The sequence below is a fragment of the Myotis daubentonii genome, chromosome 9 (genome assembly GCF_963259705.1).
Source record: "Myotis daubentonii chromosome 9, mMyoDau2.1, whole genome shotgun sequence".
Taxonomy (NCBI): domain Eukaryota; kingdom Metazoa; phylum Chordata; class Mammalia; order Chiroptera; family Vespertilionidae; genus Myotis; species Myotis daubentonii.
This window is the reverse complement of record NC_081848.1, coordinates 17,957,026-18,029,114: the sequence shown is the minus strand read 5'-3', so window position 1 is coordinate 18,029,114 and position 72,089 is coordinate 17,957,026. Positions and strand designations below refer to the sequence as shown.

At 41.0% G+C, this 72,089-nt stretch overlaps 1 protein-coding gene and 1 pseudogene across 1 annotated transcript; both read right to left on the bottom strand.

Annotated features, from left to right (window-relative positions):
- Window positions 1–16,469: 16,469 nt before the first annotated feature.
- MMP20 (matrix metallopeptidase 20) lies at window positions 16,470–53,797 on the bottom strand. The gene is made up of 10 exons (XM_059710966.1): window positions 53,672–53,797; window positions 46,516–46,763; window positions 42,855–43,003; window positions 40,664–40,789; window positions 39,699–39,860; window positions 37,873–38,014; window positions 30,655–30,791; window positions 29,891–30,047; window positions 18,368–18,471; window positions 16,470–17,344 (listed from the first exon to the last, which is right to left on the bottom strand). Exons 1-10 carry the CDS (start codon window positions 53,795–53,797, stop codon window positions 17,244–17,246), a joined length of 1,452 nt encoding a protein of 483 aa, XP_059566949.1. The 3' UTR covers window positions 16,470–17,243.
- Window positions 53,798–70,538: 16,741 nt separating this feature from the next.
- On the bottom strand, window positions 70,539–71,561 carry LOC132241736 (small nuclear ribonucleoprotein-associated protein N-like; annotated as a pseudogene).
- Between the last annotated feature and the right edge of the window lie 528 nt (window positions 71,562–72,089).

The window sequence follows — 72,089 nt, the reverse complement described above, 5'->3', positions numbered from 1 at the left end:
TTTTAGTGTCAGGCTCAAGAGAAACTTCTGCCCCTCCCTTGACTACCTGGGAGAAGATGAATCAGGGGCCTTGCCGTAAGAAGGCCAGCAGACATAACCTCATTGTTCCACTGCCCTTATGTCCCCTATTCTGACGTAGTTTTTGGAGGGACTTGGGATATGAGGTTAATGCAAAGAGGTTAGATACCACTTGGATGTTTGACTTACTGTCCCCTGTATTTTGGAGAAACAATTCGCTAAGGACTTGGGATTTGAAGAGCTAGGTTTAATCATTCTTCCGGCATTTTTGTATTACACGAGGCAAAAATCGCAACCTTTGTGGGCTTCAGGTACACTGCTTGCTAGGTGAGAGTAATGACCCCACCTCCTGAGAATTAAACTCTTGGCACAGAGGAGAGGAACAATAAGTTTTTTCACAGAGACCGTGGAAATAAGACCCAAATATCTCATAGGTAAATATCATGCATCTTGAAGTTAGAATAGTGTTTTTAGATTGCTGGGATATTCTTTTGAATGTGATGAGAGTTTGTTATTGTTTGACTCCATGTCTTTGCTGCTTCCTGTGTTGACTCCATAATCCAGAGGGAAGAGTGGAGGGAAGGATTGTTGCACCCTTTGATATGGACAGTCCTTAAGTTAAGCTTTGCCTGGTGTTGGAGATATGAATCCTCTCTCGGAGACCATGACCTTGAGAAGAATTTTACCCATGAAAGAGGAGGAAAAAAGTCTCAGCTCTGACCTTTGACCAGTTAGGGAGGAGATGACATTGTTAGGTGCTCTCCGACCTACAGACTCCTGGGACAGGAAGGCGCAGTGATTTCACCATGAAACTAATAAAACCTGAACTGAAAACTTTGAAGTCGTTAAAAATAAATGCAGAGATCTGGGCCACCGCTGAAGTTGGACACCTATCATGGACAGTTTTGAGAACATCATTTGTGGCCTTTTGATTATGAAATCCAGGCCCAGGAACTGGAAATGGGAGCAACGGAAGCTAAATGGATCTGTGTGATAAAGCAGTAGGAATTTCCTATGTTTCCTGGTGCTGCCAAGGAAGTGTTCAAGGGTGTCTGAATTTGGGGAAGTGGAGGAAGGGAGAATACAGGCAAGAGGAAAGGCAAGAGTCTACAGCAGCTGCGAGATTAGAGGAAAGAAACAGCCAGGAAAGGATACTGATTGAGAATGGTCAGGAAATGTTACCAGAGAGCTTTGAGATTCAGCTGTAAGTTGTTTCCTCTTCTGTGCCTAAGCTTCCCCTTAAACCTGCATTAAATCTGCTACTCACATCAGCACTGTGCACGTGATGAGCTGGGGTCTGGGGAAGAGGGGCTCTGTCCATGCTGGAGAGGACAGCAGGCCCAGGAAGGGTTACAAGGTCCAGATGGCCTTGGTGATGCTCAGAGGAGCTTGGAGAAGTGATGATGGGGACAAATAAGAGATGATAGGGAATGTAAGCACCCCTCCCCCAACCTGGAAATTCGCAGAGGATCTGAGTGGTGACGGCGTTTGGCAAGAGGCAGGGGCCATGGGTGGTGATGACTTGAGGCCCAGTGCAGAATCCGGGCTCGCATTACTGTATTTGGATGTTAGAGAAAAGTGTGACCTCAAAGGTGGAAATGTGGAGACATTTGAGCTGGAATGCAGCAGTCTAAGCTGGCTCAGGGAAGTGTCTCCCCAGAGGGTAAGGCCAAACCGACTTGGATCTCAAAGAGGCAGACTGAGTTTCCCAGAGTTTCCCTCCCTCAGGGGAGTTCAAGAATTTGAAGAGGGAAAACCCAGTGATCCATGCACAGCCGCCTGTGGGCTCTGGAAAGGTGGCCAGGCAGCCAGCGGCTCAGAGCACCCGTCCGGGGTTTACTTAGAAGTCTGCCAGGCTCAGTTCATCAAAGAGACCGGCATTTTCAGAGGAATTCCCACCAGAGTGGTGGGAATTAGGCCTGCACCAGGGGAATGAGGAAGAGGGGAAGAAAATCCCACTCAGAAACAACAAACAGCCAAAGAACAAAGGGTGCAGTTCCAGGAAGAGAGAGTAATTTTCTCTCCTGGGAAAGGTGAAGTGTGGGTGAAAATCAGCTTTTCATTTAGAGTCCTGGAGTCTATTGTTTTAGAGACAGAAAAATCAGCCCCTCACCACCAAGAATGTGGCCTATGCACAAGGCTACACATGCTGATGGCGGAGTGAGCCAAATCCCAGAGCTCAGACCTCACTGGTGTGTGGTCCACCTCCCAGCCTTGCCTAAGCCAATCTTCCCCTCCTCCCAAATCTCTCAGTCCTACCCCTGTCTGCTCCCATCAGCTCTCAGAATATCCTCTGCAGAGCTGACAGCTGATTTATGCACAGGACTAAATGCAGCTCTACCTTTATGGTATTATGAGGAGTATTTTTCTTTTAAAAAAATTTATCTTTCAACTACAATTGACGTTCAATATTATCTTATGTTAGTTTTAGGTGTACAACCAAGTGATAAGACATTATATAACTTAGAAAGTGATCCCCTGATAATTCTAGTACCCACCTGGCACCATATATAGTTATTACAATACTAGCGGCCCGATGCATGAAATTCGTGCAAGAGTAGGCCTTCGCAGCCTCAGCTTCGCCCGGAAGGTCGTTCGGAAGGTCGTTTGGACCATTGTTCCACTGTTTGTTCTGCTGTTTGGCCATTTGGTCAATTTGCATATTACACTTTTATTATTATAGATTATTGACTATATTCCCTAATGAAGTGAATTTTTGGACTGGAACTCGGATTCTTTGTCCACCGGAGACAAAGAATAAATCCACGAACAGAGGGTAGTATAGCAAAGGTGGAGATTTATTGAAGAACAAGTACAGACTCCCATGTGGGGAGGGGAAAAGGGTCCCACAGACTTCCTGTTTCCATGGTTTATAAAGGCTGCAGTTCCTGTGTCCTGATATCCCCTCTGATTGGTCAATATTCCCTTTCGAATTGGTTATTATAGTAACTCTTGAGGCTCCCCGCCCTCATTGTCCTCCCATTCCTTCTGGGCTTTCTTCCTCCTACTTTATTTTGTAAATATAGACCTTTTTTTTTTTGGCTACTCCCAGTTCCCTTGTCTTATGGAAATGTAGCTGCACCTGGCTTCCTTGTGTTATGGAGATGTACCTTCTCCCAGTAAGTAGCCCTGTGTTTTTCCATGGACCCCAAATCTAAAAATTCCCTAAGCCTGCCTATATTCCCCTAAAATTCCTGTTTCACAATGCTGTAATTTACATCCCCTTGACTGTTTTGTAGCTACCAATTTGCATTTCTTAATCCCTTCACCTTCTTCGCCCATTCCCCCACCCCTTTCCCATCTGGCAACCCTATGGGGGTGATTTTTCATATGTGTTTGCTCTGTGTGCACTGTAATTCTTCTCAGGGAAGGCTTAATGGCTAAGAGCACCAGACCTGACTGTGCCTCTTTTCAGCCATATGACTGGGGCAGGTTCACTTACCCTGAAAATGGAGATAACAGTAATACCCACCTCACTGAGTTGTGAAGATTAAATGAAACAACACATGGCCCTAACTGGTTTGGCTCAGTGAATAGAGCATCGGCCTGCGGACTGAAGGGTCCCAGGTTTGATTCCAGCCAAGGGCACATGCCCAGGTTGTGGGCTCAATCCTCAGTAGGGGGCATGCAGGAGGCAGCCAATCAATGATTCTCTCATCATTGATGTTTCTATTTCTCTTTCTCTTTCCCTCTCCCTTCCTCTATGAAATCAATATATATATATATTTATATTATATATAAATAACACATGTAAAGCACTTACACAGTGTCTAGCATATAACAAATGCTCAATAAAAATGATGCTTCCCTAGAGCTCACACACTGCTGGGTGGAGTGTACATTAGGACAACCACTTTTGAAGACGATTTGGTGGTATATTAAAGCTGAGCATATGCGTAGATTATAACCCAACAATTCTCTTGGTAGGTAATACCCCTCCCCCATTATCTTTTGTTAGCTTATAAGATCATTATCATAAGAGATATGTTCTGAGTTCTAAAGAATTAACTAGCAAAGTTTTCAAATATAACCCAATTAAAACCTGGGAACTGAATGTACTATATTTTGTTAATAGTGATGTGGTTTGGTGCTCTTTGATACTTAAATTCCTGAGCTTCACTGGTCTGAAGTTCTTGGCACACCATGGCCAGTCACGTGGTCATATTTGGGAATTTTGGGTTCTGTTACGAGAAGAATAATTAAATCTTGGGCAGGAGTTGGCTGACTTCTCCAAATAGACAAGGGTAAGTCCCACGATGCCAGGCCCCTAGGCAGGGTTTCTTGGTATGACAGGTATTACATTGAAATGCTTAACCATTTTCACTATTGAGAACATTCTTACTTGCTTAAGAATTACACTCTCATTTAATTTTTATTTGGTGAAATGTAACTCAATGTTCTGTTAGTCTCTCCTCAGGTAGAATTTTTTTCTTTTATTTTTGAACTTCATTTAAAAAATTATTTATTGTTTAAAGTAGAATTTTTATGCTTGATTACAACGTTTTATGATTAGGTCTTACTAAAATAATTTTTGGCGCAATTTGACATTGTCAGTCAATTCTACTTCTTCCTTCTTCCTTCTTTATATCTTCTCCTCTGTAATTGGCTTTTAGATAATTCATAAATGTATATATATTATAGGCGCACTTCACAGGTGACTCTTAGTGATGGCATTCCCAGTTTGGAAACTTGTTGAATGATATTGTTATGATAAAAAGTTTGAGTTTAAGGCTTACCATCTTGAATGCCTGTGTGCTATGGACCAGGGCTATCTAAATGTGGTCCACAGATTATCTGCAAACTGCTTCCTATCAGTCTGGGATGACATATCTCATAGAACGCAAGAGTAAACATTTATAAACTCTTAAAAGTACTTTCTCAGAGTAATTTTTGGGGACTATGTCTGCAATAATGTCACATGCTGTTGATTCTCCTCCTCCTTACGTCTCTTCTTCTCCTCCTCCTCTAGATATAAAAGGCACATAAGGCACATAAACAATGGCTCCTCTCAGTTAATGCAATGGTAACGTAGTTGGAGGTCATCTAGAGGATGTGACCGCTGGTTGACCTTGGGGCTGGACCCTGGCACTGGAGGTTCTTCCTCCCCTAGCCCCTCCCCGCCTTGGAATGTACTTCTTGTTCCTGCCCACCCTTCCTGAGCTAGGAGCCAGTTCAAAGATGCAGCATTGAGAGAGTAAGGAGTTTCTGAGACCATCTGGACTTAATAAGTAACTGAACTCAGATAAGGCCTCTATGTAAACTTTAAGATGCCGGCGGGCACCTGCGGAGAGCTACCCGCTTGTTGTTGGCTAGGATAAGCCGAAGTTCCCTTGCCTATTAGACCTGCCACCCCTCTATCTGGAGTGGCCTGCCCCTTTCTTCAGTCTCTCCTTGCCCTCTGTGTGTGGGGGCCAGTTTCAAATTTCACCCAGGGACCTCCTGGGGTTAGGAACCAACAACCATTATTTAAAATACCTCCTTTACTCTGTTAGCTCAGTTTTAAAAAAGAAAGTTTACTTTGTAAACTGCATTTTTTTGTTGAATAAAGTGAAGTTCTTCAACTTGATTTTTAAGGATCTTTCACAATGTAAGTCCAATATAACGGTCCAAACTCTTTACAATTCTCTTATACAGTTATGTTATTTTGTCCTTATTGTCTATTTAAACCATTTCTCTTTCCAGAACGTTTTCTCTGCTTATTTATTTATTGACTTACTTACTTATCAAGGGTAAAAATGTCAAACTTCAAGGGTATCTTATGTTCTTGATAAAACTTTGGTTGTACTCAAAAACATTTGATGAAAAAATTTTATTTTGCATTGTACTGCTTCAGTAATAGATGTATTTCTGACTACTTGTCAGGTGTGGGCTTTTTATTTTTTTTAATCCTCACCTGCAGATATGTTTTTCATTGATTTGAGAGAGAGAGGAAGAGAGAGAGAGAGAGAGAAACATTGGTGTTGAGAGAAAAACATCAATCTGTTGCCTCCCATACATGCTCCAACTGGGGATCAAACTCACAACCTACATATGTGCCCTGGCAGGGACTTGAACCTACAACCTCTGGTGTATGGGACTATGCTCCAACCAACTGAGCCATCCAGCCAGGGCTTAGGTGTGGGTTTTAAGGCTGGTTTCTGGGTAAATACAGGCAAGGGAACAGCTGCTAGTCCCTGTCTGGAGGCTCTGGACCTGCCTGCATTTTCCCAGATATGAAGGATCAATAGCTACCACATACCAAGCACTGCATTCAGGGGCTCAGATGACTTTCCAGGGGCCACATCAGCTATTCTGCTCCAGGAAGTGTCCCTTCTCTCAGATGTCCCATCTCTCAGTAGCTGTACCTAATAATAAACTTTCCGAGGAATAGTGTCTGGCCAAAATGGGAGGAGAAAGCAATGTTTTGGCTTAGAGGACTGTCTTTCGTTTAATTTTAAATATGTTCATTTAAGTTGAAATTATTTTTATTTTGTAATTAAGTATAAAAGAAATAAAAAAGTAAGCCCAAAGTTCCACCAGCATATTAGAAATTAATATTAGAACCATCTTTCAAATAATGGCGAACTCTAGTTGAATGCTTATGATTACCAGCACCAGTGCTGGTTTTCCTTAGCCCAGATGGATATATGTAGGCAGACTGCCGGCCCCTGCTCCAGCTGAACAAAGAATTCATTATATAGGACTGAAGACATTGATGTGGGAGACTTTATTTTTAAAATTTATTTTCAATTTCAGAAAAAATGATCAGACTTGGAAGGCATAAAAAAAGAGAGGATTGAGTGTTCTTTCCATGAGTTGTCCTGAGTGTTGTGTAATCCCCTCCAGGGATTATTCGATTCCATTTAATTCTTTGAGTGTCTCCAGTGGACTAAGCTATTTTATAGCTCTGCAAGGATGGAAAGTAAGCTGTAGAACACTGATAACAATGGACTCTGTTTCCTGTCCACAGTAACACAAACAATCTTGTTCACGTACATGCAGGGGCATATTGCCCCATAGAGATAAAATTTTAAATTGTGAAATTTATATTTTATGGAACTGCAGGGTATTAACCAGTTTTGGATTTATTAGCAAAATCATGTCAGCATCCCTAATTGCATCTATACATTGTTCAAAATCTTTTATTAGTACCTTAGTAATTCATTGAACAAACAAGTTCCTTGACACATGTTCATTTTGTAGTTGATTGAGAACAATGACTTTACCTTTTAGAAAATTATCGTTTAGCAGTTTTGGAAGTTCCACCGAGAAGCCGGAATGGGTTCTTCTGACAAAGTATCAAGAAAACTGTGTTTCAGAAGTTCACTAGTGGTTGCTTAACCTGGGCACGTCCTTTCTCGGTTTTTAGAGTAAATTCCGGAGAATTTGCTTATTCTCTGTTCTCTCTACTTTTCCCTCCATCTCTCTACTGCTTCTGTGTTTTGTTTTTCATTCTGGTTTGCCCATAGTAAAAAAACCCCAATCGGTTGCATCAATGATTGGGAAATTGGTTTTATGGAGTACTCATTTTGTGATCTCTGGATGATGGAGATGAATTCTCTATTGGGTGAGAAATGAACAAGAGAATCTGGTTGATTAGTGTTTTTGGTTTGTTTGTATGCCTGTTCATCTATTTGTGGCTTAAATCAATTCAGGCTTTTGTGCCCAGTAGGAAGAAAAATAATTATTTGAGATCCAGAACAGTTCATTTTTGTATTTCTGTATTTATTCTTGACTCATGGCTGAAGAGTGAGATTGAAACCATAAGCTCTCTCTGCGTATGTGTCTCTGTGTGTTAATGGCTGTAACTGAAAAAGGCTCTAGCCTTCAATTGTGAGAGTGAGAAATGTTCTCTAACTTCTGTAAGGTATTAATACTAGAGAGGATTAAAGAATTAGATTATATGCTCTTAAATTGAAGAAGCTCTGTTCTGATATTTTTATAGAGGTAAATAACCACTTATGTAATTCTGATATTCCCCAAATTAATACAAACCAAGAAAAGCAAAGCTTTAATATGGCAAATATATTATTTTTTTCAAATCCTGTTTTAGAGACTTAACGTTAACTCAGGAACATCATAATAATTTAAGTTCACATAATAACAGTAATTCTTTGGCAAATCAGAGTGGTTTAATAATTTTGGTTTTATGAAAGAAGCTTAGTCTTTTCTCTGGTTTATCAGTGTTAAGTATAAGTACACATTTTATTTTATTTTAAGGTAAGAAATGGGTTTGTTTTCTAAATAATATACTAGTTATTTTTTTACCTTCTCAGTGAGGCCCTCCTTGACCTACCATACTTAAAATTATAAACTATGTGTACCCTACCCCTAATTCTCAATGCCCTCACTACTTTATAATTTTCCCCCTTAGAACTTACCATCTTCTAACACACTGTATAATTTAATCACCTTTATGTTTAATGATTATTGCCTGTCTTTCTCAGATATGTTTTAAACTCTCGAGGGCAAGGGTCAAGTAGTTGTTCAATAAATACTTTTTGCTAAATCAATGTGGATACCAGCAAAGCTGGGAAGTCAGAGAGAGCCTTTGGCTCATGCGCTGAGGACATACAGAATAATGGAAAGATCCAGAAACAGGTTGTTGGAGTTTTTCATGTGATATACTTTTCAGAACAGCCTTTATTTTCTGTAGTAGTTTGAAGCTTGCTTCCAATGTAGTAAAACTTCCATTCACATACATGTAACCTATTTAGGTTTCAGGCTTTCAAACTAAATTTGAGCTGGCTGAACTTTATGGAAATACTAGTGGCCCGGTGCATGAAATTCGTGTGTGTGTGTGTGTGTGTGTGTGTGTGCGGGGGGGGGGGGGGGGCGTGTGTCCCTCAGCCCGGTCTGCACCCTCTCCAATCTGGGACCCCAGTTGGACATCCCTCTTGCAATCCAGTACTGCTGGCTCCTAACTGCTCACCTGCCTGCCTGCCTGATTGCCCCTAACCACTCTGCCTGATGGTCTGCTCACCCCCAACTGCCCCCCCGCCAGCCTGATTACTCCCATCTGCCCCCCCCCCGCCAGCCTGCTCACCCCCAACTGGCCCCCCCTGCCAGCCCCCCACACCGGCTTGATCATCCCCAACCCCCCCCGCCCCACACACACACACCAGCCTGATCACCCACAACTGCCGTCCCATCCTGGCCTGATCACCCACAACTGCCCTCCCCTCATGACCCCTAACCGCCTCTACCTCAACCCTGCCACCATGGCTTTGTCTAGAAGAACATCCGGAAGGTCTTCTGGAAGGTCTCCCAGTCTAATTAGCATATTACCCTTTTATTAGTACAGATAGAGGCCTGGATCATGGGTGGGGGCCGGCTGGTTTTCCCTGAAGGATGTCCAGGATCAGGGTGGGGGGAGGGGTGGCCTGGGTGAGGGGCTGGGGCAGTTTGCAGGCCAGCCATGCTCCCATGGGGTGAGGGTCCGTGCTGGGATGCCTGGCCAGCCTGGGTAAGGGGCTGAGGGCAGTTTTCAGGTTGGCCACACCCCCTTCAGGGTGGGGGTCCCCGCTGGGGTGCCTGGTCAGCCTGGGTGAGGAGCTGATAAATGTTTGCAGGCTGGCCACGCCCCCCAGTGGGGACCCTCACCCTGGTGTTGGCATGGCCAGCCTGGGTGAGGGGCTGAGGGCCATTTGCAGGCCCCTCCTTTGGCAGCCGGCCCACGCGACCCAAGCCTCCTGCATGCTCAGCCAGCTCTGAGGCCGCCGCCCACAGGCCCATCCTTCAACGGCCAGCCCACGCGGGTGGGAAGCTTGGCTTCCTCCATTGCCAGGGGTGACCCAAGCCTCTGACCCACTTCAGCTGACTCCGTGGCCGTCGCCATCTTTGTCCCGCTAATTTGCATATTCCCTCCTGATGGGCTGTGGGGCATTGTGGCGGTATGGCCAATTTACATATTTATCTATTATTAGTGTAGATTCTTGTGACTAACTTGTAATTAGCAAAAAAGAGAAAGAGATAGAGGGAGGGATGGGGGGAGAGAGAGAGAGAGAGAGAGAGAGAGAGAGAGAGAGAGAGAGATAGATTTGATTTTCTAGTTGTGTTTATGGAAAGGTAGAAGTCCTGGGAGTTAAAACTGAACCACTTAGAGAATTCATGTTCTGAAAATAACAGAATTCAACTTTACATTCATTTGTAGGAAAGAAAAATCCAAGCTTCCTTTCCTCTTTCCTCCTCTCTTGCCACATTTCCCCTATTTGTGTTCCTGTAGCATGTGTGGTCCATGCCATTCACTTGGCAATTAATTAGCATTGATTTTCTTCTCTGTATGTGTTCATATAAGTGTCTAATTTTATCTGGGTGGGTAACTGTGGAAGCAACAATAATACATCTCAGCAGATTCAGTATGCAATGATGATGGACATGTTATGGCCCTGAATATCGTTCTGGGATACCAGGCAAGTGATCTAGGGGTCATAGCAGGGTTAGAAATCTGTTGATTGGGAAAGGAAACCAAGGCAGGGGCCTGGTTGCACACACTGGGTCAGGCAGGAAAGGGTGGACATAACTGGAATTCATCCTTGCCTTGGTGTACTGGCCCACAGGAGAGCAAGATTGGCCCTTTTGATACAAGCTCCACTGAATGGCTTGACTGAAGTTCCAGGCATAAGTGTTGTTTTAAAGATTGCTTTGAGTGCTGGGAAAGGCCTTGACCTTCAGGTAAAGGCACAGAGAGTCTGGTGTTCAGATAAACACGAATGAATGTGGTAGAGACCTTGCTAGTCACAATCTCTGTAAGGCTTGGTGAGATTACACAGGTGTTTTCACTGTAAGAATGAAATGGATTTAAAAAATCTTGAAAGTTCTTTTACCCTATTTAATAAATTCCTAGACTACCAACCACTTTCTTCCAGAAGAGCAATCCTTAAGATTTTGTATTTTCCTTTGTGATTTAAAAAAATTTTTGTTGTAAGAAATGAAAAACCGAGAAAAAAAATCCTTCAAAACCTCAAAAACTCTCGTTGAAAATGAAACCAGTTGCTCAAAGGAAAGGTGAGGGTGGGTGGGAAGAGATCAACCAAAGAACTTGTATGCATTTTTATGCATAACCCATGGACACAGACAATAGTGTGGTGAAGGCCTGGGGTGGGGTGTGGGGGCAGGCTAGAAGGGGTCAATGGGAGAAAAAGGAGACATATGCAATACTTTCAACAATAAAGATTTTTTAAGAAAAAAAAATTAAACCATGTTTTTGACGAGTAAAAGAAACATGGATTAGTAGATTGAATGCTAAATAGTGATTAAAAACTTGAGATTATTTTTAGCTGCTTCCTTATTCTTTTATAACTGATTTTGGCTCGAATTTTCATGGAAGTCTGTATGTGTGTAGGGGGGAGGGGTGCTCAAAAGGTTGCAAATAATAATATAAGGACTATGACTCCAGAATTTCTACCTCCAGCTCCAAATTCTTCCTTGAACTCAAGCTTTTATATTTACCTACCTAATTGGACACCTCCCTAGCTCTCACACATGGGCTCTTCCTCTAGTCCCCCTCATTTTACCTCCACGCTGTCACTTGTTTCGGCCAAAAACTTTGGAGTCACTCTTGGCTCCCTTGTCTTTATTAAATTCCACATGCATTTTAGGAGCAAAGCCTATTGGTGTTACCTGGAGAATTTTCCTCAATCTGACCATTCTTAGCAGCTTCCTTGATGCTTCCTCGGTCAATGTCATCATCATCTCTACCCTGGAAAATGCCGCTGCCTGGTCTCTGCATTCACTCATGATGGTTTTACAAGCTGCATGCCACCCAGCAGTCAGGGCGACCCTTTGAAACATAAGGGAGAGATCATGTTATCCACCTGCTCAGAGACCCTTCTTATCTCATTTGCATGAAATCTGATCTCCTTAGGTGGCCCACCAGGCTCTCTATAGTTTGGCTGGCTTCCTCTCTACCTCACCTCTTTCTACTTTTCTTTTCCCTCACTGCCTCCAGCCATAGTGGCCTTCTTGCCGTGCCTCAGCTATGCCAATCCCTTCCTACCTGAGATCTCACACTTACTGCTTTCTCAACATGAAACCTGGAGACACCTTCCTTCCCTTTACTCACCTCTCTATAGAAGTATCCCCAACTCAGTTTCTTCTTTCCCAAAATGTGCTTTTAGAAAATTACACTCTGATGTTCTTTATCCTCTTCCCTGCCTTTTACCCCCCAAAGCATTTTCAATGTCTTTCATTGTACTTACATCTACTTATTCACAGTGAATGTCTCTTCCATTAGAATGTAAGCTCCTTGAGGTTCACACTAGAGAACTAAGTTGGTGCCAACAGAAAGTAAATGCTTAATAAGTATTTTTTAATAAATCAAAGATGAATACTGAGGGTGGATATGGTAGGGTACCTAGATTCCTCAAAAAAGATTGATTATTTGTGGAAATAAAACTATTTTAGGGAAGAGATAAAGTCTTTCAAAAGAAACAGCTGATAATGTCAACTTCCAGAAATTGCCAGTTTCTTTATGGATTTACATCTAAAATTTAGCAGTGACATTACAACCATTTGGGCTGTCTGCAAGTCACGTGGAATGTGCTCCAATAGGACTTTTGATATCTCATCCTTTATAGAGGCAGCTATAAACACATTTACTACCCAGCATCAAAAGCTTACATTATTTATCATTGCATTAAGGGCCTGGGATTTTCCAAGAATAAACAAATTGCTATTTCTACAGACCTGGTGTGTCACCCCTACCCGCCATTGCAGATGATCTAAAATGGATTTAAATGTTGCATTTCTCAACTGGTTTTTTGCAACTATTTTCTTCTTGACTTCCTCCAGTCCTTTTCTGTTCTGATCACGCCTGTTCTCAGAACAACACTCTGCATTGTGCAACAAAAGTTTAATTTCATCCCCAACCATTTAATATGATATATTGAATGAAAGGAAAGGATGTTAGATTAAGATTAATGGAGAAGAGATTAAAATAAGAGAGAATATGTGCATTAAAAGAGTTCTCTTTTGGATCTCAAAGTCATTCACTAAGTTCCTACTTTAATTATTTTTTTGCCAACAAGTTTTCCGATTCTATTTAAGTTTTGAGTCTAGGCGGTCGGAGCAAGGCAAGGATCAGGCATCGTGGCATTTTGAGTGTAACAGGATGCACTTTAGTCGGGGCATGTTGATAAGCCACTTGGGGATGGTAATGGGACCAAAGATAGGCTCTGGAGATGAAAGATGTGGTTTCTCCCTCTTACTGAGGCCTGTATGGGGGAAATGCTGAAAATCTTTGGCCTAGACTTTCCAATGCTTCATTATGGAAGTAAAAAATGACAACCCGTTGACCAGCATTACCTATTTCTTCTCAAATGGCACTTCACTGGGTAATTTTAGCTATGAATATTCACAAAGAATCTTCAGTATCATTGCCTGTAGAAGGAAATGACTAAAAACAGGAATGAAGAGAAAACACATGGATAATATATAAATGAAAGCACTTGAAGACCGTGTGGTAACTTAAAAATATATCACACAGAATTCCAAATAAAAGACGGCATAGTTCATTTGGCATTCCAGCCTCAGGGAACTTAGTGTGGAGCTGCTAGGGAAGCTCCCCGCCCAGGCCCATCCTTTCGTCCTTAGTAACCTCACTAGTGCTTGCCCAGGGCTCTGGGCCACCCATAAATAGGCATCACTGAGGTTAACAGGACAATATATGGAGGTCATCAGAACACAAACCCTGATCCCCAAAGGAGCAGTTCAACCACGCTGTCCTCAAAACTGTTATTTAACAAAACATTTTTGCACTCAGTTTCTCTGAGGCCAAGTGGGGAGTCTACGTTGTAAATTATTTCTGTACAAAATTTGTCGTCTCAAATGAGCATGTAAATGTTCTGATTGAGTTTTGACACAAACACAATCACTATTTCTTATGCATTAGGAAGACTCTATCTTTCCAAAATATGTATAATTATATCTGGGAACCAACAAAGAAATGATGATTTGTAAGAATTATTTTTTGGGAAATTAAATCAATAAAATTATTTGATTATTGATTTAATTTGGAATTTGGAAAAAAAAAGTTCAGGTCACTGGTTATTAGTTTTTGTGGTGCTACAGCTCATCATGTCTTCAACTATCTGAAAGGATATATATAAATCCTCCAAAATATCTCAAAGTAAATTCTAATTGCTTCAAAAACAACAATTAGCCCTAGCTGGTTTGGCTCGGTGGATAGAGCGTCAGCCTGCGGACTGAAGGGTCCCAGGTTCGATTCCAGTCAAGGGCATGTACCTTGGTTGTGGGCACATCCCCAGTAGGGGGTGTGCAGGAGGCATCGATGTTTCTAACTCTCTATCTCTCTCCCTTCCACTCTGTAAAAAATCAATAAAATATATTTAAAAACAAAAACAAAAAAACAACAACAATTATCCACTCATCTACTTATGGGCACGTAGGCTGTTTTGAGAACTTAGCTATTGTAAGTAACGCTGCTATGAACATATATCACATGATCTCATTTGTATGTGGAAACTAATGAACAAAATAAACTGATGAAAAAATAGGTCCAGAGACATGGATACATGGAACACACTGACAGATCTCAGAGGGGAGAGGTATGGGGGACGGGAAGAGAGTAACCAGAGAACTTATATGCATAACTCATGGACACGGACAATAGTATGGTGAAGACCTGGGGTGGGGCAGGGACTTGGTGGAGGAGAGAAGGAGGGAAATAGGGGACATCTGTAATAATATCAATAATAAAGATAAACTTAAAAAAACAAAACAAAAATAAAACAAAACAACAACCATTATAAAGCCCCCTGTTGGGTACTAGGGACTATCTAAGAGCTTTTCATGTTTTGGCTCCTATACAGGGTGGACAAAAGTAGGTTTACAGTTGTGAGTATGTGAAACACGGAGTTTATTTTGTTAATTATTTATTAATTATTGTATTAGAACAACTGTAAACCTATTTTGGCCCACCCGTGTATTTAAGCTTCTAACTATCCCTAGGAGGTAAGAACTATTCCTATTCTAATTTTACAAAAGGGGAAATTGAGACAGTTTCGGGAACTTGACCAACATCACACAGCTAAAGATAGAAGATCTGGGGTTTGAATCCCGTCAGTCAGATTTCAGAGCACATGTTTTTTTTTTTTTTTTTAACATTAATTTATTTAGTGAGGTGTCTAAAATGTGCATGTTCCTGGGTCAGTGAGCAACACAAGGAAGACAACAGGTTTATTGAGATATAACGCATATACCATACAATTCATCCATTTAAAGTGTACAGAGCTGTGCAACCATCACCATCACTTCTAGGACATTTTCACCACTTCACAAAGAGATCCCATAGCCATTGGTAGCCACCTCCCATTCCCTCTCCCCCAACTGACAAGCACTAGTCAGCTTTCGGTCTCTATGGATGTTTCTCTTCTGAACATTTCATATGAATAGAGTCATACACTATGTGGCCTCTTGTGTCTGGCTTCTTTCACTTAGTGTAATTTTTCAGGGTTCCTCCATGTTGACGTATGTATTCATCCTTTTTTATTGCTGAATAATATTCAATTGTATGAATTTACCACATTAAAAAAAAATCCATTCATCATTTGAGGGGCATGTTTCCACTTTTTAGTTATTATGGATAATGCTGCTATGAACATTTGTGTACACATTTTGGATGGACATATGTTGTTGTTTCTCATAGGTATATACAGAGGGGTGGAATTGCTGAGTCATATATATATACACACACATATATAATAACTCCAGGTTAGCCTTTTGAGGAACTGCCAGGCTGGTTTTCCTCCTTGTTTATTAATATTAAGAAGTTCTCCTCAGCTGATGGTTTTTGCAAAAGTGACTTTTCTAACTCTGTAAAGGCAGTTGACACTAGAAAACAAGCACAGTAGACTTTTCTTCATCATCAAAGATTCAACATGTGAGCTGTAAACAGCCACTTTCAAATTAAGGAAACCAATGGAAAGCTTAGCGTAACCTTGAGTAACTGCCCCAGAGCTTTTATTTTTATTGATTTAATTTTTTTTAATTTATCTTTATTGTTGAAAGTATTACAGATACCCGCTTTTCCTCTCCCATTGACCCCCTCACCCCTGTCCCTCGGCCTACCACACTATTGTCTGTGTAGCGTATGAAACAAATTTAATAAATGATGGTAACAATTATAGCTAACATCTGTTGAACACTTCAGATATTCCAGGCAGTCTAGGAAGCATGTTAAATGTATTTTATCACCTAATTTCAGAACCACTAACACGTTTTAGAATCCTTACGTTCTAGATGTAAAAAAAAAATCATAAGAATGACAGGCAGCTATGTTTTATCTGTATTAATGACTAGGTAGAAAAAAAGAGTTTAGCTTGAAGTAACAAAAACAGAAACAAAAGATGAACTCCCTTAAATGAACAAGTGTTCAGAAGAAACTCACTCATTGAGGGCATTTTATTGTCAGGAAGCAGCAAATAGAGTGAATTACTGTTATTTATTCAAGGTTTGCGTCTTTTTTTTTTTTTTTTTTTACAGGTACATGGAATTTGTTGCCAAGTAAAATGTGATAGAAGCTAGTAAATATTAACTGAAAAGAGAAATGAAAAAATTGTTCTTATAAAACATTTTAATTGGCTTTTGTTAAAAGTTTTCCTATTACAAAATGCCTACCTCTTGACTCGTATGAAAATTCACTTGAATAGGTTTTCCTGCCATAACCTACTTCAAAGACCAGTGAGTACACATAAACGAACAGAAATGAGAAACAAAACTTACACAGTCTTTTGTTTGTGGTATGTTTAAAGTACAGAAGGATAAATTCATATTCATCATAGCAAACGTTAAGGCCACAAAAGCCACAACTTGTAAAGAATAATTATAATTTGTATGGTAATGGCCATTTCCTACAAAAAAACTGTAACATATGTCAGGGACTCCACAAGTAGGCTCTTCTTGGAAATAAAACCCAAAGTTATCAATTTACTTCAGGATATTAGGTAAGAAAAGAAATAATGAGTGTCTAACTGAAAAGTACACTGTGTTGATTCTGATTTTGTGTGAAGTTGACCAATAGGAATTTCTCATTTGGATTAAAATTATGAATCCACAACTATGAAAAAAAATGTAGAAGGATAATTCTTTTCAATGAACTCTAAGTTGCCCTTGGAACTGAAGGCCATGGGAAGAATCCCTACCCTAATTTCTGCTTTAGTCCTTCAACCTAGTTATCAGCTGCTTGCAGTCTTCTTCACTCCTTAGGAAAGACTAGACCTTTCTCTTTAGCAACCAATCCAGGAACTAGATTTCAGCACACTAACCACATCTTCCTTTTCTGTGTCATACTTGTATGCTTTTGGTCCTGAAAAGAAGTAAATGTAGCCTAAAAGAGACAAAGTTGAAATTGTGGTTACTGAAAATGACTTGCAAATGTGTAAATGGGAGGATGCATAACTGTCGTTTTTTTGAGGTGGCACCAAAGGGGAATTGGGAATGTGTCAGGTGGCAGTTAGCAAGCCCTCTGCACAGTTCTCACTGAGCCCCAGGACCAGACACCTCTAACTTCTTAATCATCTCTTGTCTTTTCTCTTCCAGCCAGGTCCAGCCTCCTCCTTGGGATCATCTGATGTGTCAAGTTCAATGATGCTTGGTGCTTCTGCTCAGGCTATTCCCCTCCAGGAAGTCTCCTCCCCTTTCTTTCCCTAGTCAAACCTCTAGCTGAGGTCCCACCATGAAATCTCCAACTATGAATGCTGGTTCTGATCTGTTCTTTCTCAGATCATCTCTTGCTATTATTGTGAAGACTACCACATGATTCAACACCAAATTATAGATAGTCTTGTTTTCTAGCAATTTAATCTGTGTTGGGTGGAGGGGTTTCCCAAAGATATTAACCATTCTGCGAGAGCAGAGGCCATATCTGGAACTGTCTTTACATTTCTGAAGTGCCCAGCTCTGTGCTATATTCTTAAAAAGAATGTTTTGACTGGTTCAAAAGATTCAATTAAGCGTATTCGACCCAGTTCAATTCAAGTCACCTTCCCAAACTATGTGTTGAATTTCAGGAGTTGAGGGATGGAGTGGGGAAAGACACTGGGAAAGTTGAGAGGATGTGCATTTTAAAGATAAACATGATAATTTTGACCAGGTAAACTTTATAATGTAGCTGACTCATGGGCTGAAGCTATACTTTTAAAACTTTCCTTTCTCAAAGAGAGAACCACAGCGGCAGCCTTTTACAGTTATTCTTCCTGGGGGTTGATCTGGTTAGCTAAATTTATAAGGGGCTCGGGACCAAAGATAAGAATGAAGGACTCCCATTTGGAAACCCATTTTTTCTGTTACGTTAAAACCCAGATTTCTTGTTACAACTCCACAAAGAAAGTTTTTTGGTGAAAATACTCACCATTTAATTCCACAGCAGCATCTATTTGTCCATTTACTCCTGAAAATTCCTCTTCAGTATTCTTTGGATAGTCTTTTTCCATTTTCCTTTTTCGTTCATCATAGCTGGAGGAAGCATTATTTCATAAAAGAGGTTTTTATTGATTGTAGTGACATTGTACTAGTCAGGCATATTTAGCCAGGGCTGTCTTATGATTTACTTTAAATCAATCTCTCTCTCTCTCTCTCTCTCTCTCTCTCTCTCTTCCGCTCCCCCCAGGTTCTTGAGATTCTGGGACCACTAGCTTTTTCTAAAGCAGCGGTTCTCAATCTATGGGTCGCGACCCCTTTGGTGGTCGAAGGACCCTTTCACAGGGGTCGCCTAAGACCATCCTGCATAGCAGATATTTACATTACGATTCATAACAGTAGCAACATTACAGTTATGAAGTAGCAACGAAAATAATTTTATGGTTGGGTCACAACATGAGCAACTGTATTTAAAGGGCCAGAAGGTTGAGAACCACTGCAGAGTTTCTTTAAAAAATTGTCACATCTATTGCTTAGAAGTAGTTATTCTACTAGTATATATTATAGCAAAATGTTCCCATAATCTAAAAAATGTTGCCTTTCGAAAGGAACTCTACATATATTTTCATGCTTTATTTACTGTTTTAATTATTCTCTCTCTCTCTCTCTCTCTCTCTCTCTCTCTCTCTCTCTCTTTCTCTCTCTCTCTCTCTCTCCCCTCCATCCCCACCCCATGTATGAATTTCTTGGCTCACCAAACAGGTGAAAGTCCTTCAGAGAGGCTCTTATTCATGGGCCTCTTATTAATCACCCATAGAGGTGGGACTGAACAAATAATGCACAATGAATGAGCAAATGTGTGAAAGATCAGTAGGTAAAGATAAGAAACAAGAAAACCGGGAATAACTGAGCTCCGCTTTTTAAATCAATTCAATTGAATTACATTGCTTTTGTTTTCTGGGAAGATTATATGACTGACCTAATAGCTTAGGTAACTTTTTCTGGATCAGCAACCACCATTCAGCGATAACTCTCAAGATCGGTCAATGCATCTCTTTGTGATCAAAATTACTCAGCTTGTAAAAAAGACTGTGACTTGCATGAATCACCGTATGAATCATTGTATGAGTTCAGTATGTAAGCAGAGCAGGCTCTCATCTTGTCAGGAAGACTTCATTAAAGTGTAAGGAAGTCCCTTCTTCATCAGCACAGAACTCCCAGTGATGACATTCCCGGGGTGGCCACCCAAGTCCTTTCCCACCAAAAGGTTAGACAATTTTTCCCGGTGTCTGAACCACTGGGCAGTTGCCTGTGGCAACAGATAATACCCACTTTCTCCTGAAATGTCCTTCTCCTGTGGCTAAGAATACACAGGCCAGTGACAGATCTCTTAGGATACTGAGTAGAAGTTAAACATTGGGAAAAGAGTCAAGCTGAAACCAGCCCTGTTGATATGGGGCTCTGAGGATGGGAGTGACAGTTAACTTTCCCAAACTCCCTTTCCAGGAGAGCCACGAGAACCTTCACTGCAGCACAAATGAAAATGGGAACCATTTACTGTATTTCATCATCTTCGGACATGCCAGCTCAATGAGAAGGAAGGAATGACTGCAAGGTATCAGGTGTGAAGTTAGGGAAAAAATGGAGACAACAAAGGAACAGTCCAGGCACGTTGGCTCCCTTAGGGACTAGATTTCTTTTGCTCACTTTGTTCCAGAATCTGAAATCTGGAGTTCTTCATTCAAAACGGAGCACAGATGTTCACATGGCAATCTCTGTTCACCAGGTTGTTTTCCTTCTCCCACTTCCCCGAGGCAGTCCTACTGAGGAAGTGGAAGCTTTGATGGGTAGGAATAAGGAAGATCATTTTAAAGCTGAAAATATTTGGGGGATGGAATGCAAAAAAAAGCAAAGCTGCTACCAGGCATTTGGTATGTCTGTAGATACAGAGGGGATCACAGTGGGAGGGTAACAGATCACGTACCTATTTTGAATTCTTTGCCTAATGTTGACCTATGCTCAGGAAAAATGGTGGAATGACCTTCATATCTTTATCCTCTTTTGTCTGTTCTGATACAGGATTCGAAGCTGAACTGTTATAATTACAGCTCCTTACATTTGTGTATGTTTGACAGACATTTATGAGTGATTTTGAGAACTTAATCCCCATTTATATTGCTTTATGGTAAATTCTGTCTCAGTTCCGAACAAGTGACTGACTAAAGAATATTTACAGGGAAACCTAATACAAGTTGGGACCTGCTTGTATGATATTAAAATTGGATGGAGAAGTCTGGAGAGTAAGAAAGGACAGAGCAAAGATCTTTCTTGAGAATAGAGATAAAGCTTAAGTAATACAGAAATACATTTTCAAGAAAAAAGATGACTATTAATTCAATAGAAAACCTGAAAAAGAAAAATTTCTATTTTTATCTGTCTGCTTAGTTGACTGAGGTGGTAATGGTAACACCTAAAATCTTATGTATGTATAGAGTGTCCCAAAATGTATACACACACTTTGAATAATTATAAAGGCAGTGTTTATTAAAATACACTTCATTTTCAAAGTTATCAGCTATTTAAGTGTGTATACATTTTTTGGGGACACCCTGTATATTCAGAGGATAACAAAGGTAATAATATTATATGCCAATAAAATTTCAGAAGAAAAGTTAGCAAAGCAATGTCCAGTTGCAAATTTTAATTCTCAATCATATTTATAGAAACCTAGGCAAAGTCCTTGGCAAAATTGTGAAATTACTATTTCTTTCCTCCAGCTCTTCTACCACTGATATATTCCTTTCTGCCCTCTTGCCTCCTGTCCTGTAACTGCTTTCCAAAGAGTATTACTCTCAACAAACTCCATTTCAAAGTACCAGCCTGACACAAAAATCACCATTTTGAGGTTATCTGATAACAAATTAATATTTCATTTGAATCTTTTATGTAGACATATGTAGACAGGGCCTATATAACTAATACAGGGTCACCTACTTTTCATTTTACCAAGTAAGAACATTACCATCCAACCATCAAAAAAATTACCACCTATTTTCATTACCATTTCACACAGAAAAGAAACTTTAACACCAAAAAGTCAGAAAGGACATACTCTCAGAATAAAAGATGGTTCTTGCCAATAATGTGTCTTTATCCTGACACAGGCCCCACTCCCCAACATGCATAATATTGTGATGTTGTTCTTATTTTGTTATGGGCTTATAAAAATGTTGTGATGAGCTAGCCCTTGATTTGTGGGCAAACGTTTGAGGTTTTCTGTTACAGAGCAGAGGACACAACATGTACAGTCCGATGACTCTGTTGCAGGCTCTGTGATCAGGGGAAAGTGCTCAGAGCTGTGAGCTCTGGCTTCCTTATCTGGATCATAGTGGTCCTGAGGATGAGAGACAGTTTACACACACACACACACACACACACACACACACACACACACACACACACTATACAGTGTGTCCCCCCAAAAAGTGCATACACACTTTAATAGCTGATACCTTTGAAAATGAAATTTATTTTAATAAAAACTACCTTTATAATTGTTCAAAGTGTGTGTATACATTTTTGGGACACCTTATATATGCATAAGATTTTAGATGTTACCACTGCCACAAAATATGTAGACACACAAGCCATAAGATGTGGTTTATTTTGGCACCAGGAACCATGAACTCTGGCTAGTATGAGGTTAAGTGAACTTGCGATCCAACCTGGGATTCTAAGTCATCAGTGAGTTTAATCTTTACCTAATCTTTAAACACACTTTATCTGGATAATAGTTTGCAATGGCAGGCACGGCTGCAGAGAGGTGGAGAAAGGAGGGCTGGAGAATGTTGGAGGTAGTCCAGAGAATTTAGCAAGAAAGGGATTAAGATTAAGAAGATCTGGGGGGGGGGGTAAGGGGGAGAGATCAAACAAAGGACCTGTATGCATGCATATAAGCCTAACCAATGGACACAGACAATGGGGGGTGAGGGCATGAGTGGGGTGGGGGTGGGAGGGCAATGGGGCGACAAGGACACATATGTAATACCTTAATCAATAAAGAAAAAAAAGATTAAGAAGATCTACTGGTATGTTGAAGATTTTACTGAAGGTCAAAGGAAATTATATAATGAGGTAAGAATCATGGGTATGGGTATTTTAATCGACAGTAAATAAATAAATGGTTAAATGAATGAAGAATGACTATATGTGGTGAATGGGGAAGACCTCTGAATTTGGATTCAGAAGACATGAAACATTGCCTCGGATAGACTGTATTTAGCTGTGTGACCTTGAGCTAATCACTTAATCTCTCTGATTCGATGTTTTTACCTGTTAAATGGAGATCGCAGTACCTGTGTCTCAAGATTGTTTAGAAAGCAGATGGGGGGGGGGACATAAGAGAAAATACTCAGTCTTGCTTATGTGTTAGGGTTCTGTGTTAGATTCCCAACACATAACAAATTACCAATAAGTATTAGGTGAATTTAAATGTTAAAAAAGAACTGAATTTGTATTATGAATTTACTGTATACTAACTACCTGCTGAAATCAATTGCATATGTTTTCTCATCACTGAGGTCTCGTCTGTGAAACAAGAAATACCAACTAAATTACCTAAATGCCAAGTAAAATGAAGTGACCTAGAATTATTTCATCATTTAATATTGATTGATGTGTATAGATGTTAAAGAAATCATTTCGGAGATTTAAACTTCACTAGCAATGTCATGGTGCCACAGATGTTTCATGTGGTATTTTGAGACATATTACCCTGCTCTCCACCTTCGTAACACAAGGACTGGGGGACTATTTTGGTAAAGTGTGTGTGTTTAATTTTATGCTCAGAACTCAGATTTGTTAGAATTTTGATTGTGATGATGTTTGTAACATGTCAATGGCAACACTGCCTCCATCCTGCCCCCTTTAAAGAACCAAATGAGGAGCGGTGTCTGCTAATGGATGCTTTAAAAAAATGTGAGGAAGGATTGCAAAAAAGGGAATTTTTTCATAAAGTATCTAAGATATGTATTTTCATGAAGTTTCTTCAAGGAGATTTTTTCCTTGTGAAATGGAAAACTGGAATCTCCTTTGAAGTTAATAATCCACTTCTAGCCAAGAATCATATGGCTGTCATGGAGAAGGGGCCTTTGTAATCTATAGCAGTGAAGGGTAGAGGGGAGAGTGGTTCGAAAGAAGAGAAGGGAGAAGAGTGAGAAGCTGCCATGTCCCATCGCAGACAAGAATTCAGGAACCAGGACTTGGAACAAAGAATTAGTAACAACGTGGAAAAATACTGATCGTCTCAGTTACTACCTGATTGTTTGATGAATCCAAGCTTATCTCTCAGCCTGAGTTCTCAGAGTTTAAGACCTGTATGTCCACTCTCCTGTGGACACTTTTATTCCTGGGTCCCACCAGCACATTCTTTCCCCCATTGAATGGCCATAGCATCCTAGTCAAAAATCAACTGGCCATTGCCCGGCCAGTGTGGCTCAGTGGTTGAGCGTGGACCCAAGAACCAAGAAGTCATGGTTTGATTCCCAGTCAGGGCATATTCCCAATTTGCAGGCTTGATCCCCAGTAGGGGGCGTGCAGGAGGTAGCTGATTGATGATTCTCCTCATTGAAGTTTTTATCTTTCTCCCTCTCCCTCTTTCTAAAATAAGTTAAAAATATATTAATGTATATATAAATTAAAATAAAATCAATTGACCATAGATATGAGTTTATTTCCAGACTGTCAGTTTTATTCCATTGACCTATAAATCTAGCCTTATGTTAGTATCACCTATTGCTTTGTAATAAGTTTTGAAATTGGAAAGTCTGATGTGAATCCTTCAACTTTGTTCTTTTTCAAGATATTTTGGCTCTTTTGGGTCCTATGAGTTTTAAGGTCAGCTTGACAGCTTTTACAAAGAAGTCAGGTGGTATTTTGATAGGGATTGTGTTGAGTCTGTAAAACAATTTGAGGAGTATCACCATCTTAAAAATATTAAGGTTTCTAATCCATGAACATGATATATTTTTCCAATAAGACCTTGTTTATTTTTTAAACCATGTTTTGTAATTTTCAGATTATAAGTTTCCAACTTCTTTTGCTAAATATATATCTAAGTGCTTTTCTTTTTGATGTAATTGTACCTGAAATTGTTTCTTCAATTTTATTTTTATATTCTTCATTGTGGTGGCTAGAAATATAATTGATTTTTGCATATTGAAATCATTCTCTCCAAATTTGCTGAATTCAATTATTAGTTCTAATAGGTTTTTTTTTAAAAAAAGAATTTCTTAGACTTTTCTATATAAAATTTATGTGACATGCAAATAAATATGGTTTTACTTTCTTTCCAATTTGGATGTCTTTTAGTTCATTAATTGTTGCTTAATTGTCCTAGCTGCAATCTCCAGTACAATGTTGAATGGAAGTGGTGAGAGTGGAAAACTTTGTCTTTTTCTTGACTTTAGGGGGAAAGTATCCAGTTTTTCACCACTGAGTATGATATCAGCTAGAACTTTACATCAGTTCTTTTTATCAGGTTGAAAACATTTCCTATTACTAGTTTGCTGAGTGTTGTTGTTTTTTAAATCACACAACAGTGTGAAATTTTGTCAAATGCTTTTTCTGCATCTATTGAGATACTTATGCTTTTTAAATTCTATGGTATATTAACTTTCAGATGTTAAACCTATCTGGCATTTTCCATAGGGAAAATCCCACTTGCACATGGTATGTAATTCTTTCTATATGTTGCTGGATTTGGTTTGATAGTATTTTTAGAGAATTTTTGCATCCATATTCAAGATAGATTTTGGTCTGAAGTTTTATTTTCTTGTGATGTCTTTGTCTGGCTTTGGGATCAGGGTAATGCTGGCCTTATGCAATGAGTTGGTAAGTGTTCCATCCTCTTCTGTATTTTGGAGGAGTTTTTGAAAAATTGGTATTAGTTTTTCTTTAAATGTTTTGGCAGAATTCACCAGTGAAGCCATCTGGGCCTGGACTTTTCTTTGTGGGTAGTTTTTATTTATTTATTATGAATTCAATCTCTTCACTTGTTGTAAGTCTATTCAGAATGTCTATTTCTTCTTGACTCAATTTCATCATTTTGTACCTTTCTGGGGATTTGTCCATTTCATGTTATCTAATTCGTTGGCATGCAATTGTTTATAGTATTCCTTTATAGGAGTGGTTGGAATGCCCCCCTTTCGTTTCTGATTTTAGTAAGTGGAGTTTTCTCTGTTTCAAAGGTTAATTTACTTAGAAGTTTGTCAATTTTCTTGGTCTTCTTAAACAGCCAACATTTTTGTTTTGTTAATTTTCTCAAATTACTTTTTTATTATCTATTTTAGCTATTTCCACTGCAATTTTTATTGTTTCCTTCTTTCTGCTTGCTTTAGGTTTAATTTGCCCTTTTCTCTTTTGGTGTCTCAACATGGAAGGTTAGGTCACTAATTTGAGATTCTTTTTCTTTTTTAATATAGGCATTTTATATCTATGAATTTCACTTTGAGCACTGCCTTCCCTGCATCTATAAATTTTTGTATGTTGTGTTTCCATGTTCACTCATTTGTAAGTATTTTCTGATTTCCCTTGTGATTTCTTCTTTGACCCATTGGTTGTTTTAAGAGTATTGTTATTTAATTTTCACATTTTTGTAAAATTTCCAGTTTTCTTTCTGGTATTGATTTCTAACTTTATTTCTTCGTTATTAGAGAACATATTTTGTGTGATTTCAATTGTTTTAAACTTATTGAGACTTGTACTCTGGCCTAACACATCATCCATCCTGGATAATTAATGTTCCACATGCACTTGAGAAGAATATGTATTCTGCTGCTGTTGAGTCAAGTGTTATTCTATAGATATATGATAGTCTAGTTGGTTTATAGTGCTGTCCAAGTCTTTTCCTTATTGATATTGATGTTTAGTTGTTCTATTATTGAATGTGAGGTATTAAAATCTTCAATTATTATTATTCAATTGTTGTTTTCTCCCTTTATTTTAATCAGCTTTGGGGTTCTGTTATCAGGCTCATAATTCTTATATCTTCTTGGTGGAGTGACTCTTTGGTCACTAGCAAATGTCCCTCTCTATCCCTAAGACATTTTTTATTTTAAAGTATTTCCCCCCTGATATTAACATAGTCACTCTTCAGCTTTCTTACTGCATATATATATATATATATATATATATATATATATATATATACACACACATATATGTATATATGATATATTCTATACTTTTACTTTCAAGCCATTTGTATCTTTAAATCTAAAGTGTAGCTCCTGTAGATAGCACATAGTTTGATCTTGCCTTTTTAATCTAGTGTGATAATCTCTGCCATTTGATTAGATTGTTTGATCCATTCACACTTAATATTATTAATGTAATTTAATATTATTAATATGATTGAACTTACATTTGCCATTTTACTTTTTGTTTTCTACATGCCTCATGTCTTTTTGGTTCCTCTATTGACCCTTAGATTTTTCTTTTGCATTAATGAAAAAAAATTTAATGTACCATTTTAATTCCTTTCATAATTTTTTCACTTTTTAAGTTATTTCTTTAGTGCATACCATATATGCCTAAATTTACCATAATCTTCTTCTACTAACTTAATTCCAGTGAGATATTAAAGCATAACTCTCTATAACTATATTCCCTACCCCTCTCTTTGTGGTATTACTGTTAAACGTATTACATCTGTATATGTTACAAACCCCAAAATATATTGTTATAATTACTATTTTATATAACTCAATGTCTTCTAAAGAAGCTGGAAGAAAAAAGAGAAAATATATTTACAGTGCTTGTTATTGTAACCTCTTATTATCTTTTCTGGTTCTCTTGTTTGTGTGACACCAGTGTTACTATCTGGTGTCATTTCCTTAGCTTAATACAGTTTTTCTTCTACCCAACGCCTTTGTGCTGTTCTTGACAAATATATTTGTATGTCATAAAGGCCTAGCAATATAATTATATACATATTGTTTTATACAGTGAATTTTAAATCCATTAAGAGAAGAAATATACACTGATGCTATCTTTTATAATTACGTACTTACATTTACTGGTTCTCTTTTTTTTTAAAAAGTGGATTTAAATTACTGCCTGGTGACATTTATGTCCAGCCTGAAAAACTTCCTTTAGTATTTCTTGCCAGGCATGTGTACTAGCAATAAATTCTTTCAGTTTTTGTATATGTGGGAATGTCTTTATTTTGCCTTCATTTTTGAAAAATAGTTTTTCTTTGAACACTTTGAACACGTTTTCCTCTACTTTCTGGCCTAACTGGTTTAGCTGACTTTCAATCTTGCCCCCCCCCCCCCCCCCCCCCCCGCCTCAAATTTAGTCACACTGCTGCCAGAATGATATTTTTTATAACATAAATCTTATTGGATTCTTCCTTTATTTAAGACAATTAATGATATCCCTCATCTCGAGAAAATAAGACCTACGATCTTCCTATGAAAACATAGGTCCTCCACGATCTACACCCGGCTTATCCTTGGGCCACATCTCTCATTCCAGCCCATGTTTTAATCTCAGTGAACTTCTTCAGGGTTTTCCCACACACACAGGCTCGTTCACACATCAGTGCCTTTGCTTCAACTGCTCTCTTTGCCTGGAAGCCACCCCCACCCATCCCGCTTCCTGACTGGGAAACTCCTACTCGACTATCAAGATGAAGCTCAGTCATTGCTTCCGCTAAGAATTATTTCTTGGCTATTTCCTCTTCGTTTTGCCCCACTGGTCCCTGTACAGTCTTCTATTAGGGCACTTGAATTGTTGTTCATTATTTATCCATATATTTGCTCTCAACCGTGAGACTTGCTGAGGGCATTAAGAGCACCTAACGTGAATTAAGAACTTATTATATGATATGCATTTCACATTTTTTTTCATTCATCCTCACAAGTCTATGAAGTAGATACTATTTCTATCTCGATTCTGAAGATGATGAAAGAGAGACAGAAAGGGGATCCAAGTTGCCAAAGGACTGATTGCTGTTAGAGTTGAGATTAACACTCTTTCACTCCTGCCCAGGCTCTCCGACAGCAAACTGTGCCTCTCTTGGTGTCAGTTTCTAGTACAGAGCCTGACACATAATTATGTCCAATATATGCAGGTTGAATGTGGTCGTTTGGTAATGTATTTTTTAAAATTTAAGATTAAAAGACAAGATTTGATCCCTACTCCTTCTTCTTGTTTTTTTTTTTTTTTTTTTTTTTTTACTTATTTCTCTATGTTCATTAACTATGTAATCCTTAAGTATACAGATCCATTCCCAGTATTCCTGGGCATTCAGGAAGGAGAGAATGTGGAAGACTGTGTCCTACATTGCATTAATCATGCCTTTAGTCTATCTGTACAGAAAGAGTGATTTAGAGGTGAAAAGGGGCTGAGATCTGCAGATTTGCAAATCGCTTTTCATAAAATTTAGAAAACATTGACCATCTCAAAGAATGATGGCATTGATTGATATACCCCCAGGAACTCCTTAGTGTGGCTTCTACTCTGCTATTGGTAGACAAGGGAGAACAGTTACAGGAGAAATTAGCCTTAGGTGATGGGAGCAATGTAAAGAAGAAGAAAAAAAACCTGGCTATATCACTGGGTTCTGCTAGAAAGAGGAAAGGAAGGAATAAAAGTAAATGGATGTGTGGGGAAGTAGCCTAGTTGGTAAATAAAAACCTTTGGACCAAAGTGTGCCCTCCTGCTTCCAAGCCAACCCTAAGTGCAGTCACTTGCTTAGGATATATTTTTGCTCCTCTCTTTTGCAGTCAAGGGGAAAAAGCAATGCCAAAGTGAGAACTGGGAAATAGGGGAGGTGTGCAGAGGCAGAGCTTGGCGAAGAGTGTATTCATCCTTCAACATGAATCAGTTAAGGATAGAAACTCAGTAGGTGAAATGAGATGTGACCCTGTGTGATTGGCTGACATATGACACCTTATTCAGATCTGCTTATAATAACCCCCAGCAAGACAGGCAATGGAAATGATTAATAATTAATTTTGGATAAAAAGAATCTTCATGTTCTAGGTTGGATAAAAGGACTCAGGAATAAGGCCTTTTCCTTTCAGCAGAACTTTCCTATAGTCATAGGAAAGAGCCCATAGTCATAACCATGTCCTATTGCCCAAAGTCAGAGTATTCTGAAATGCACTGGTACTCACATAACGGGGAGCCAGTTCTCCTCCCAGGCATTCCCAGTGGGTAGTTATGTATTTGGGGGTGCGGCATCCACTCTTTTAGGTCACTGGGGGTCCAGTTAATGAGTGCATTAAAAGATCAGGATGTTTGGTGTCCTGGTGTCCAAAGAATGATATTACTGAATTAACGTTTCACTTATCATTTGGATGGCTCCATATCTTGAAGACAGTGTCAACCCTCAGTAAATGGCCAAGAGTCAATGTGCCTGTTGCAAACTCGCCTTGCATTTATGTCTACAAATGTTTTTTCCTTTCCATTGAATACATCAGGGCAATAAAAAGGAGGAAATGCCTACCTGTAGTATTCATCACCCACAAAGAAGAGAGTCTTCTGAGCATCCTTGAGATAGACGGCGGCATCTATTCGCTGGACGTACCTTGGAAACCCAAAGTCGTAAATAGTCCGAGGAGGACCTTGTATGTGGAATCCTCTTGTTATCCAGTAGTGGGGGCCTAACAACAGAAGTTAAAGTTTACAAAAACTCTGTACCACTTACTGTGCACTTCACTCACGAGGATTTCTAGGCTGGTCATAAATGAGACATTTCTGGGATATTTGCCATGGCTATAACCCAATAGGAGAGAGAAGCCTCTAACTATTCAATTCAGTGAAAGACTTAAAATTTGTCCTGGAGGCATCTCCCAACCACAAATAAGACAAAGGTAAATAAAATGCCCTGGCAAAGCTATAGCAGCAAAGGTATTGCTCTCCTCACATTGGGTTCCATGATGGCTTTTGTTAATTAGAGGCTCTCAGGAGGGTATGCCAGGCCACTCTGAGAAGAGGTCCTAGGGGGCAGAAACCAAGTTTCTAGCTCCCTAGGCACTGTCCCTTAGCACAAAGCCTCACTAGGGTAAAGGGTTGGCTCTGAGAACAGTTCGATAGCCATTGTCAATTCTGTCATTGCTACAATACGATGGGTGGCATTTCATACCCCACCTGAGGAGAAGTGACCAAAACATGCTCCATGATCACTGGACAAACGCGGGCAGTGCTACATGTTCCAAACACACTGGGCACTGCAGCCTGCCATTCTCTCTTCGAGGAACCGTAGGGTACCTTTAAAGAAGTAAGCCGTGCCCCTCTCAGCCACTTCGTAAGCTGCATCCACGTTGGACATGAGCTGTGGGAAGGAGCTGGTAATGGTGCTGGGCCGGATCCCTGCCATCAAGTGAACCTGCCGCCGCCAGAAAATCCTATTGGGCAACCCCAAAGAAATAAAGGTCAAGGGTTGACTTAGATCCAAAATTGAACGGAAATGTACTGCAAGCCACACTTCAGAGGCCGTTGCTACATGTCTCTTGCCCTTGTCTTATTTTTAAGGAGAATATATATTTTTTTGACCTTGGTAAACAGTTCTTTCTCCCTTTCCATTCTGTTAGCATCTCTATATCTTCTTTCCTTCATTGATTTAAGGATGGTTAAAATACTGAAGGATATAGCAAGGAAACCGCATCAATTATTCGCACACTTAAGCTATGCACCTTCCTATTTGCAATATCATTTGATACACATTTCCTTTCCCTATTCTGATCTTTTAAAAATTAAAATCTCACAAAGATAAATGTGATCCAGGTGAGCATTATGAACATTATATAAATGAGCCCAAACTTTGTGGTTGGAAGGTGCTCATTATTCCCAGTAAAAACACAAAAATGTTAAATTATCATGTTGCTTATATATTTATCTATTAAAAGTATTTATGCTTTTGAACTGGATGGCTAATTAACAGAAAATCTGGCAACACACAAATTAACTGAGGGTTTATCAACTCATGAATCCACTTACCCAATATTATTTCCATAAAATATGGCAGGATACATGAGGCTTGTGAGTTGAAACTTTCAATGCATATGTAGTCCATTTTGATCTTTCAGATAAAAATTATTTTTATAAAATATGAATAGTTGACTCCACAGAAGCTAGAGTCAATATGAAAAATTATCTGTGGATGGGAAAACTGTAATAAAGTTTTGACATTTAACTTTCCATGTAGTGACTTAAGGAACTTCTCAAATTTTGGGTTTGCCTATTCAATTAATTCAACCAATATTTATGGAACATCAAAGATGAAACATTGAACAAGACCCAGGCTCAGCCCTCAAGAAGCTTGCAATCTAGTAGTTGAGACAGATAAGCAATTAGAACATTCTAATTCAGGGTGATTAGTTCTACAAAGAGTTAAGTTCCGGATGCTCTGGGAACATACAGAAGGGATACTTAGGGGTTTGGTGAAGGCATCTCAGATGAGGCAATTTGCACTGATGATGAAATCTAAAAGAGAACTATACTAAGAAGGGAAAAACAATTCTTTGTGTTTCCTAAATGGCAGAAAGAAAAGCACATTGTGTTTCAGAAGGTGTAGGCTAGAGTTCTGACTAGTGTCTCCAAACTTCGGTTTCATCATCTCTTAAATGCAAATAATGCCTGGCCTAACCCATGAGATCACTGAGGAGCAAAGGAGATAATGCATATGGAAGTGCATTATAAACATATTATCTTATAATATGCTAATTAGACTGGATGGCTGAACAACCTTCCGGACAAAGCTGAGGCAGCCACAGCAGCTGAGAGGGCCAAGCCCCTTGCACGAATTTTGTGCATCGGGCCTCTAGTATTTTATAATTATAGAAATTATGATTTACTTAAGCCTTAACTATCCACTTACTGGGCACCCACCATAGACCATACGCAGGGGGCAGGAGTCCATTTTTAGGGTATCCTGCATCGCCTCAGGCCCTACACTTATCTAGAACACATAACCAGATGAAAAACTGAGACCCAGAATGGCTGAAGGGCCCAAAGTTCATCTGGTGGTTACAGGGAGACAGACCCGAATTAGGCTCCAGCTGTCCTGATTTTCATCACATACCTTATCTCAGCTACTGCTCATTCTCAGGCTGTGATCCTTGGTTTTTCTTTGTCTATAATTTGAGCAATCAGGCCTAGCTTTTTCTGAAGGCAAGAGGGACTGCTTTCTCTTGTCTTTTTTCTCCACCAGCACAAAATGAGCACAGGTTTGCGTATCCAGACAATTTTGGTGTTACAACTGGGGCTGCCAGTGCTATTGGAGTCTAATGGAGGCCAGGGATGCGGCTAAACATCCCACACTGCACAGGATAGCCCAACACAACAAAATATCAATAGTCCCAAAGTTGAGAAACCCCGATTTAAACACTATTATGACATATTATAATGTATACACTGTATGCACAAGATAGAAATAAACTCTAGTCATCACTTAAAGTATCACAAGTTCCAAAGGAATCCATAGTCATGAAAATTTTCAGTGCACTAATGAACAAAAAAATTATGTCTGGGGTAATAAAACAACAGAGCACGTACTCAGAGGATTTACAACCTTAGAGCTATAGATTACAATAATAAATAAATTAAAATTGACAAAAAATAGTAGAGTAAGTAACCTCCTAATACATCTGTAAATGGATTTAAAAAATATAAGCTCCACACCTCCAAATCCATGAGCTAGTTGGAAAAGAATAGCTGCAGGATGTATTGAAACTGGCAATGAAAACAGATAAGTAAATCATATCAATAATCTGTAATCTGATCTTTGATAAAGAAGACAAAACAATGGAATTTATTGATTTTGTGGGCCTGCAGATTAGATATTTAGCTTCACTGTTTATCTTGGTGGGCCCAGGAGCCAGCACTGTACCTGGCACATAATGAGGGCTCAATAAATATCTGTGGGTGAAATATATTGGTGCCAGAATGTTGAGCAGAACTTATTTGATCATTAATTTTCATAGTCTCTGAAATCTTCATTCCCTGTATGAAAGAACAGCAACTACTTCATGATGTTTGGGATTAGGCCACTTGTAACCCTCACCTGGTCTTTTGCAGCTCTAAGCCAGTCCTGTGAGCTCCGTGGGGGCAGGGTCATGCATTAGCCAGCTTTTAAACCAGCGGTTCTCAACCTGTGGGTCGCGACCCCTTTGGGGGTCGAATGACCCTTTCACAGGGGTCGCCTAAGACCATCGGAAAACACATATATAATTACATATTGTTTTTGTGATTAATCACTATGCTTTCATTATGTTCAATTTGTAACAATGAAAGTACATCCTGCATATCAGATATTTATATTACGATTCATAACTGCAGCAAAATTACAGTTATGAAGTGGCAACGAAAATAATTTTATGGTTGGGGGTCACCACAACATGAAGAACTGTATTAAAGGGTCGCGGCATTAGGAAGGTTGAGAACCACTGTTTTAAACCTTGATTTAGCGGAGTGCCTGGCACATCTAGGGACTTGATCCATGTTTGTCAAACCTTTGTTCCTTTTTGTGATACCCAACCATCTTCATTCCACCTCCCTAACCTGCTCCCATCAGCCTTTCATTTTCAGGAGATGCCTTCATCTCCGATTTGCTGGATTGTCAAGGTAATTCAGCACGAGCTGAATGGACACCTTGATTTTCCATCCTCTTCAACCTTTTACTCTCCTTGACGCTGTTCTCTGTTATTCTGTTCCCCAGTTTCAGGGGGAAGAGGTGTCTTTCTTCTTTCTTTGTTTTTGATGCTCACAATTGAACTGCTGCTCCTCTGCCCTGAGGTTGGGCGATGTGGTGCAGTGACAGAAGCAAGGAATGCTTGAAACCTTGTTTCATCATCAGTCACTTAATTTTTCTGAGACTCAAGTACCCTCTGTTAAATAAGAGTGAGAGCAATGGTAATATCTGTACTAATACTTCAAAGGATCAATTGAGATAAGGCATATGGAAGCGCTTTATAAACTCTGGACTACTCTTTATTTAGAAAGACAGGTTTTCGCTCTATTTATTTATTAAATGATGACGTATACTACATAAACTTAGAGCTTATCAATAGAGTCAAATTTCTTTTTATATATGAAACTTTGAAGTACAAACTGCCACCTCTGGCTGAGCAGCCATTCCTTCTGAGCGTTTACTAACCAGGTTTGCTTCTATCCGAATACTGTAGAGGCCAAGAAGTCCACTGCCGGAAGCCAATTCCAGCATGTCATAATTTCAAGAGTTTCATCAAAAGGTTGATGGAACTTGGGGACTCAACAAGGTTGAGTCACACATGTAGTCACCTGTTGGGAATGGCTGAAGGCATTTCCCCAAACCTGAATAGGATATATTAAATTGATTGCATGGCTGCCAGACAGCTCCGGGCATCTTAATCTACATGTTATTGCCTCCTACTGGCCAAACACCTGAACAGCCATAGGCTAATTCTTCCATTCTGACAATGGACTCTGTATATGAAAGCCTGACCCTTTGAAGTGTATATCTCCACCTCACCTCAGGACAAATTGTGTTAATAAAAGGCATAGGGTCCTGAGACGAGGAGAACTTAGAACTTAGATCTTAGTTTCCTTTAAGCTAAGCTCCTCTGACCCCCATATGCCTTCAAAATTATGCTTCGTCTCTGGACTCCTATTTAATCTACGTACAGCCTTCTCTAGATTTCCTGAACCCTTCTAGATGCTGGGACAAGAACCCCGGCAGTCCACCATGCAGCATCTCATGAGCCCAAGCAAAATACAGCTTATAAAATTAAAAACCCATGTTAAGACAGTGCTGCAGGTTAAAAATAGTCAAAGCTGTGCATGGTGCCCTTAAGTTACCTGTCTATAACCATCTCAGAAGACAGTGGGGAACCATATTTACAAGCCACAACCCTTCTTCGTCAGAAGGCGGGACTTCAGAAGTAACAATGAGTCAGGGATCTAAGCCTGTAGCTGATGGTGATATTCTTTTTTTTTTTTTAATATATTTTTATTGATTTCAGAGAGAGGAAGGGAGAGAGAGAGATTGAAACATCAATGATGAGAGAGATTCATTGATTGGCTGCCTCCTGCACACCCCCTACTGGGGATTGAGCCCACAACCTGGGCATGTGCCCTTGACCGGAATCAACCCGGGACCCTTCAGTCCCCAAGCCGATGCTCTATCCACTGAGCCAAACCAGATAGGGCTGATGGTGCTATTCTTGATTGTATCCTTAATATGATATTGTGTAAAACTCAGAATATATCTGAGAGATGCAAATATCATTTTGGTGTGGTTGTAATTAATTTACCTCTTCTCTTCCCCAAGTGCTTGAGGAAATCTGGGATAGTTTCAATATATTTTCATCTATTATAAAGAATAAAATATGTAAATTAAACATATATGACTTATTACACCTGAAGTTTATTTCTCTCCAAACGGAACATTTGAATGTAGCAGCATACCTTTATAAACTATGGAGACTGTGAAACATCCTCACAGTGACTTTACAAGGTACTGCATTCCATCTTGCTTTGGAAACAAATAATGTGGTTATTACATCTAGCGTCTGAAATGTCTCATCAGCAGACAATGTTGGTGATGGGAAATTCCAGGCTTGCGGTTGGGAGAGAACAGACGGGAGCCCTTTCATAACGGCCCCCAGGTTGCCATTGTAGCTGTGACTTGAAAGAATTCTTTGTTCTCTGCCCAGGCTTAGCAAGCGGTTTGGGACTTTTGTCGACAGCCAGCAAGGGATCAGCGCTATGGAGTCATGGGATTCTTTCTCTGCAGGACACAGTAGGAGGCTGTAGAGCAGGGCAGTTAGGAGCACAGGCTCTGCCCTAGGACAGTGTAGGTGCAGGTCCCAGTTCCACCCCTCGCGAGCAATGTGTGCTCAAAGAAGTTGCTTATCCTTTCTGTATCTTATAAGAAGAGAATAATAATTCATACATCACAAGGGCTGTTGTAAGGATTTGATAGCAAAGTGTTTAGATAGTAAGTACTCAACACACTCAAGTCACTATTAATTTCAGGTAATACCTCATTTTAAAATGGAGGAGGAGAGGTTCAAGGTCCCATGGTGAGTTAATGGCAAATCCAGTGCTAGGACACCACTCACAATCCCTCCCTGACTCATTTCTACATGTCTCTTGTATCTATGCCTCCCTTTCTATTTTGTTACCACCCTTGGGTATTTATACCCAAGACTTTGTCAAAAGATGTAGCTTCTTCAAATAGTCATTAGGAATTGCTAAATGCTCATAGTTTGATAGAGCACTTTAAAACATATATATATATATATATATATATATATATATATATATATATATATATATATATATATGCTTTTTAAAGAAAACAAATATAATTGCACAGAAAGGCATAATATCTTTAACTTCACTGTATCCTTTGTCCATACCACAGTCACTAATTTTTGCCAAAAGAATAAGCTACATGCTACAGGGTGGCTAGCATCTCATTTCTTTGTCAGTGAATGAGTGCTACATGCACCCCTCCGGGTAATGTAAAATCTGACAACGTTGTCCCTTTGAAGCCAACATTACTGAGCATGGTGTTCCAGGTTCCTCCTGCTCTGTTTCTTGCCAATCACTCCTGAATCAATGCCCACCAATTCTGTTTAGTTTTACTTTTGATAATAGTCAATAAAAAAGTCAATAATCAATGACTTAATAAAAAGAATCAATAATAAATACCTCAAGTTTCTAGGTCTCAATCCATTGTTCATAACTTTTGATTCCCACTCCTAAATATTTATTGTGATCACTATGTGTTTGGCACGTCACTTGCCCAGAGTCAGAATTTAAACCAACTTAGCCTGATACTAAAGCCTGGGTTCCTGGGCTCTGCTCTATTTTGCCTTTGAAAAGTTGATGCCCTTCCAATTGTTAAAGATTTAGTTTAAACTGTTCTTAATTTTAAAAAACTAGAAATAAAAAATTAGAAATAATCTAGATGTTCATAAATATGGGACTGCTTAAATAACTAATAATATATCTATTCATTGGACTAATATACAGAGAAAGGCCAAAGTAGATTTACAGTTGTCTGTTTGGAAAAGAATATAATAATTAATAATACAAGAATAAACTGTGTTTTGCAATAACTGTATACCTACTTTTGTCCCCATCCTGTATAAATATATAAAATAAAGATAAGAATGAAAATTCATTGACATGGAAAAATAAGGTGTTGAGTGAAATGGTTTATAAATTATTTTTTAAAATATATTTTTATTGACTTCAGAGAGGAAGGGAGAGGAAGAGAGAGATAGAAGCATGAATAATGCGAGAGAATCGTTGATTGGCTGCCTCCAGCACGCCCCACACAGGGGATGGAGCCCGCAACCCAGGCATGGCCCTGACTGGGAATCAAACTGTGACCTCCTGGGTCGTAGGTCCACCATGAAGCCACTCCGGCCAGGCTATGAATTATTTCCTTCACGCTTCTAGGACAACCTCGTTGTCTTAAGCACATTCTAGGCTTACCGGTCCCTGAAGAGTAGAAGCTCCTTCCCCAGCATTGTCACCGCATCAAAGGATGAGCTGGAGTCACAGAGGTCAGGGTTGGACGGGCTATGAGGAGGCACATTTGGCACAGTGGGCTTCCCTGGGAATGGTTTCCGAGGCCCTAGGATTCAAAGCGACTTGGTCAAATGGCACTAGGAATCGAGTTTGTACACTCTGCTCCAGAGACCTCACTGCGTTTGACAAGGTGATGAGGAGCATGTCTGTTGATGGCTTGCATCCAGCCCTGGTTCGCACCCAGCTTCACTAGTTACTGAGCGTGTGAAAAATGTGCAAATAATCAAACCTCTCGGAGCCTAAGTTTCCTTACTAGTAAAATGGGCGGTGCAATAATGCCTACCTCAGGTTTCTGTGAGAATTCTAGAATGCCTGACAGGACTTAGGACAGAGCTTGGTTCAAAGAATGGTAGCTATTGTTTTATTATTAGACACAACTTCTTTGATAACTACAGGTGCTCTAAGTTGGAAATTTTAAAAGTTGCCAATGATTGTTTCTTTGTAATTAAGTACTTCATTCTCAATAAGATGATAAATTTCTTATGTGTTTTCATATTATTTTCAGCCACTTCTGGGCATCCTACACTATGCGTAAGTATTTTTTTAGGCACCTCAGGAAAGACTAAGAATTCTTGGGCATGGAGGTACACTGAAGGTGTTTGCTATTTAAAGGCATCATCTCTGATATGAGTAACTCGCAGGCCAAGAAACATCTATGCAGAGAATAATTTCCCCAAACTTTTGATCCATTATGGATAGAAGTGAAGCACTATGCAATAAAAGGTATAGAACCTAGAAGAGGCCCGTACATTTGTGTCACTACATGGAGAAGAGCTATCCAACAGTCATACTATATGAGCTGGTCTTTGCATGAGCAAGGAATACATCTTATTGTGCATTGCACTAGGCCCCTGAGTTCCTGGAGGTGTTTATTTCCATAGCCAGGGTTTATTATTCTCACTAATACACTTTCCCACACCCCCTGCCATATACACAAGAGAATAAATGGTGGGAAAAGGCGTCTTCTGCTGGACCCACCCCTTGGGAGGACTGCTGGTGGTTTTTATCTCCCACACTGTTCCTGAGGGACTATCTGACAGCAACAGAAGCATGAGCTGCCTGAGTCATTGCCTCTGGGGACAAGTCAAGTCTGAAAACCCGGCTCCAAGGCCTAAGGGGAAATCAGTTTCTAGAATTTTCTGCCTTTTATGCATCAAAGAAAAAGTGTCAAGGTCTAACAGTACCCCAAGATTCCTTCTCGTGAATTAATGGATTTGTCTTTTGTTAAAGAAGTTGGATAGAGAGTTTCTAGGAATCCTTTATTATGTTGAAAGAATGTTAACACGAGATCATTTTGAATATCTTGGGATACTTACTATCTTTGAGCCTCAGCTTTCTCAGCTATCAAATGAGAGGAACACTTCACACCCCACAGGCTGGTCATGAGGATGGTGTAGGATGACTCATGACAGGTTTTTGTAAACATGATAGGTTTGTGCAAACTGCCTGTGCAACTGAGCAATGTAGTTATCATCATCATAATTGTTTTTAGAAAAATAAGGTCACTTATGCCTTGGAGGAAAGATATGAAATGTAATTGCACATCTTAGAGGATAGCAATATCCCTTCTGGTAAATAAGCTCTTCACGAGAGGGCAGAGTTGGGGCTGTGGTCTCTAGCTTGACCTTAATCTCTGCAGGTAACACCTGGCAAAGTATATTTTCTCTAAGTTGGAGCCCAAATGCTTGTGACTTTCAGAGTTAGTTGTCAAAGAAGTATAGCGATTGTACCGTACAATGCCTGGATCCCTTTCACGTCATCCTTGGGGAGGTGGAATCCATAGGGATGCTGGTACTTATAAGTTGGGTACATCAGCGCGGAGGGGTCTGTGGAATGGGCCAGGCCCAGGGCGTGGCCAAATTCGTGAGCAGCAACGGTGAATAAATTGAAACCTAGACAACACGAGAGAGAAAAAGGCAGCATCAACACAGGGTTTTATTTTCAATAGCTTCTGTCGTTACAGGAGAAATTACACTCAAATTACAGTTAACTTATTTTCTTTCCATAACTGGATTATTCCGAGGTTAGTAGGTTATTCTGGCACTGAGCTTTGCTTACTTTCCTCTAGTTCTTTTCCCCTTGGCTAGGAGGGGTTGCAGGGTGGGGGAAGAGGGAAATGTACATCAACCCCTTTTGTTCATGGTCAGTGATGCTCGGCAGGTTGATAAACAAGGGTCTAATCAGAGCCAATCGTGGTAAAATGATAACAGCGGCAATAATATGTAGACATAGGTCGCAGGCGCTTTACTGGTTCCCTGCTATTACAGCCTTCTCTTTTTTATCCTCACACGTTTCACACTGAAGAATTCCAGATGGCATGCACGATGTTCTGGAGTTTCATCCCCATCCCCATCGCTTCTCAGGAGAGTCCTGAATCCCTCAGGTCATTTCTGAATGCAGCCTATTTCCAAGTACAAGTAAAAGACAATACATACTATGGAGGTGAAGAAACAGAGCTGTGTGTGGAGGGGGGAATTGCTGCTTCTTGAGATTATATGCTATGAATCAGAGACCAGACAAGTCTACAGCACAACTGAGGGAGGGTCTTTCCTTTTGGATTTTTGGCTTACTTGTTTTTCCTAGCCAGCCCCCCTAGTTAAAGGGTGGCCTGGGGCGTTGAACCTCAGGGTTTCATGATGGAGGCCCAGAAGAAGGTACAATATTTTCCAGGTTATGGTGAATTGTGCATATATACCATTCATTCCCATAGTCCACTTCTCAGCATTGTCGAAATGTGTATCTCCTCCCAGGCCTTCTCCAGGTGCAAATGCATGGGCTAGCGTCCCGCGGGGCCCATCGAATGGGTAGGAATCCCCATGATCTAAACAAGTGGGGGAAAATGCCAACAGTGTTTAGTCCATCTGGCAATGGTGGGATAGATAACATAACTTTTTGAATAGCACTGATACTTCTCATACAAATGGATTTTCAATATTCATTTTTTATAAGAAGTTCAGTGTCAATGAGTAATCTGTCAGTTGGAAAATTAAAAGGCTGTTTTATATTTCAAAGATAGTAAGCATTAAAAGTAAAAAATGTGCTCCTGTTATTGTTTTTACTGTGATATCTATTAGTTGATGCGTGGCAGGCTGTGAATGGCACCCACGCCACAGATTACAAAAGGAGAGAGCACAGATGGTCATTTGACAGTGATCTCTTCCGCTGATTGGCATGTGGATGCGTTGGTAGAGTGCAGCTTTCAGCGCATGATTTAGCTAAGACAGGAACAGCAAAGTGAGCATGTGTGTGCTTTCTGTTTGAATAGCACAATACAATACAATCCAATTTAAGGAAGTGCCACAAATTTCTCTGTAATTTTGATAGACTTTCATGTGTAAAACTCATGACAGTCATAACAGTATTTATAAAACCCCAACTTTTAAAGCTTCATATATTTTTGTTTTATTATCTATATTTAATTAACACTTCTTTACAAACTTAATAGAAAAGGAGGAAGAGTAAAATGAGGGATGGTGTAGAAGCTATGTTTCACAGTTTATCAGGATTTTAGTGATGAAACATTTTATTAAAAAACAACAGATATGGGGAGGGATCAATCGGGGAAAAAGGAGACATATGTAAAACTTTAGACAATAAAAAAAATCCCAAACAACAACAAAAACCACAACAGATATGCATACCCCGTTAGCACAGACACCAGTGTGGTGATGGCCAGAAGGAGAGGGGGCGGGTTGGCGGAGATGGGGAAAGGGTGGTAAATAGGGATGTCTGTAATAGTGCCAACAATAAAAATTAAGTTATAAAAAAGTAAAACCTCAAAACAACAAACAAACAAAAACAGCACCACCAAATTCTGGTGTGTCATTTCCCAGGTTTAGGTGCACTGTAGGTTGTATGACCTGAGGCACCTAAGAAATGGCAGCACAGTCCCTAATAGGCTTGTGTTTTAGGGGACAGGGTGCAAGCATGAACAATGTTAACTCCATCACCCCAAGCTGCCCTGGCCACATTGTCCTGCCACTTTACTGGGTGGTCTTGGTCCTCTGGGAGCGGGACCCACCATGGGCCGTCTCTAAAGGGCTTGTACTCAGGCAAAACTTGCTTGATCTTCTCTCTCCTAGCTTCTAAGCAGGGTTCCCAGTGACATCAGATTAAAATTAAGATCAAGACTTAAAATAAAAGGGACACTTAGAAATGTTATCCTTGGAGGGTAAGAGGCAGTGGCGATCACATACCTTGTTTATAGGACGATAAAGAGAGAAAGTCACTTCATGGCCTTTCCTTTGTCTACTAACTAGATAAGGTTTCTCTTGAAAAGGTTCAGAGAGCTCCACCAACCTCTGCACAAAGTTATGCCTCTATTGCTTACCAGGGTGAGAAGGGATGGAGAAGCAGGCAAGTAGGAGGCAGGGCTAGTGATTCCACAAGTCGTCTGCAAGTGGGGGCCAGACGGCAACCCCACTCTCTTACCCACTGAAGGAAATAAATTTTACTGTCAGGGTCACTGTAAAATTTACTTTCTTCAGTGAGAATTCAAAGTGGGAGATTCTTAGCTAATATGGAAGGGGATATAAAGCAATGAATACATCACGGGAATGGTATGAGGTCATGTGGCCACCCAACCAATGGGAAAGCTAAATCTGACATTCTCTGTCCCTAATGGGGCAAAACCATAATGAACACATGTTACACGGAGTCCATTCTACAGCTCAGTCTAATAAAGACAAGAAATGTTGAGAACTCCTCTGGTTCTATTTTCTGGCCAGATGAAGATCATGACTTTGCCATGATCTTAGCCTCTGCCCATCACACTACGGCACGAAGAAGGATTGTGCTGATCACTTGGATTAAGTATTGTAGAAGGAAAAGTATTGGAACATTTCTCCTTTGGATTAGCAGACAAAATCCAAGAAGCACCACAGTACCTCCTGTTTCAAAAGATATCATGATATCTGCTTCTCCTGAATTTATTTTCACAAAGTTCAGAGGAACAGCGCTACTCCAGGCCTGCAAAGCCATCTCTACCGCCTTGTCTACATCAGCAGAAGTCATGGACGATGTGTATTTGGATATTCTGTGAAATAGAAGGAACATGTTTTTCTTTCAGTAAATGTCCCTAAGTGAAGAAGTCAAGAAATTATATTGTCTGTATTAAAACCTTAAATATTGAACATAAATTTACAGTGTAGATTTTGTCCTCCAAACAATAATTCTTATTTTGCTTTCATATTCGTTAAAATACTGAAACATGTTAAACAATAAGAAAAATAAAGTGAAGAAATGAAAGAGTTGAGAGTATCTGGTGCTGAAAGAGTTTGCCTTTCATTATTACTATATTTTCTCTAATTTTGAAGAATCATACTTGGTGAAACATGACAAGTACCAAGAAGTCCATTTTCCCTAATGTGGTTTTAATTGAGAAGAGCTCTCTTTTCCCCCATAAGGGACGACTGAGAATTTTCAGTTGTAAAAAATAAAAATGTGGAGTTGGAAAGTTTTGCAAACTTTCATTCAAAGGCCATCAGGATTTCCCCAGGGCCTTGTGGGGAATATTGAAATGATGCATTTTAAAAGAGGAAGTGCTCTCTTGAACTGGAAAAGGCTTGAGTCTTTCATCAAGTCCTGGTAGGACAGTGACATCTGCAGGCAGAAAATTAAGGAGTTGTTTTTCGGGGGGGTGGGGGGGGGGGGTGGGGTATGGGGAGGAACAAACAGTTGTAGAGAGAGTTGGTGGTTTTCTAACACATGCTGCCCTGGAGCGGAGTGGGGGTGGGCGGTTGGTTTCTGGCAGCATTCCGAGGAAGGGCTGGAGAGAGGAACTTCACCTGGGGACTTGGTGGGATGGAATTCAGATGCAGAGGGAGAGACAACCCTGAGAGCAGGACTGAGCCTACTGTCTCTCTTTCTCCAGCTCCTAGCCCAGTGCCTTGCATGCAGTAGGTATTTAGCAAATACACTTGATAAATGGATGAACTGATGAATAAAAATTAATGGTTTTTAGGGCCTACTTGGTGGTTCTCAAATTTTAGGACCCATGATAACCACCTAGGGAGATTTTCAAATATATAGGTGTAATCCAGAAATCTGCATTTTTGCAAGTGTCCTATAGGTTATTCTGATGCAAATGGTAAAATCTCAACCTGAAACCATCAGAGGTAATCCTTAAAGGGACCATTTCATGCTTTTAAAATATGCCAAGACCCCTATATAACAAAAATCAGTGGTTTATCACAATTCTGTGTAGTTAGCACTTGAACTTCCCTTACAGTATGGACAAGTCGGCCACATCTTTGAGCCAACTGTGTGCTGGGCTGGAGAAGGCAGAGACAGAGAAAGGAAGAGCACCAGGAGAGAACAAGAAAAGTCCTGGCCCCAGGTCTAGAGATTGATAAGCAATAGTGATAATAGCTAATATTCTTTGAACACATACTATTACACTGTTCTAAGCACTTTTTTTAAACACTCGCCATAAAATTTTCACAACACCTTAAGGGTTAATTATAATAATCTATGATTCATCAGGATTTGATCCCAGTTCTGACTTCAAAGCTTATGCACACAAGCACTGTGATATATTTTGTCTTTTAAAATCCTCTGGAATCCAGTAGCTATGTAGACAGAGTACTAGGCCTTCCGTGATGGGGTAGGGACTTATTCAGGAGCAGGCGTGGATGGGCAGTGAGAGTGTTGAGGCTATTTTGGGAGTGCCCAACTTATCACAAGAATATTACACCTCTCCAAGTCCCAAATTATCCTGATCTATGCCCCTTGTTTTGCTGGGCAATTCACAGACTAAAATTCTATAAGTTTAAGAAAATGAAGGAAAAGATTCCATGGGTTTATATAATTGTTTCCTGTCTTATCCTAATCATCTCATAATCACTATGTTCATCTGCTTATCAATTGTTTCCCATAAGGGGAACAAATGCTTTGCTTTTTGTGATTCTTAAGCTGAAGCCAATGACTAATAATTGTGTTCAGAGCTCCACCTTATGGACTCAGAAGCTCATAGCAGCTAGTTAGTGGCCTTGGTTTGGGCCCTCATTTTGATCACAGTTTAACAACTGGCTCTCTGAAGAGAAACCTTGATTTGTAGGGTTTGCAGATTTTCATATTCTAAACACTCTCACTATGGCTAATTTCTAGTTACCAACTTGTCACCATGGAATACAAAGTTGGGAAGAATTGAGCAGTGGCACATCATTTCCCCATACAAACAGAATAGATGTCAATGACTTCATGAACATAGGTAAATGTAGTACAGTATAATAATTAAAAAACAATGGTTTGATTACCTCTGTTTTTAACATAATTTATTTAATTGTAAGATTATATAGCTTGGTTTTTAATAATGGCTCTGTTTAGCAACCAGCTCACAAAATTCTTGGAAACGTAACAACTGGCTGCAACACTGCAGAAAATGTCAGGATTGGCTGTTGTGAGCTGTCAGTAGCCAGCTCCAGGCACCACCGCTGCCACAGTTTTAACAGCCCAGCCTTTCTCCAGGCCCAGATATCGACCAGACGTGCTCCTCCAGACAACGAAATCTGATCCTGACCCTGGTCTGGCTCTCCGGTGCCCTGGATTGAAGTCCAAACTGCGTAGCCTCCTGTTCTAGCGCCCTCCGCCCGCTCCACCTCACTTAACCTCATTGCTCTTCCTGCGCCCTCAACTCCCCCGCACGCCCTGCCCACTGCCCTGCCGGCCCAACACCAGGCCATTCCACTCCCTGCGGCTATTTGCTTGGCCTGCTTTTCTACCTGGAAAACCTCTACATTTGCGAGGTCTTTGGCAAAGATAGAAACAGGAGCTGCCCTCTTTCCATGCCGCCTCTGTCTGGCATGTAAGAGGCCCATAAGTCCACTGGCAGACTGCCTGCTTCCCACCCCACCCTCAGGCGGGGGGGTGGGCACCACGCGTGATCCCTCCAGCGGGCCTGTGAGGGAAGCCTGCGCTGACCCCAGGCTGCTGGGATGGAATTGCCATGTGATGACCTAGGGCACAGGGAAGATGTAGGTTCTGGTTGGGCATGTCCCCTCGAACTACACAGAATCCTTGCTCCGGGCAGAAGGAGGCCAGAGGGTGGGAGTGAATGTGGAGGTGGGGAGGGGGAACCTGGGGCTAAGGGCCCACAAAGGACAAATTTATTTCCAAAATTGAATGCCTATGATAGGTACTTAATAAGTCATCAATAAATGACTTTTTCAATTCATGAAAACAATGAATTTACCGATAGGGGAGTTTTATCATATCCTTTTGATTGAACAGGTTGTTTTAAGAACACTGGTGGATACTGTCAGCTTATTCACCCTAGGCTAGATTCTTTTTCTTTAAAGATAAATGTGTTGTCTCTAACTGGTAAAATTGTAATACCTAAGATGGCCAGCAATTACAGCAATCCTGAAATCATATTTTCTAGTGAATTTTCCATTGTCATTGTCTTACGATTGAGCCTGAACAATCTTTCTTGTGGTTGTGATGAGCCATGATATTTATACAGAACAGAAGGAAGCTTTTTTTGAAAGAAAAGAAGGAAAGAGAGAGAGGTGTTTCTGTCTGAATTTGGAAAGACTCAGATCTCATTACCTGTATGTCAAGGTATTTTTTTTCCACTTGGGTTCACCTGGGAAGAGGCGGTAGTTGGCCACATCAGGGACGCCGCAGCGAGGCCTCTTGATCACGTCCATTGTGGACCGGTCTAACTTCCCCGTGACTTGAAGGCCAAAGAATGCTTGCAGCTCCTTAATCTTCTTTACTATGGAATTGCTTCCTCGTACAACCATCTCACCAGCCTGGTGCCCTCCTTTCTTTGTGTAGAACTTGTCAAGATATGCCTGAAAGGGAGAGGTGGGCTGACACACCGACAGCACAGACTTGGGGAGTACTCATGCTCAGGAAATACTTTCTGGATATATGAAAAATAGTGCGCAGAGTATATTTCCATTTTTGAAAAAATTTAGATATATTTGCATAGGTAAAGCTTAGAAAGAAATACAGTGTGCCAAATTACTAACAACAATTATATTTTGGTAATGGGAATTTTAGTTAGTTAGTTCATTTATTTATTATTATTTTTTTGCTCACCTGCATTTTATAGTTTCCCTACAATGAATAGGTATTGTAAGAGAGAAAAATAATGGAAGGAAAAAGAACATTTCCCCCCCGTGAATCATTTATTTGTCCTTGACACCTGTACCCAATTTATGAAACAAACTCTCCTAGTCCTCTGGTGAGCAGTTATTGGTATCATATTTTCCTTAGACACCAATGTTTTTAACTCTCAGAGGCTTTGTGCTCCAGCCTCTCACCTTATGCAAAGGCAGAGGTTCAATCCATTTTCCTGCTGAGGCTTTTAATCAGTTCAGGTGTGCTCAGTGTATGGGGTTGAACTTGTTTCTGTGGGGCAGGTTTCCTGGGACAGGCTCTTTGTCCCTTGAGACAAGTAAAAGTAATCATCCTATATAATAAAACCCTAATATGCAAATCAACCTAACTATAGAACTACCAGCAGCAGAACAACTGGTTGCTATGACACACACTGACCACCAGGGGGCAGATGCTCAATGCAGGAGTTTCCCCCTGGTGGTCAGTGTGCTCCCACAGAGGGAGTGCCACTCAGCCAGAAGCCGGGCTCATGGTCGGTGAGCACAGTGGCAGTGGTGGGAGCCTCTCCTGCCTCTGCTGCAGGCGGGCAGTAAGGAGTGAGGAATTCCAGACTGTGAGAGCCCTGGACAGGCAGAGGGATGTCTGTCTGCTGGCTTAGGAGGCGATCAGGCCCAAGTCAGCAGGCTGACATCCCCCGTGGGGTCCTGGACTGAGAGAGGGCACAGGCCGGCCTGAGGGACGCCCCCCCAAGTGCAGGAATTTCATGCACCGGGCCTCTAGTACATTATAAAGCTTTCATTTGCACATAAAGCTTAAGCCTCTCATATATCATTCAAAATACTTTTCTATGACTGCTTAGGTGAAGTGAGTGAGGCAGAGTCACAAATGCAGAATCAGAACCTGCTGTTGATCCAACTTATTTCAGGAAAATAAACAAGGAACAGCTAAAGATTTATATATACATTTTTATTATATATAAAATTTTATATTTATACATTATATATAAGGTATTTTATTGCATATAAGTAGCATTTATTTAGATATTCCATGAACTATACACTTACTTATATTCTACATAAATTATGTATGTTTTAATTTGCATGTTATACATACATATTTATATATGTAAATAATAAACCATTGGCAGCAATCTTAATGTTTAACAATAGGGGATTTGTTAGATATAGTATTATATATTCATGTGCAGTAACACTAGTCCTCGGGTAACGTACCTCCAGGGTAATGCTGGCTTTGTAGAATGAGTTGGAAGCATTCTTTCCTCTTCGATGTTTTGAAATAGTTTGAGAAGGATAGGTATTAATTCTTCTTTAAATGTTTGGTAGAATTCACCTTTTGAAGCCATCTGGTCCTGGACTTTCATTTGCTGGGAGTTTGATTACTGCTTCAATTTCACTTCTAGTATCAGTCTGTTTAGATATTTTATGTTTTCCTGGTTCAGTCTTGGAAGGTTGTATGCTTCTAGAAATTTATCCATTTTTTTTAGATTGTCAAATTTGTTGGCAAATAATTGTTTGTAGTGTTCTTTAATGATTCCTTGTATTTCTGCGGTGTCTGTTGTTATTTCTCTTTCATTTATGATTTTATTTATTTGGGCTCTCTTTTTTTGTATTGGTAAGTTTGGCTGAGGGTTTGCCAATTTTGTTTATCTTTTCAAAGAACCAGCTTTTGATTTCATTTATCTTTTCTACTGTTTCTTTTTTAAATTTCTATTCCTGCTCAGACTTTAATTAGTTCCATCCTTCTGTTGACTTTAAGTTTTGTTTGTTCTTCTTTTTCTAATTCCTTTAGGTGTAAAGTTAGATTGTTTATTTGGGATTTTCCTTGTTTCTCAAGGTAGGCCTGTATGGCTAGGTACTGTTCTTCTTTGAAGAATTATCCAATGTTCTGAGAGCCTAAATAATTCCAGAACTTTCTTGCCAAAATTACTGATAAGGTTTTAGCATAATTTTCAGGGTCAAAATATTCAATTAGGCAAATAGATGTGCACTTAGAATTGTGTTTGTGTTAAATCTAACACTCATGCACTGTTGGCTCAACATCTGACCCTGGGTCAAAGATCTCAGCACATATCAGACGTGTCCCATTCACCCTCCTCCCTTCCCACCCCCTACTGTTAAATCACAGGGTTAAGGGTTCAGGTGGTTCCCTCTCCACTTCTCTTTCAATGTTTGAGAAATAAAAACAATGGAGTCCCAGAGAGTCTGTCCCAGCAAACCAGCGGCCCAGGTCTCCCCCTAATTCTATTTCACTGCATTTTCCTAGTGTCCTTCCTGAGAATTAAGAGTTTAAAACTCAGAGTTAAGTATGCTTCAACACAAGGTGAAATTCAAGATACGGTTTCTTCAACATTTCTTTCTACTTTGGCTAAGTCACAGAAAGGGAGTTGAGAACTTTTGATGCTGCGTGATAAATCCTAATAGAATATTCCCTAGGTTTTCAGAAATTCCTTTAAATTCTTTTGATTTCAGCTTTCTCATCTATAAAATAGGGTTGGTATCTGTCCTACTGACCACAGCAGTGTGAGGATCCAATGAGACCCTCATTGTGAAAAGTGCTTTTTAAAATATATATTTTTTTAATCCTCACCTGAAATGGAAGGATACTTTTTCTATTGATTTCTAGAGAAAATGGAAAGGAGGAGAGAGAGAGAGAGAGAAGGAGAAACATCAATGTGGGAGAGACACATCAATTGGTTGCCTCCTGCATGTGCCCTGACCTGGGTCCGGGATTGAACCCACAACCCAGGTAAGTGTCCTGGACTGGGAATTGAACCAGAGATCCTCCGATGTTTTAATCACTGAGTCATTCCGGCCAGGGCTGAAAATGCTTTTAAATGTATCAAAATATTTTAAAATGTATACTAGTATATCCTATATAGTAAAGAGCTAATATGTTAATTAGACCGAATGGCAGAATGACCTTCCTGAACAACCAGCGGGTGGAGGGCAGGGCCGCAGGGCCATGAGGGCTAAGCCCCTTGCATGAATTTTGTGCACTGGGCCTCTAATTAATATATATATATATATATATATATATATATATATATATATATATATATATATAGTATTTTACTCATTAATTCCACTTCTGGAAATCTATCCTGAGAAAGTAATCCTTTAGATTAGGCTGATGTACAAAGATGTTCATAGAAACATTATTTATATGGAATTAATTTATGTGTCCAACAAAAGAAATTATTAAATTAAAACTCACTTATACAGGAGTAAGCAAAAGTAGGTTCACAGTTATTCATATGGAAAAAGACATGCATTATGATTATTACAATGATTATTATTAACTCTGTGTTTTGTGTACGCACAACTGTAAACCTACTTTTGCTCACCCCTGTATTCTGGAATATGTATAACTCTTCAAAATAATGTTCATGACAATAGTATAAAAATAAATATTTTCTTGTGACATAATAATTACTGAGAAAGATAGGAACCAAATATAATAACATTTAAAAATATGTCTGTGCACAGAGAGTAAAATGGTAGTAAAGACACCCAAATTTAACAATTTATATTTGGGAAGTTTTTATTTTTTTTAATGATTCCATAATAATGTGATAATAAAAATTTATATTATTTTTAAGGACAATTTAACAACCTGCCTTAAATGTTGTATTGATATCACTAATTTTTAAAAAAACAAACAAAAAAGAATAAAACCCTGGATTAAGACAAAGTAAGCATTTCATCATCCTTCATTTTTGAAGCCTTTCTGTTCATCAGCAAATCAGAATTGAAAGGGTTTAAGTGGACATTTAATACATCAACTAAAACCCTGTTCATCTTTTCAGCTGTAGATTTCTGTGTTTGTGGGTTTGAGAAGCAGCAGATGGTATTTGGAAATGTTGCCTGTCTGTGTTTCCAGGCACAAGAAACCCCTTGTTCTCTCCAAGTGAGTGATCAAATGGGAGGAAGAGAGCAGTGTGGGAGCTGTTTATCCTGACGCCGGCTCCCAGGCCCCAGGTGATCCACTGGCCTTGCCTGTCTCTGGGACTCAGCCAATGACTTCTTCCTGTGGTCTCTCAGCTCTTGCCAAACTAGCCTGATGCTCCTTCACCCCCCAAGATGCTGCACTGTCTATTTCCTCTGCCTGGACTGCTCTGCCCCTGGATCTTCATGGGACTGGCTCTTTCATGTAGTGCAGGGTCATCGCGAATGCCACTTCCTCGGAGAAGCCTTCCTGGATTACCCAGGTGAAAATGCGCCCCACTGTCCCAGGCACTCTCTGTCAACCTGGTTAATTTTTTTCCAACATCACATCACTTTCTGAAATAATCTTGGACATTTGTCAATTGACTACATGTTTATCTCCCCCCAGCACCTTCCCATGCCCTCTATCATCCCCAAGTAAGCACCGTCAGCCCAGGGACATTACTTGTTTTGTTCATTGACGTTTATCCAAAACTTAGAACTGGCCCTGGCACCTAGCACACAGTCAGCAGTCAATAAATCATGTTGAATGAATGAACTTAAACTGTCGACTTTCGTGCTGTCTTATTTGTTGTATTTTAAGGCTGTCAGAGTTGTTATATGATTCTGTAAACCAGAGGGTGGGACACTAATTTTTGTTTTAGTCACTGGGACCCACATTAGAGGTTTGCCCAGATTATTCTAAGAATGAAAGAGTGATACCTGTTTTTGTTCGGAGCTGATGACTGGGGATTTGGCAGGCAGGGGAAGGTGTTGTTTGCCAGGTGGCAAGGTGTTGACAGGTTTTCTTGCTCCTTAGTCAAAAGTCATTCTGAGGGCACATCATTAGGAAAACAGACCGAGGCTGGCTTATTTTGGAGAAAAAGAAGTAAGGGATCACTAAAAATCCCCAATATTTCCAGGCCACCTAACTTTTCCAAATGCTCCTGCAAGGATGGCTTTTCCCAAAGGTTCTAGTCTTCTTCGGGTGCAAACTGCTAATTTTTAGGTCAACTAACTTTTTTTTTCTGTAAAGGACTGAAAGTTAATATTTTTGGTTTTGCCACGCTCCATTGTGGAACGAAAGAGTAATAGACGACAGGTAAGTGAATAGATGCGGCCGGCATCTCCGACGACCATCGTTTGTCGGAACCTGTACTAGCATCACGGTCTCCATCCACCTCAGCTCAGTCAGGCCTCAGTGTGCTCCTCCTTCTGGGGTCACGAAGGCTCCGCTGTGTCCGAATCAGAGCGGCATGAGGTGGGCGAGGCAAAACCACATTTGGAGAGAAGGGACCCAAACTAGGTGGCGCCGATGAAATGCAATTTAAAATAGACGCCAGTATTTGAGCTATGTTATTTTGGATTGAATTCCTCTAAAAGTGGACTCGAATCAAAGGAAGTTTAACTCAACAGGCCTGTCCTTGGCATTCACTGTATTATTTGTGGGCGGGACCGATTGATATTCAAAATGTTTAATGGCTGGTTGGCAGGGGGCCTGACCAGACAGAATGGAGGAGTGGTGTGAACAGTCAGTAGGAACAAGATGAGGTACATGTAGTGAAAATCAGCGCTGCAGGGCAGCTCCGCAGGCAGCACCCAGGGGTGGCCTGGCAGGCAGGAAAGCACCCGGGGGCAGGCTTGGGAATCACAGATGTGCTGTCACTTAGACTCTTAAAAGAGAGGCCCTGGTGCAAAAACATCTCATCCACACACCTTTCATTACTGTTGGAAGTTCCGTCATATGAGACTTGTTTTTTTAGGTTAAAGATTGCCACCTTCCTATTAAATGCAAAAGAACAACAACAAAAACACTTAGAAGAATATATACAGGGGTGGGCGAAAGTAGGTCTACAGTTGCCTTGTGACATTCTTTTGAGTTAATAAAGCTATTGTATTGGATGTCTTTTTCTACACAAACCACTGTCGGCCTACTTTTGTCCACCCCTGTACATTGAATCACTTTGAGTCACACGTAGTCTTTGCAAAAATTCCAATAGGAATTATTTGTATCAGATCCCTCCCAACAGTCATTTGGGAGAGATTTTAAAAGGAGAGATACAGAAAATGAAAGCAAATGGGAAAATGCTTTAGAGAGGAAAGACTGTCAAATGAGAAGCAGGTAGGTACCCAGGAAAAACTTGGTTCACTTAGATGTTGACCAAGTTTTCCCTGAGTACAGGCGGACTGCCAGGAAGCCTAGTTACTATATGCCAACTGTACACCTCAATTGCTGCCTTTATTTTCCTCATACATTATTTCTCAAATACTTCTTTGGTCTTTTTGTATGGCATATATTTTTGCAAACCACCTCAAATTCTGTAAGAAGCAAGATAACTAGGTAGATAATTATTCAATTATTTATTTAGTCATACAAACGTACACCTAACATGCACCAGCCAGTCTTAGTTTCACAGCAGATGGAATCTAGTGGCTTTCAATGGACTTATAAGAAGACTAGAGGCCTGATGCACAAAATTCGTGCAAGGGGCTTGGCCCTCGTAGCCCCGGCTTCGTCCGGAAGGTTGTCCGGACTGTCGTTCTGCTGTTCAGCCGTCCGGTCTAATTAGCATAGTATGTTTTTATTATTATAGATTTTAAAACAATGACAGATTTCCCCCTTATTTTCTCGTTATACTCTTAGTTTCCTGGGGTGGGAAAAGGAAGAGGGAATTCTGCAAAGATTCACAAACCTGTGCGAGGTGGTAGTTGTTCCTTGAGGTCCTGGGGGTGGCTGCAAATAGGGAGGGGGCTGCAGAGGAAAAGTTCAAAGCCGTGATGAGGAGGAGAGCGAGGCCAGATGCAGGCAGCACCTTCATCTCCTCCAGGTAGCTTGGTAATTATATCAGCCTCGGGGACGGCAGACAGTGCACATTTGCACTTCGACCTTGAGCTGCTTTTATAGAGTCAAACAGGTCTGGACCCTCAGAGCAAGGATGATTCATGTCTCAAAAGGTAATTATACAGCTCATTTCTCTCCCTGATGACTGGGTAACACAGCAGTACACAGGAGTCAGGGAAAGCTTCATTCTTTGCAATTTGCCAAGTCACAAAAGGAGATAAGCGGTCACTTTTACTGAATTCTGTCAGCTCCTTACACAGATTGGGATAAACTTGATTAACTAGAACCCAACTAAACGGAGTCATTTCATTAGTCTCAGGTTGGGGGCCTGTTTCCATTCTGGTTCCAGGGAAGGTAAGTGATTAGGTTATAGTTTAATTTGTCCGCAGGAATTCTGGGCTCCGTACACATTCAATCCAATTGTCTGTGTCTTCTGCACCCACTTTGATATGTGTCAGTAACAAATGCTGTTCTTAAGGATGGTTGTGGGGTATGATGGTCCTGAATCATGAGGGAAACGTTACTTTAAACTGTGCTGACTTCGGGTGGAAGGTGAACTAATAACTATTAGAAAGAAAGTGAACACAAGAGAGATGACTTAGTTAACCAAGACATTAGACTGAACTATCCATTCTCTGCTCGCTCTAATTAACTAAGGCTCATTTTTTTTTTCTGGCTCTGACTAAGATTGATCTTGACCTAGAGATAAATCAAGGAGAAATGGTGTTTATGGTGGGAAAAGCACTTTGGTATCAGACAAACTGACATTACATTTTAAGATACTTCCTAGCTGAATAACTTTGGACAAGTAATTTAACCTCTCTGAACATCATTTTATAAAAAGACAACAACTTGCAAAACACTGACTATAATACTGTATGTAAGCTCTTCAGTGTTACAGGGGTAGCATAGCATATTACATGGTGTCTGCTGGCACCACTTGGCATGCAATAGACAGGTGTTCAAATCCTAGTTCAGAAACCTGTCCATATGACTTTGAGCAGGTTACAGTTGTGGTATTCTCCTCTGTCAAATAGGGGAAACAATATCTACTTTGTAGAATTATCATAAAGGAGTAAATCCTGTCATAACAAAGCTCATAGCAGAGTGCTCAGTGGACATTAGCTCGTATAAAATAATGTCTAGTTTCTCTTTTTCACTTTGGCGCCAGGCACCAGGTAGGTTTTTAATAAACGTTTTTGAATGGATGACTTCGTCAATGATTCTCAAAGTGTGATTCCTGGACCAGCAGCCTCACTGTCTTCTGGGAACTTGTTGGAAATGAAAATTCTCAGCCCCCAGGCAGACTTACTGAATCAGAAACTCTGGGAACTGGTCCCAGCAGTCTATGTTTTAACAAGCCTTCCAGGTAATTCTGATGGATGCTAAAGTTGGAAAGCCACTGGATTTGTTGAGTAAATAACAAATTGCGGGGCCCGGGATGAAATGAAAAAAAAATTTATAAAAAGTGCCAAGAACATTCCAGTCACAGAAAGTATTCAATTCTGCCCTTACCCATGCATTTTCTGTGGTGATATACCTGGTATTTGAAAGTCATTTGTGAAGTTCATTGCCAATAATTTATTACTAATACTTATCAAGCCATGAAAGTGTAGTAGGGAGCTAGGGAGTTAGATAGGCAGGGGCAGAGCAGGAAAAATGGGCCAGGTGCAGAGGGTCACCGGGGTGGAGAGCCCAGTTGCTTAGCAATGGGCCAAAACAATAAGCCCTTGCACTACCACGCCCTTGAGCATTAACCCCTGGAAGAAGACGTCTAGGCTTCAGTTGTGTTTCAGCTCCGGGCCCAGAGAAGCAGCAAAATCAGATGGAGTGATACCATGGCTCATATTAGGACCAGCGGTATTGACTAATGGCTTCCTGGTGCTGACCAATCAATGGATACCATGAAGGGGCACACCAGGAAAGCCGATTTATGTTCCATTGGGATTCTCTTCTCAGTCCTCCAGATAAAAGCCATTAGGATGGAGGACCCAGAGTGAGGCTCTCTCTATGGAACACACCCTGACCTTCCCACCCCTTTCTTTTCCCAGAGCTCTCTCTCTCTTCCTTAAGATCTGAAGGGCCCTTCTTTTCCTGTAACTTGTTTCCTAAGTCCATTTCTTCTACAGCTCACTTCTTCTACCTCTGTGACTTTCTAAATAAACTTTCTCTGAATTATTTCTTAGCAAGAACTAGAGAACTGAAGTTGCTGAACCAAGGTTAACAGCTGGTGCCACTTTTCATCACTAACAAAAGTATATGAATCGCCTTCACATTTTTATTAGATTCAAGGTTATTCCCATAGTGATCTCCCTCTCTCTCTCTCTCTCTCTCTCTCTCTCTCTCTCTCTCTCTCTCTCTCTCTCTTTCTCATCCTGATATACTTTCCATGTGAAAAAGAAAATAGTGGAGTTATAGCTAATGTATGGGGTCCAGTGAATAATCCCAGGTACTCAACAAGAGTTTGTTGCACATGTGAACATCATCGCTGCCACATACTCTGAGACACGTAACACATGATTCTCAGAAGAAAAAAGAAAGAAAACCAGAGATCTAGTAAATTCATTCTACTCACTGACTTGTAAGCTTCTTGAAAACTAAATGATACAAAAGTCACAATCAAGCTTGTTTTATAAATGAATGAATGAATGAATGAATGTACAAACCCTCATGGTCACCTTTTGGTCTAAGGAAAGGAAAAAAATATTACAATAATCTTTCAAAATTTGCATTTATATACTTTCCTGAGCTCTGCAGTGCTAACTGTACCTTCATAGCAGCTGCCAAATTGAAGAACAAGGACTGAATACTTGAAAATTTCTCCACTTGGTCATTGTGTTTCCTTGTTTTCTCCCCAAACCATGTTCCAACTCATGGTAATGACCCCGGTACAAAAGCAGACAGAGAGGGGAGCATTTGAGTGGAAGAAATGACAATAAGAAACTCTGGGGCCAATAGAGAGAAGACATCCTCACCTCTAGAATTCTAAAGAGTTTTGCCAACTTCCACTTTTGAAAGCAGATTGAGGTAAATAACTGCCTAAAAGGTGTGATATAGATATTTTTAGTAGGTCCCACTACCCACCCTTCTCATGTATGAATATAATCAATCTCAATATCCCTAAGTATGATACTTTAATTTTTAAATGCAAAAACTGAAGAGAAATAGCAATTTATGTTCATAAATCACTTAAAAGTTAGTGTAAATAAATTTTAGCTCCAGGCCAGTGCTAGGCAGCATCCTTATTCTTTCCAAAAAGAATGACAAACCCCAGCTGGTAATTTCTCACTAGGTGTTTCCTTTTCTTGCTATTTTTCTCTTCACAGGGGAACAAAGTCTGCTTTCTTTCTATTATCCTTGTATCAAATTTAAATCCAAATCATTCCAACTTAAAAAGATCATATCAAAGCAAGTCAATGACGACAAGGACATGAAATGAGAGACCAGGTCACAGAGAATGTCAGAAAGCATAGTATCTGTAGAAAAATTGGATGATAAAAATAACATACATGAAACAGGAAGTTGGTAGGCTTTGAGCAGGGATGACATTTTGGGGATCCTGCAGACTTCTTAGAATCAAGCTTATTGCAGAGAACTTCTTGCTAGATCCTAGCTGAATTCAATGCCATAGCAGTTCTAGTAAATCTTTCACATTTAGGTTTCTGAGATGGTACCTGCTATCTGTCTGATGGATTGAGGAATAATTATTGAAAAATTAACTGACTGCCTATTTGCCTTACTTTTGTGCAAAGAGCCCAGGCTTTGTATTTAGACAGACTTAGAATCAAACACTGACTTGGCCATTCTCTATATGTGTTACCAGTCAGTGTTCTTAAGTTTCAAGCTATGAAATTCAGTTCTGGATAATATATGTGAAAGATTAGGTAGCTCAGAGAATTGTCAGGAAGACTGGAGCAGCAGGCTGGAAAAGCAGAAGGACTGAGGTCAGTGGAAACCAAAGCCAAGGAGTCATCTATTGCTAGGGCCCTCACCTCTTACCACTGGAAAGTATTACAGCTGGACAGTCCAGGTATTGAGACTAGGCTCTTGTTTCTAACTATCCTAGTTTCACTCCCTCAGCTTTCAGAGTCTTCAGTGGGAGAGTCTGTTGGGTCTGGGTTATGTACCTTCACCTGGATGTCCAGAGGCAGGAAGGACCTCTGAATCTGGCCTCCATACTAGATACTTTGCATAGACACCACCAATTTCCTCTGTGGGAGACATTCCCATTGAGAGGAAGTTAGTGCTGGGCAGCCAAAGAAAAATTTTAAAAACCAAACCAGATATCAAGCTATATTACCAAGCCATGGTTCTCAAAACTGCCTGGTACTGGCACAAGAACAGACATATAGACCAATGGAATGGAACAGAGAACCCAGAAATCCACCCAAGCCATTATGCTCAATTAGTATTTGACAAAGGAGGCAAGAGCATACAATGGAGTCAAGATATTCTCTTCAATAAATGGTATTGGGAAAATTGGTCAGATACATGCAAAAAAATGAAACTAGACCACCAACTTACACCGTACACAAAAATAAACTCAAAATGGCAAAGGACTTAAATGTAAGATGGGAAACCATAAAAATCCTACAAGACTCCATAGGCAGCAAAATAGCAGACATATGTCGTAGCAATATCTTTACGGACACAGCTCCTAGGGCAATGAAGACTAGGGAGAAAATAAACAAATGGGACTACATCAAAATAAAAAGCTTCTGCACAGCAAAAGAAACCATCAACAAAACAACAAGAAAGCCCACTGCATGGGAGAACATATTTGCCAATGATATTTCAGATAAGGGTTTAATCTCCAACATTTACAGGGAACTCATACAACTTAACAAAAGGAAGATAAATGATCCAATAAAAAAAGGGGCAAAGGACCTAAATAGACACTTTTCGAAAGAGGACATACAGAAGGCCGAGAGACATATGAAAACATGCTCAGCGTCACTAATCATCCGAGAGATGCAAATCAAAACAACAATGAGGTACCAAAAAGCCAAACCCAGTAAAAGACCACCACAATCTGTGAAGATTCTTAAACTATCTCCTGCTTTGTAACATAGGGTATTATCTCCTGGTATTTTATGAGATAATCTATCTCAGAAGGCTGTTGAGAAGATTAAAATGGCTAATGGTTTGCTTAATGCTCAGTTCAGTTCATAAATGAGAGCCTTCATAATTGTTTTCACCATGATGTGTTCCCAGAAATATTGTGATGAATCAATGAAAATGAATATATGACATTTTCTTCTAAGGTGTCATTGCTTATTGAATGGACCACTGATTAAAATAACAGTTGTGGGGAAAAATACAACATTATATCATGAAATGTACACATTGACATACTGTAGATTATTTATGTGCCTGCTGTCTGTCTTTCTCCACTAAGCTCCATAAGGATAAGGACGCTGTTTATTCTGTTCACGGCAGTCTCCCGAGGACACAGGACAGTGTCTGGCACAAACAAAGAATTCAATAAAGTGTTGTTGAATATGTGAATGCTTGAATGAGTGAGGGATTGAATGATTAAAGCTAGGAATAAGGGAAACAAGATTGTCTTCAGAGGGATACATATTAAATCAACCCATATAATGAATCAAAGGTGTGTAGCATTACCCTTAGGTGTCAAACTTTTATTAAACCCTCATCTTATACCAGCCACTCAGCCAAGGACCGTATGTACATTTTTTCATACAACTTTTAAGAGATCTCTGTTCTTAAGTGAAGAAGCTTGGGCTAAGGGAAGGTAAAGATTTGTTCACATACACACAGAGATTAAGTGGTGGCTCCACGAGTTAAATCCAAATCTGTTAGAGTTCAAAGTCTGTGTTCTCGACCCTGGGAGTACAAAGATCTGAGACACTGATTTTATACTCCAGGGGCTCAAAATTTACTACTGCAATAAGATAGAGAATTTAGAGTAAGACCTTTGATAAAAAAGGACTGACTCTTTGTGACAAAAATGTGCCTTTACACTGCAAATTGGTAGAAACCTTCTAAAAAGCAATTCTACAATACATACAAGGAATTACTTTTTGGGCCACATTCCTAAGAATTTAAGAAGAATGATTTCTAAAAATAACTTAAAAGAAAAAAACCAAGATGTTATTTTATGCTTAGTTATAACAGCAAAAAACTTGGAAACAACCTAAATGTCTAAAAATAGGGAAGTGGTTACCTAAGTTATGGCAACTCCATGTTACATAATTTAGTCATGAGAAATGAAATAACAATGCATAAAATATTAAAAGAACAATTTTACCCCCCCCCACACCCCCCCAAATACAAATTTGGGCAAGTTTGGTTCTATGTCTTTTGAAGAAAAGTTTGTACATGTAGGCAAGAAAGTTGGAAGGAAACCCAGAGAACCGAAAACGATAGTGTCAAGGTGATAAAACCTTATACCTAACCATTCTTGTAAAATTTCCTTTAATGCTAACATACATTTTAAAAACAGTAAGTGAAATTTTGAAAGTCTATGCCAATATATCCTTTAAGTTTAGTTTGTATTTGAGAAAACAAAAGATCTGTATAATGGACTCGGTGGCCTATTTTACTCATTCATTTGTTTCCCCAGGCTTCATCTATTTACTCAGTCTAAATCTCTTGCATTTATTCTTATGCTGGTACTAGGCTTAGTGTTCTAGCTACAAAAGGTACATAAAAACGTGTTCTTGCCTTCCCGGGTCTTAGAGTCTCCAGTGAGAGTCTTGAATGTAAACTAAAAATATCCTACAGGATAATTAGTGGAATAATAAAGGTATTTAAAGGTCCAAATGAGGGCAGAAGAGAGAAAACCCATTTCTGCCTGGACTATTGAGAATGAGAGTGGAAGGAGGGTGGGATTTCCATAGGCTGGGATGTAGGTGAGTGTTGATTGCTGAAGGAGTTAGAGTTCACCAGCAAGATGGTGAGGTGAGAAGGAGTAAGAGTTGAGATGGGTGAGATGGTGAAAGGAAATGAGGAGGGAGAAATTCTAAACCGAGATTATGGGTAGGAACATGTCAAAGTGCATCTATTCTTAGGAAACGGAAGGTATTTTTCTGCACAGGTGATTTGGTGGCAGCACCAGGAGATGGGGCAGAAAAAGTGGGCAGAGAACTGCCTGATGGAGGACACCTCTCACCACAGTTCCGATGACTGAAACAGGAAGGCGGAGGCCAGGAATCATTCGCTGGGTGAGCATGGCCAATGGTGAAAGCCAGGAGAGAAGCAAGTTCTAACCCAAGCTGTAGATCCAGGGAGCAGGACTGGTGAGGTTCCAGGGCACAGAGCTGGAATACGCTGGCAGCACAAGGAAGGCAGAAGGCACGGAACAAGTCTGAAACAGCCACAGTAGCAACAAGGGCTACCGAGGGCTTGCTGAGTTTATTTAAAGGGCCCAGAGAGGAGTGGACTAGGCAACGTCATGGGAGCCTTGTGTGCCAAGCTAAGGCATCCACACATTAACGGTTTGTGATGGGAAACCACCGGAGGGTTTCTTCCCCAGGAATGACATGATTGGGTTTGCATTTACACAAAGACAGCTCTGAAAGGAGCGTGCGGCATAGATTGGAGGGGAGGATGGAGGCGAGGGGTCACCGAGGGGTGGGGTGTAGGAAGTGCGGGCCAGAAGGCTAACAACTATGTTTATCTTGGATCATGAACTTTGAAAGACAAGTATAGTGTCAATATAGTTAGCATTTTGTTTATTCTTGTAAAATCTCAAGCCTATAATGCAATGATCACCAATGTGGGCTTTTGAGGTTGGGCAGTATATGTGTTTACAGCTGCCTGTGTGAGGGTGGGGTGTCAAAGGTCTCATTAGATCACATTCCACTTGCCTAATCGTTTTAGTGAGGCAATTCACGAAATTATAGACATATTCCAGTGTATGAATCAGCAATTTCGGGAAGTTTGCCCAGCAGTTTCTTTTGAAGTTTCCATTTTTTCCTCTAGAATTTTCTCTCTTTCTTCCTTCCTCTTCTCCCTCCTCCTCTGTTCTTACCTTCCTTCTCAAAAAGCCCTTCTGCAAGGCCAAATGGGGATGGTAACCTGGGGAAGGCAGCCCCTCGCAGGGGTCAGGACATGGGTACATGGGGCAGTAAGAGGCAGTGGCCTGGCAGGATCAAGAGGCTGGCTACATAGATGACAAGGGCCAGGTTTCTCACTGTCAGGAAAGAGAGGGGAAGATTTGGACAGGAGGAAAGCTCCAAAGACACCTGAGAGAATGGGAATGAGGGTATTGGTGTAAACTCACATTCATAGAAATAAATACTGAGCCAAATGTGCGTGTGTGCTTGTATATGTATATAACTCCTATCTGTGTCTGTTGATGGGGTGAAAGGGGCTGGCAACCAGGGACCCCACAGGCATATCTTGCACCCACAGTTTGGTTTCCAAAACCACCACCACTAAAAGGAACCAGGGTCCATGGATATGGCAATTTGTAGAGCTGGGGGAGGGAAATTAAAAGATGAACCTAGAATACTTTGTGGTGCCAGGTAGTAAGGGAGTGCTCCAATAATGATGAAGGCATGTCAAACAGACACAAGCCAGCTCTTGGAGCCTCCTCCAGCCTAGTCTGGGACACTTTGAGCATCAAAATGCGTAATGATAGTAATGAGTGGTAGTCCACCAAGTAAAAGGGGAACCATGAGTCTATACTGATATAAATGAACAAATAAATAAACAATGGGGATAAGAGAAAGCTCTCCTTTCCAAGTAGAGAGCCAACTGATAAATAAATGGAAAAAGAATGATGAATTTAGAAACTAACCATTTGGAAACTATTTTTGTGATAACTAATCCAGGCAAGAAACATCAAGGGATACTAAAACTAATGGGTGCAAGTGTGGTGAAGAAGGGATTTTTATATAGTTACAAAATATGTATTATTACCAAAGAAAAACATTACCACCATGTATAATCCTATCTAATAAAAGAGAAACATGGTAATTGGCCGTACCTCCGCTACCCTTCCCATTGGCCAATCAGGGCGATATGCAAATTAACTGCCAGCCAAGATGGCGGCTGTCAGCCAGGCAGCTTGAAGCGAACATGAGGCTTGCTTGCTCCAGTGACGGAGGACTCCAACGTTCCCCGCCTGCCGCTGCCGACCTCTGAGTGTGCAGTTTGAAACATTGTTACAAATATAGAAGCTAAACAAAACCCCAGAAACCTGCTTTCAGCCAGCTGGGATCTCAGAGCTAGAGTTGAAACAGTGTTTCGATTATAGAACCCAAACAAACCAGATACCTGCTTTCAGCAGCTGAGCCTCAGAGCTAAAGCTGGCCCAGAATAAAAAAAAAGAAAAAAGAAAAAAAGGAGTGGTTGGGAGCCTCAGTCACCCGCCAGCCTGAAAACAGCCCTCAGCCCCTCACCCAGACTGGCCAGGCACCCCAGTGGGGACCTCCACCCTGAAGGGGGTGTGACCAGCTGCAAACAGCCATCATCCTCTCACCCAGGCTGGCCAGGCACCCCAGTGGGGACCCCCACCCTGATCCAGAACACCCTTCAGGGCAAACCAGCTGGCCCCCACCTGTGCACCAGGCCTCTATCGTATATAGTAAAAGGGTAATACGCCTCCCAGCACCGGGATCAGCGGAGCCACAAGGCCTCCCGGCACCGGGATCAGCATGACAGGGGGCAGCGCCCAAACCCCCTGAACGCCCTGCGGCTCTGTGTGTGACGGGGAGGGGCCACAACCTCCCTATCTGCCCTGCTCTGTTCGTGACAGGGGAAGGCGCCCCAACCCCCTGATCAGCCCTGCTCTGTGCCTGATAGGGGGGAGCTCCCCAACCCCCTGATCGCCCTGCGGCTCTGTGTGTGACAGGGTGTGGCACCCCAACCCCCTCCCCCCCATGGGCCCTGCTCTGTGTGTGACAGGGTAGAGCCATAACCTCCCCATCGGCCCTGCCTTGAGTGTGACAGGGTGCGACGCCCCAACCCCCTGATCCGCCCTGCTCTGTGCGTGACAGGGTATGGAGCCCCAACCACCCTGATGGGCCCTGCTCTGTGAGTGACAGGGGGCAGCGCCCCAACCCCGTGATTGGCCCTGCTCTGTGCATGACGGGGTGGCGCCGCAACCTCCCCATCGACCTTGCCTTGAGTGTGACAGGGGCTGGCGCCCCAACCTCCCAATCGGCCCTACCCTGAGCGTGACTGAGGGTGGCATCGCAACCTCCTGATCCACCCTGCTCTGTGCATGACAGGGGGTGGCACCCCAACTCCCCAATCAGCCCTGCTCTGAGCCCGACCAGGGGCTGCACCTAGGGATTGGGCCTGCCCTCTGCCACCCGGGAGCAGGCCTAAGCCAGCAGGTCGTTATCTCCCGAGGGGTCCCAGACTGCGAGAGGGCACAGGCCGGGCTGAGGGACTCCCCCCTCACCCCCAGTGCACAAATTTTTGTGCACCGGGCCTCTAGTCTATATTATAAAAACCCAGTGGCCCTAACTCCATAATGACCAAAGACCGGCACAGGTGGCCGGGGCTGTGAGCATGGCGGGTGTGCGTGCTGGGCTTCCAGTTTATAATAATAAAAGCATAAATGCTAATTAGACCAGACGTCCTTCTGGATGACCTTCCAGACAAAGCTGGGGCTGTAGTCGCAGCTGTGAAGGAAGGATTCAGGCAGCCACCACGGCTGCAAAGAAAGACCTACTCTTGAACGAATTTTGTGCATTGGGCTTCTAGGCTATATAATAAAAGCCTAAACAACCAGAACGACCAGTCGCTATGATGCACACTGACAGCCAGGGGGCAGATGCTCAATGTAGGAAGCCAGGCTCATGGCTGGCGAGTGCAGCAGTGGTGGCAGGAGCCTTTCCTGCCTCTGTAGCAGTGCTAAGGAGCAGCGAGCAGACAGGAGGTAAGGAGCGAGGGGTCCTGGACTGCAAGAGGGATTTCCAACTGCCAGCTTAGGCCTCCTCCCCAGGACATCCCTTGAGGGCTCCCGGACTGCGAGAGGGCACAGGCCGGGCTGAGGGACCTCCCCCCCTGCCCAGTGCACGAATTTCGTACACCAGGCCTCTAGTGGAATACATAAGCATCATATGCTGCTTAATAGGGTGCAAAGAAAAGAACAAAGTTTCTATAATATTCTGGCGAAAAAAAGACATAACTTGAGCCTATTTATGAGGCTACACCAGATAAACCCAAATTGAGAGACATTCTATAAAATAACCACCTATAATTTAAAAAAATGTTAAGGTCATGAAAGTGAAGGAAAGATTGATGAGCTGATCCAGGTCGAAGAAAACTAGAGGGGCATGACAGCCAGGTGCCACATGGGATCTCTCAAGGACATTATTGGCAGAGTGGCAAAACCTGAATGAGGTTTCTAGGTAAGAGTTCTTTTTACTAGTCTTGCAATTTTTCTGTAAGCTTAAAACTGCTTCAAAATTAAATACTTAAAAACATAAGCATTTAAAAAGTGATCATCTAAATAATTCAGGACCCTTTCACTATGCTGGAAAATTGGACTCACACTCACACAAAAGGACCTCCTTCCCAATGGTGCTCTGAGGAGCTAGTGAAAGAGTGTGTAAGTTAGTTGTAAATGAAATTGTTGTATCAACCAAGGGGAAGAATAAAACACTCTAGAAAAATAGAAATATTTTGACAACACTCAAGCCAGGAAAAAAAAGTATTATAAACAATCTGTAGAGCCATAGTTATGCAAATTATCTCTAGCTTTGCTTAATTATATAAGGGAAAAACAAATAAAAGATGAGTCCAAATACTGTAAGTTAAAATTTTGTGATTCATTAGTGCTGTAATGAATCTCACTTTACTAGGATCCATGAAAGAGGTGATCATTATTCATAGAAAGCATGTTTTTTTTCTGATCTCCTTCAAACATTGAACTGAAATATTGAAAGATTATAAATTTGAAAGGGTGCCAACTTTTCAGGCTCAATATTCATTTAGCCTTGGTCTAGCCCTGACTGGGGAAGGAGAATTATATGGATGCCCTCTAAAATTCCCAATGAAAATGACTAAGGTCAGAGCGGTATCTAATTTTAAATGTATTTGGAAGAAGTCATTCCAAGTTGGGAAAATTAAATAACGACTTCATTTGTTTTCTGAGTTTATTAGTTTCTCAAAAGAAATTATCAAGTCAGGGAGAACCAAGATGGCGGCATAGGTTAACGCCGGAGTTTGCTGCTTTGAACAACTACTTCAAAAGTGAAACCAAAAAACGGAAGGGACATCACCCAGAACCACAGGGGCGCTGGCTGAGTGGAAGTCCTACAACTAGGAGGAAAGAGAAACGCATACGGACACTCAGAGGAGGCGCAGTGCTGAAGTCAAATTCTGAGGTGCGGAGTGCGCGGAGCGGGCTGGCGGCGGAGGGCGCGGTTGTTGTTTTCAATCGGGAGGGAGTCGCAGACTCTGAGCTCCAGATCCGGGCGAGTCTTTAGGGACCCAGACTCAGGCGGGAGAAGCGGGACTGTCTGGCTTCGGTCAGAGCGAGTGCAGCTTTCTCTCCCAGCTTTGCAGCGGGTGCTGAGACTCAGAGAGGCAGAGCCCCTTGGGACAGGACTGAGAGCTGCCATAACTGCTCTCTCCGGCCCACCCTGTTGATCCTGTGCGACCCGCCCCGCCCAAGCCCTGCACAGAGGCATTTGCCGGATAGCCTCAGGCAAAGGCTAGATTAGCACCTCCCTAGAGGACAGAAGTTCTCTCACTGCTGACACAGCTGAATCTCATAGCCACTTGGCCTGGAGGTCAAACCCTCCCTGGAATTAGCTACAGCAATCAAGATTTATCTATAAGACTGCGAACAAAGACCACTAGGGGGTGCACCAAGGAAGCATAACAAAATGCGGAGACAAAGAAACAGGACAAAATTGTCAATGGAAGAAATAGAGTTCAGAACCACACTTTTAAGGTCTCTCAAGAACTGTTTAGAAGCTGCCGATAAACTTAATGAGATCTACACGAAAACTAATAAGACCCTCGATCTTATATTGGAGAACCAACTAGAAATTAAGCACACACGGACTGAAATAACGAATATTATACAGACGCCCGACAGCAGACCAGAGGAGCACAAGAATCAAGTCAATGATTTGAAATGCGAGGAAGCAAAAAACATCCAACCGGAAAAGCAAAATGAAAAAAGAATCCAAAAATGCGAGGATAGTGTAAGGAGCCTCTGGGACAGCTTCAAGCGTACCAACATCAGAATTATAGGGGTGCCAGAAGATGAGAGAGAGCAAGATATTGAAAACCTATTTGAAGAAATAATGACAGAAAACTTCCCCCACCTGGTGAAAGAAATGGACTTACAGGTCCAAGAAGCGCGGAGAACCCCAAACAAAAGGAATCCAAAGAGGACCACACCAAGACACATCATAATTAAAATGCCAAGAGCAAAAGATAAAGAGAGAATCTTAAAAACAGCAAGAGAAAGAAACTCAGTTACCTACAAGGGAATACCCATACGACTGTCAGCTGATTTCTCAACAGAAACTTTGCAGGCCAGAAGGGAGTGGCAAGAAATATTCAAAGTGATGAATACCAAGAACCTACAACCAAGATTACTTTATCCAGCAAAGCTATCATTCAGAATTGAAGGTCAGATAAAGAGCTTCACAGATAAGGAAAAGCTAAAGGAGTTCATCACCACCAAACCAGGATTATATGAAATGCTGAAAGGTATCCTTTAAGAAGGGGAAGAGGAAGAAAAAAGTAAAGATACAAATTATGAACAACAAATATGCATCTATCAACAAGTGAATCTAAGAATCAAGTGAATAAATAATCTGATGAACAGAATGAACTGTTGATTATAATAGAATCAGGGACATAGAAAGGGAATGGACTGACTATTCTTGGGGGGGAAAGGGGTGTGGGAGATGTGGGAAGAGACTGGACAAAAATCGTGCACCTATGGATGAGGACGGTGGGTGGGGAGTGAGGGCGGAGGGTAGGGCGGGAACTGGGAGGAGGGGAGTTATGGGGGGGGGAAAAAAAGGAACAAATGTAATAATATGAACAATAAAGATTTAATTAAAAAAAAAAGAAATTATCAAGTCAGACAATAAAAACAAGAAAATGATGACTACATTTTATAGAGAGCTCTACCATTATCATGCCTAGTTCATGCCATATTGCTCCCCATTACCCATTTCCCTGTGCTCCTCAGTCTCCTTGTTTCTCCTTATCCAGGGCTTTAAATGTTGGTGCCCTTCAGGGTACATCTTTAATCATCTTATTTAAGTACATATTCTCTTCTATGTATTCTCATCTTCTATGTCTTCTCTTTGGGTAACCTCATCAATTACTGTTGTTCAAGATCCACATATATGCGGATGAAACCTAAATTTTTATCTTGAACCAAGATTTTTCTTTTAAGATCTATCCAGTGGTCTCCCGGAAACCTTGCTTGACTGTGTCCCCTAAGGCTCTAGCTAGTGCCATAGGCATCTACCGTCTTGTGTGCTTGGTGGCCATACTGCTCCACTGGACGCTATCCTTCCAAATACAGTCTGTATTTTCAGTGAAACTTCTTCCTGGCCATGTCTCCCTGGAAGGGAGAAAGTGCTGGATAATGTTTATTATTATCATATACCATTATATGTATTACATATTATATGGCATTACATATTATGTACATGTATAGAACATAGAATTATAACATTGTACGTGGTAATTATTATCATCTTAAGCTACAATTTATCTGCAAAGCCTCTTAACAGCACTCCTTTTTGATTTGAATCCCTTCAAACATGCTTAGAACTACTAAGCAAATGTATACAGCTTAATGAGTGGTTATAAGAGAACTCTCTGTTTTCCTTCTTTCATACTTTTCTCCTTCTCAATCTTTTAAACATATCCTAAATGTATCTCCCCTACTCCCACCCAACCGCTCCGCAATTAAAAAGCATTCTCTTCGAGAACATAGGGCGCACTGTGGATTTCCTTTTTTTCTCCCCCTGGTTAGCCCCGCAGTCTCTAAACATTGCTTAGGACGTTTTTGCCAGTGAAAGTTGAAAGAACAGCTGATTAAAGTTTACAAATATCCCGGTTACTCACTCACTTACCACATGGCCACATGCCTGGCACCAGTGATGCCCTAGTAAACATGACTCAGCGCTGTCCTTTGGGACAATCACGCAAGAGAGCAATTATCAACAGGGGTCGAGGGCGGATATAGGATGTCATTGTTAGGAGGTTATTGCAGAGGTCAGGGCAGGCTTCCTGAGCGTGACAGGATGGGCAGCCATGAACTGGGCAAAAGAAAGAAAAGTAGCACTTTAGGAAATGGAGCAGTATGAGATGGCCTGGTTTGTGCAAGAACATGCCAACCCAGTGTTCCCACAGCCTAAAGGGTGAGTAGAGTGGCAAGACCTAAGGCAGAATAAGACAGGCATGTCCCTTAAGTGCCCAGGCTGTATCTTGTGGAGCCAGGGGTAAACACTGTCAGGTGTTGACTCTGCCAATGCTTTCAATGTTAACTTCATGACTTTTCCTGTTTCTATTTACCTTTTCCTAGTGACTCTAGTATCAAGAATAGACTCTTGGCTCTGCTGAAAACGTGCATTCCTGCGAAACTGGAGGCCCCGGGGAGCAAAACGAAGCTGTTGGCATGTCCTCCTTGCCTCCTGCCTCTAGGTCTGAGCTTACTGTGCCCTGCCGGGTTCTCCCCTGGCAGGTGCTGGCTTCTTCTGGGGCCTCAGGACCTGCCTTTTTTCACTTTTTTAAAAAAAGTCATCTGTTTTTCTTTTTTTGCTCTGATCAAGTGAGAAGTTCCCGGAGTTTATCATGTCTCATTTACCTTGTTGCTGTTTTAAAACAAGATTTCTGACGTTAAGTATGATTATTACATTACTAATGGGAAAAGCAATCACTCAAAACACATTTACTTATACACCCGCATTCAATGAATTCCCTTTTTCTTTCTTCTTGGGGATTGAATTAAAGGGAAGTTTCTGTTAATATTATCTTTCATGTTGTCATTGCAGTTGGCTTTGTTTCCCTCAGGATTTTTCCCCCTGTTGTCATATATTTGTATGTAATAACAGCCTTTATAATTTCTCATTTCATAGTTTTGATTCTTTTATTTCTTAAAATAGGTGTTCCCGTTTCCTTGGAGCAATGAATTTTTTTAAAAATATATTTTATTGATTTTTTACAGAGAGGAAGGGAGAGAGATAGAGAGTTAGAAACATCGATGAGAGAGAAACATCGATCAGCTGCCTCCTGCACATCTCCTACTGGGGATGTGCCCGCAACCCAGGTACATGCCCCTGACCGGAATCAAACCTGGGACCTTTCAGTCCGCAGGCCGACGCTCTATCCACTGAGCCAAACTGGTTTCGGCGCCTTGGAGCAATGAATTTTTAAAGTCTAGCATGTGTCATTTCACATTCAGAGTCCTCTCCCAACCCCTAATTTTGATTAAAGAAGTAAAAGGTGAAATGGGGGAGAAAGGGTTCCAGGACTGATTTCTATGTAGTGCCATCACACACTAATCACAATGCACACTTTTAACTGGGAAAGCAAACTCAGCGGTGTTTTCAGGTTATTAATATTAATTTTTTTCCAGAAAGTTCTTTAGATATTAACCATTAATTTTGAATGAAGGGATGCAGTTTCTCTATTTTTCTTTTTACAGCTTAATTGATCTGTTTATTAGTGAATGTTAATGTAGCAAAGCGGGGACAAAAGCTCACAAACACGCTACATAGTTTCACAAGATGCACTGCAGGAAAAAGTGACTACGGATCGGTAGTATCCTGGAGTCTTGGTGGGAGCATTCCTGGGTGGACCTCTAATTCCTGGTGGAGGGGGGTCTCATTTATGGAGGGGGGCATGCTTGTTGGCATCTCTCGAGCAGGGGAAGCCCAATGGGTAGAGGAGCAATAGTGCCTGGAGGTGGGGTTACTCAGCCTACAGGTGTGGGGGCTCCTGCAACACTGACAGTGGCCGCAACTGCTATAGGGTCTATTCCCTGTGGAGCCATTACCTGCTGGGATGGTCCCCTAGCCCTCGGACAGGACCTGCTGACCAGGGCCTCCTGCAGCTCCTGCAAGTGGTACAAACGCAAGGCCAGTGTCTCTGGGGGGCGGTCCCTCCACAGTCATGGACACCACGTTCTCCCCCAGGCAGCAGCACCAGACTCTAACCCCACTTTCCTTCACACTCCGGCTGCTTCGCATTCTTTGGCTTGATCTTCCTGAACTCACCCCAGTCACAGAGGATCAAGTTCACATGCTTGTCAAGAGCCTTATGGGCGCTGTCTTGCAGGGTGCATCTCGTTCTATAGTCGATGTGCTGCAGCAGCTTGCTGCTCTTTCCCACAGTCACAATTGCTGTTCCACCAAACCTGATGCTCACAGTAAAGTTTCAGGAACCTTAAGAACTAAGGGAAGGCCACTGTGAGAGGGATGTCCAACTGCCAGCTTAGGCCTGCTCCCCAGGACATCCCCCAAGGGCTCCCGGACTGCAAGAGGGTGCAGGCCGGGCTGAGGGACGTCTCCTCCTCCCCCCAGTGCATGAATTTTGTGACAAAGGTATGACATGGGTTCTGCTACAAACCATGCAACCTGGGGCAGAAGTTCCAAACAGCCTGGTTCTTCAGTTGGAATCAGCTTCCCGGATGTCCCAACACAACTTTCACCACCTCTGGGTGTCCTGGCTGAGAACACCTGCTTCCGTTCCGCCTGGAAGTCCACCACAGGTCTGCTGCCACCGAGATCGCCTTGGGTACAGCTGGTGGTCAAGCTGGCGGTGCTGGGCATGACACCATGACTTAGCTGGTGGGGCTAAAATGATCTGAAGCCTTCGCATTTGTTGCTCCCCAAGACCATCACCACACCAAAGTCATTCTCTACGCCCACACCCAAGCCTGAGAAAGTAGCAAATTGCCCTTTCATGGTTTCTTTTCCTCTCCGTGATGCTCATCGTAACCTGGCTTCACCCAAATGGGATAGTTGCGGTGAACTATACCTCGTTAGGGTTGACTCATTCTCGGGTACTTTGTCTCTTCTGACCTTATTTGACCACTTGAACGGTGAAGCCACACTTTAGCTTATTGCAAAATACTCTGCCCACCAGGCTGGTAGCCCTTATGAAATTATACTCCAATTCTGGTTCAGAGCCTTGTTCTTTCTCTCATTTGGCATTATCATCTATTATCATAGCTTTGTTGTTTGTCTCCACAAGGCTAAGCTGATACAGTTGACATGTTTTGATAAGAAGAATCACAGGATATAATAGTACCACAAAGCCAAGGCTTAAGACTTTTCCATGTCTTAAATAATAATTTC

Excerpts from the sequence above, each read along its gene's own strand:
- MMP20 (XM_059710966.1), bottom strand. The coding sequence starts at position 53,797 with ATGAAGGTGCTGCCTGCATCTGGCCTCGCTCTCCTCCTCATCACGGCT. Across the intron at positions 30,792-37,872 it reads CTTCTACTCTTCAGGGACCG|GATTTTCTGGCGGCGGCAGG; the intron begins GTAAGCCTAGAA and ends GTTGCCCAATAG. Across the intron at positions 18,472-29,890 it reads GTGGGTGATGAATACTACAG|CTATGATGAACGAAAAAGGA; the intron begins GTAGGCATTTCC and ends TGCTTCCTCCAG.